Here is a 72,089-nt window from a genome sequence, read left to right as displayed (position 1 = left end):
GTGGTGGAGGCAAAAAAATCTTAGGGTTACTGTCTCTTCCCTCCTCTTCTCCCTCTGCGCTGAGGCGATTTCCCCACCGGGCGATGGCACAACAGTCCTGCGGCTCACCGAACCCCGCAACGGGCCGGCTCAAACACCGCGGCCCGGGGGTGGTCGAAGTTGCCGCCCTCCAGTCCAGTGGTCGCAGCCGCTGGCCCGCGGCTCAACCCAGGACTCAGGTCACCGCCGCCAGAACGCCGTCCCAGCCACCGGAGCACCGTTCCAGCCCCGAGCCGGATCGCCCTCACGTGAGTGCCGTTGCTCCCTCGAGCTGGGCCACTCCGACGGGAGTGCCGTTCCTCCCTCGGGCTGGGCCACTCCGACGGGAGTGCCGTTCCTCCCTCGGGCTGGGCCACTCCGACGGGAGTGCCGTTCCTCCCTCGGGCTGGGCCACTCCGACGGGAGTGCCGTTCTCCCTCGGGCTGGGCCACTCCGACGGGAGTGCCGTTCCTCCCTCGAGCTGGGCCACTCCGACGGGAGTGCCACAGCCCCTCGCGGGAGAGTCTCGGCCCCTCGCCAGGCCGTCCTCACGGGTGCGCAGCTCCAGCCCCGAGCTGGGCCGCCCTCACGGGAGCGAGCCCAGGGCAAGTCCTGACAGGCTGCCTCCGGAGTCCCGAGGTCGCTAACTCCGCCATTAGGCCTCAGCGCAGACGGAGGCAGAGAGGGGGGATACGACGAAAAGGTCGTATTCCCCCCAAGGGAGAGACAGCAAGCCCCGTTTCACCCCCCCCCCCCCACATAAACACAACCTAAAAACCAAAAACGCAACTACACAAAACGAAAAAAAAACAACACAAAAAAGTAAAGACAAACGGACTGCAGGCGAGCCGCAGCCGTTCCCAGCGCCGCCACTTCCGGAAGGATTTACCACTCTCTCTACTTGTGTTGCTATTTTCAAGGATTTATGGACCATTTGTACATCAGGCTGTTAAAGGGGCTGTCCCACTGTACGAGTTCATTCAAAAGTTCCCCCGAGTTTCCCCTGATTCGAACTCGGAGAATTACGGTAATAGCCGCACGTAAGTACTCGGGGTTCTCGTGGACATTTTTCAACATGTTGCCAAACTTCACGAGTCTTCACGAGCTTACCGCGTTTCCCAAGTACCCGCCGTTAGCGTTGTGAGCCGCTAAGAGACCTCCCGAGCTCCGACGTACCCGCTACGTACATTCTACGTGCTTACCACGAGTTTGATTTTTTTTTAAACTCGGGAGAGCTCTTGGGTAAACTCGTACAGTGGGACAGACCCTTAATGGTGCTGCCATTAACTGTATACTTTCCCCAAACATATGCAGGAGGAACTCGGTAGGTTGAGCAGCATCCGTCGAGGTAAATGGGCAGTTAATGTTTCAGGTCGGGACCCTTCACCCTGACAACTTTCTCCAGGCTGGAGCTGAAAACCTGAACCATTAAAATTCTACAGTATTGATCCTCAATAAAAAATTTAAAGCTACATTTTTTATAATGGTGGCATACTAATTTAATTGAGTTTCTGGCGAACATATGTATTTGCGTTTTGGATTACACGCATTTAAATTGCATGCTGTAGAATTATTGCGCCTGGAGCAGGGAGACTCTTTCAGTACTGGTCCAAGAAGAGGATCCACACTTCTACATTACAATTATTCCACCTTTGAACCTCTTGTTCTCATGTAGGGTCTCATTGTACTAATGTACAGTTAACTTACCTGGACAGCATGCAAAACACAATGTTTCCCTGTATCTTGGTACATGTGACATTACTAATAATGTGTCAATAAACCAATAGTCCTAAGGTAGACACAAAAAGCTGGAGTAACTCAGCAGGACAGGCAGCATTGCTGGAGAGAAGGAATGGGAGACATTTCGGGTTGAGACCTTTCCATAGTCCTAAGATTGTCAATACCCTCTCAGCCATAAATAGTTTCTCAGTGGGGAATGAGATGTTTGTCGAGCTTGTAGACAATGGAAAGGGAAGATGTGTGAATATTTTCCTACCCACAAATGGATGGATGCTTTATACCAATTTCCAATTAAAAGGATATACAATGTATAAACAAGGAACTGCAACTGCTTGTTTCCAAAAAAGAGAGACACAAACTGCTGGAGTAACACAGCAGGTCAGGCTGCATCTCTGTGAGAACGTGGATAGATGATAGGTAATTGAAGGGTTCCCGGCTGAAACGTCACCTATCCATGTTCTCCAGGGATGCTGCCTGACCCACTGAAATACTTCAGCAAGATATGCCTTGTTGAATCGTAGAATGCAGTTCTGACATTTACTTTGACCCAATGCCGAACATAAAGGATACCATTATTGTTCTCATGTCTTAGATGGTTAAGTTAGAGGATGAGTTTAAACAACAACTGTTAACAAACCTTATTATTAAAAAGTCTAATGATAAAGGTAATTGCCACCAAAGTGGGAATGGTTTTGTAATTCCCCTGGTTAATCTAAACAAGCAGCATCTTTGGAGAGAAGGAATGGGTGACGTTTCAGGCCGAGACCCTTCTTCTGAAGACCGGAAACCTCATCCATTCCTTCTATCCAAAGATGCTGCCTGTCCCGCTGAGTTACTCCAGCTTTTTGTGTCAATCTTCGGTTTAAACCAGCATCTGCAGTTCCTTCCTACACACTTCATTCATGAGCTGACAGGGAATTTCATGATCCTGTGTGACGAGATCGACAGCCCTTGCAATACATAGCATGTTCAAGCATGTACAATCTTCATACTTACAATAGGCATAGAAAGATAATCAAACAAAATTGTATTCATATATCATCTTTCCCACATTGACAGATATGCAATAAAGCCACAGCCACAAAGTGTTTTGAAATGTAATAATTAGCACCGTTGCAAATTAACAGCAAATTTATGAACAATGTGATCCCACAATATAAAATAAATAAGAAAAGAAACATATATTTGTCTAGTGAATAACAGATATTCACTGAGACACTAGTAGAATTCCAAAACTTGTTGGTACATAGTGTACAATATTCACATCCATCTGGAAGACCAATAATCCTCCGTTTAATATAATGTGTGAAAGATATCACCCACAACAGTGATGAACTCTTCCAAGTATTGCATTGAAATGAAGGCTTAGAAATGCCAACTCCTATCCCAAAACCTATTCAAGTTCTCCAGGGATGCTGCCTGACCCGCCGAGTTACTCCAGCACTTTGTGTCTTTTTTTTGTTATAAAACAGCATCTGCAGTTCCCGCTTTCTGGAAATGACAGCTCTTGTCTTCACAATTACAATTTAATGGTGTCTTTTACTTTACTCTGCTTTTCTGAATATCTGGAAGGTCACGTGCATTGAGACGGTGGAACCCTGATTACATTTTGAGCAGAACAGCGCAAATAGGCAAGCTGAAAAAAAAATTGTGGCCTCTGGGAACAATAGCACTCTTCAGACCAGGTGCATGGTTCCTTAAAGGTCGAGTCGCAGGTAGATAAGGAGGTCAAAAAGACTTTTGGCACTTTGGCCTTCATCAGTCAGAGTATTGAGTATAGAAGTTGGGAGGTCATGTTGCTGTTGTATAAGACATTGGTGAGACCGCATTTAGAATATTGTGTTCAGTTCAGGGCACCATGTTATAGGAAAGATATTGTCAAGCTAGAAAGGGTTCAGAAAAGATTTATGAGGATGTTGCCTGGACTACATGGTGTGAGCTATAGGGAGAGATTGAGTAGGCAGGGTCTCTATTCCATGGAGCGCAGGAGGATGAGGGGAGATCTTATAGAGGTATACAAAATCATGAGAGGAATAGATTGGGTAGATGCACAAAGTATTTTGTCCAGAATAGATGAATGGAGGACCAGAGGACATAGGTTCAAGGTGAAGGGGAAAAGATTTAATAGGAATCTGAGGGGTAACTTTTTCACACAAAGGGTGGTGGGTGTATGGAACAAGCTGCCAGAGGAGGTAGTTGAGGCTGGGACTATCCCATTGTTTAAGAAACTGTTAGACAGGTATATGGATAGGACAGGTTTGGAGGGACATGGACCAAGCGCAGGCAAGTGGGACTAGTGTAGCTGGGACAGTTGGCCGGTGTGGGCAAGTTGGGCCGAAGGGCCTGATCACCAAAATAATAATGTGCTGGTTTGGCCAGGAATTGCTGGCTGCCCAACATATAGCTGCTGGAAGCTCTCTCAGTGAGTGCTTGGGATTTCTGTTCATGTGTGTGTGGACAAGGAAATCACGTATTTCTTAGTACCTCCAGCAGTGAAGGAAAATATAGCTCTTAGAAGTTTTTTTTGTTGTCTATCAATTGAGTTTATTTGAAAGCAATTCAATATATTTTTTTTTAATTTATGAACTCTTCCTTATTTAACCATAAAATAATTTCAAGAATTTCAAATGTTTGATTATTTTCAGATCCTTTTGAATATAAATGTCAGAATCATTCGCTGGTAATCTCCATGATAGCCAGAGCTAATGCAGCCTAATAGCTTGTCAAATATTTTTTCTCCAAAGTTCTTTACAACCTGTTCTGTTCCCATAATATCATGTGATAGGATTAATAGTTTAAAAATCCAGACATGTTAGATGGGGATTAATTTTATTTTTATTATTTCTTACTCATACTTCTTAAATTCTCTCTTCATGCTGCCTCGGCAAAGCCACCAGCATAATCAAGGATGAGCCGAATGGCCTACTCCTGCACCTATCATGTTTTCAATGTTTCTATCCCAGTCACTCCCTCTTCTCCCCTCTCCCATCGGGCAAGAGGTCCAGAAGTGTGAAAAGGCATGCTTCCAGATTCTGGGGAGTTTCTTCCCAGATATTATCCAATAAATGAACTATACTATCACCAAGTAGAGAGCGGCCCTGACCAACCATCTACCTCATTGGAGACCCTTGGATTGTCTTTAATTGGACTTTACTGGACTTTATCTTACACTAAACATTATTCCCTTTTTCCTGTATCTGTGGACAGCTTGATTGTAATCATTTTTGTCTTTCCGCTGACTGGATAGCAAAATGTTTTTTGCTGTACCTCAGTACATGTGACAATAATAAACCAAACTAAACTAAACTAAGCTAAACTAAACTAAATTAAACTAAACTAAAAGGTCATTCAATGCATCAAATCTATGTTATCATCCTGTAAACCTCCGCTTAAACCTATTCTCTCCCACTTTCCCATCATTATCCAATCCATTTACGCAAGGGATAACATGGTAGTTAGTTAATCTGCCAACCAACACATTGGGAATGTGGGAGGAAAATGGATCTTCCAAACAAAATTCACACAATCACATGGTTGGGGCAGCATTGGTTCACCCCATTTCGCGCCTGGGCTGGGGGAGATGTGGCCCCAGCACTCTACATGTTCCAACCCTGTGAGTAGGCCTGTTGACATTCCCTCACCAACGCCATCTCAGAAACCTTCAATGGTAATCCATCGTGTTCACCAATTTCTTAATCTCCATTGGTCACTGACCCTTCGAACTTACACGTGCAGGTCCTCCGTGAACTCTTCTTGATCGCTGTGCCACCCTCTCTCAGCCATTTCCCTCTTTACTTTCTGGGCTTGATGTCTGGAGTAGTGAAGTTTAATGTGTGAGACAGATAGGGAAAATAGAGAGAGACAGAGAGAGAGACAGAGAGAGAGACAGAGAGAGAGACAGAGACAGAGAGACAGAGAGACAGAGAGACAGAGAGACAGAGAGACAGAGAGACAGAGAGACAGAGAGACAGAGAGACAGAGAGACAGAGAGACAGAGAAACAGAGAGACAGAGAGACAGAGAGACAGAGAGACAGAGAGACAGAGAGACAGAGAGACAGAGACAGAGAGACAGAGAGACAGAGAGAGAGAGACAGAGAGAGAGAGAGAGAGAGAGAGAGAGAGAGAGAGAGAGAGAGAGAGAGAGAGAGAGAGAGAGAGAGAGAGAGAGAGAGAGAGAGAGAGAGAGAGAGAGAGAGAGAGAGAGAGAGAGAGAGAGAGAGAGAGAGAGAGAGAGAGAGAGAGAGAGCAGTGCAACATGGCCAAGGAATATTGTGAAATCTGCTATTTCTGCAAGATTGCAATTCATGTGGGCATTCATGGCAGAATTGCCTAAATTAGTCCTATAGATCTTCATCAATCTCATGTTGAAAAATATGACATCTATCTGCACTAAATTTGAACTATTTCCCCGTGGCTAATACTCTGCAGCATGTGAAATATAATGGAAGATATCTAAAGGCTAAGAGAATTAGTAAGTAGTCACTAACATCATTGATGCCAGCTTTGGGTATAATATAATTTAGAAGAAGTAACTCATTTGATTCAGGAATTGCTCGGGACTGGCAAATGCAAGGCAATAGATGCAGGAGTAGGCCATGCGCCCCTTCGAGCCAGCACCACCATTCAATGTGATCATGGCTGATCATCTCCAATCAGTACCCTGTTCCTGCCTTCTCCGCATATCCCCTGACTACGCTATCTTTAAGAGCCCTATCTAGCTCTCTCTTGAAAGTATCCAGAGAACCTGTCTCCACCGCCCTCTGAGGCAAAGAATTCCACAGACTCACAACTCTCTGTGTGAAAAAGTGTTTCCTCATCTCCGTTCTAAATGGCTTACCCCTTATTCTTAAACTGTGGCCCCTGGTTCTGGACTCCCACAACATCGGGACCTGTTTCCTGCCTTTAGCGTGACCAAACCCTTAATAATCTTATGTGTTTTAATAAGATACCCTCTCATCCTTCTAAACTCCAGAGTATACAAGCCCAGCCGCTCCATTCTCTCAGCATATGACACTCCCTCAATAGCAAGAATGTCCTTCCTCAAATTAGCGGACCAAAACTGCACACAATACTCCAGATGTGGTCTCACTAGGGCCCTATATAACTGCAGAAGGACCTATTTGCTCCTATACTCAACTCCTCTTGTATGAAGGCCAACATACCATTCACTTTCTTCACTGCCTGCTGTACCTGCATGCTTACTTTCATTGACTGATGAACAAGGACTCCCAGATCCCGTTGTACTTTCCCTTTTCCTAACTTCCAAATAATAATAAATGAATAATTCCAAAACAATGTGCCTAAACAGTGTTCTTGTTTGGGATTGACCCACAGGCCATGAAATGGAGGTGCAAAATCAACTGTCCTTCTGGCAGCCTCATCATTGCCATTTTGGCGGTGCCAGATGTGCTCATAAAGGCCTTGATATCCCAGGGAAGCTGTAATGCCGGAGCCACTTCAGGCCAGTCCAAAACACTTGCTATTTCTAGACGCAGGAAATTGCAGATGCCAAAGCCTTGAGTACTAAACAAAATTACGGAGGAATTCAGTGAGCCAGGTAGCATCATTCCTGATGCAAGGTTGCAATCCTAAATGTTAACCATCTATCTGCCTCCACAGGTGCTGCCTGACCCACTGAATTCCCTCAGCCGTTTGCTTTTAGCTCTTGATATTTCACCAGAAGCTAAGAGCGCCATTAGTGCTAATCATCCACACCCTTTATCATGGATTGCCTCTTTCCCTGTGTTCAACTCAGTATTTTCCTAGATCCATGATTAACTTGATGGGATGGTTAAATTTATATGAAGCCTAACCACCAAAATATCTTAGGCCTTTAGACACTTCCATCACATTCTGGGCAACTTCTGTGATGAAAGTAGCAACTTCAGAGGTGACTTTACATAGTCCCAGAAAGTAAAATGATTTATAAAAAGTCCAATTGCTAATGAACAATAAGTAAATGGTGGCCTTAAACAATGCTATAAACACCCAGTACTAATTTTATGTGCTCCCCCTCTGCTAACTACAACTTGTTCTCCAGACCGCCTGCATGTTATTGGAGATGTCTTTGTTTAGTTAATACTCTGATATTTTGTGTTATGTTGGATGTCACATCGATGTTAACATGAATTAATAAACAAAGGAAGCAACAATTACACATTGAAGACATGCCATAAACCTTTCTTCCTTCTACCCTCATAAGTTGTGACTTGGATAATATATTATGCTTGTTTCTACTGCTGCTGCAATCTGTGGCAAAATGTATGTATGTGACTGAGTGGGGCAGATGGCCACATGATGGGCTGATGTTAAAGGTCAGTGTTTATGGGGCAATTAACTGAGAGGGCAGCAGATTCGTTTTTCTTAAGTAAGTGTAAGATTAGCTGTTTAAATTGAACAAATGTTAAACATTATATATCATTAGGTTCAACACTGGGATCACTGCTCCTCATAATTTACATCAATTTATCCTGGAACGAGTGAATTAATATTGACTTATGCAATTGATATGAGATTGGAGGGAAGAATATAACATCAAAAATCCAAGATATTAAAAAAAAAAATCAGGCTGGGGAATTTGGTGGCAAAGGGCGATGGTTAAATCAGAGGTAATGCAATTTGTGTTGACTCTTGTATACAGATTCAGCATGGTCTACTATTTTACACTCTTATACTTAGTATAATTGTGCCCAGTGTATAGCAGAATTGTCACTGAGCTGTATGCAAAACAAAAATGTCACTGTACTTCAGTACACGTAACAATAATATACCAATGTACCATTGAAATAAAAACATCACATACACAGTAGAAAACCTATTTCAAAATGTGATTGATAGAAAGACAAAATAATCCAGAGATCCAAGTGATGACATCGAATTAACAGCAGCAGGATATAGCAATTAAATATGACCAAAGGCATTGGAATTTATAGGTATAAAATCCACATGTGGGTGGCACAGTGGAACAATGGTAGAGTTGTTGCCTTACAGCACCAGAGACCCGGGTTCGATCCTGACTACAGGTGCTGTCTGTACGGAGTTTATACATTCTCCCTGTGTCTGTATGGGTTTTCTCTGGGTGCTCCGGTTTCTTCCCACACCCCAAAGATATACAGGTTTGTAGGTTAATTGGCTTTGGTAGGTTGTAAAAGTGTCCCTAGTGTGAGTAGGTTAGTGTACACTGGTAGGATCGCTCGTCAGTGCGGACTTGGTGGGCCGAGTGGCCTGTTTCCGCACTGTATCTCTAAAGTGTAAAGTCCAAAGTAGCTAGGTTATTTTAAACGTGAATGAGGCTCTGCTCATCACAACTGTAGTAGGCATATTTCTGGTCTCTATCCTATAAAGAGGACAAATAAATATTGGAACAAGTGCTGAAAGATTTACACAAATGGTTCTAAAAATAAGAGAACCATAGGGATATATAAAACAAGTTGGGATATTTCCCTACAGAAAATAAAAGACATAGAAGTGACTTTATAGTGATTCTTAAAATTATGTATGGGCTCGATTGTGAAGATAGGTAGAACAATCTAGTCAGGGCTGATAAATTTAAAATAGTTACTATCAAGTGGGAAATAAGGAGGCATTTCTTACATCAGTGGTGCTCACTTCTCGAGAAAGTGATTGATAGGAAACAGCATAGAAAAGTTAGAAATTATATGAATACATTAGGAGAAAGAAATGGAAAGCTATGTTGAATGGATGAGGTGAACTAAATGGACTGGAAGGAAATGTGTGAAGTCTAGGATTAAGTTGAAATTAGTTGCATAATTCTACGTATATTCTACGTTTTCCAGTTTTTACAAAATCTGAAGTTTTTTTACCACACATTTGGATCTGTTGCAGACTGCCTGTGTGGGTCTGATTGTCTTTATTTGTAAACAACATTATTAGTGAAGCAACACTAAAAATGGCATTGGCATTACAGTTGACAACAAGTTAGATGGACAGTTGTCTTATTTCTTATAGGACATCCTTAAGTTCCTTAAGGAAGGAAAGAGGAATAGATCAGGTAGGTGCACAGAGTATTGCCCAGAGTATGGGAATCAAGAACCAGAGGACATAGGTTTAAGGTGAAGGGGGAAAGATGTAATAGGAATCTGAGGGGTAGCTATTTCACACAAAGGGTGGTGGGTGTATGGAACGAGCTGCCAGAGGAGGTAGTTCAGGCTTTTCAAAAAGGGGGGTGGCATGACAGGATTACAAAAAAATTATGTGAAATAAGTGCGCGCAGTGGATATCACAAGAGCAAAGCTCAAGGTCCCTTGCGGTCGGGGTCCAGGATGCGCTTAAGGGCCCTGGAAGCTCAAGGGTTGTAGATGCTCTCTGGTGCATTCTGAGCCTTATTTTGGAGCATTTTTGCACCAAATTTATGACCAATATTGCAGAAATAATTTTGGTTGAGTCAAGAGTAATGAGTGGGTGGAATGGGATGATTGGGGCCATTGTTGTATAGATTTTAAAAAAATCAAGAATTGAAGTTGTCCTTGTTTTAATAATCAAGTTGCACTGTTGTAAAATGTTATGTAAAATGTTATAAAGGAGCATGCAAAAACTGCAAATAAAATGCTGTAAGTTTTTGCAGTAAATAAAACCTTTTTTTAGAAAATGTTTTGTGTGTTGATTTGATTGCCTGTTACTGTTCGACTGTGTTAATGTGTGCAGTGCTCCTGACCTAACAAACTCACCACATCAATTTCAACATGGAATAGTGATGTGAATACAACATTTAGTTCGACTTCAATTTCCATCATGAAAATTTAAGTCAAACTAAATGATGCATTTACATGACTAAGAATTACTATGTCTGAAAAAGGGTCTCGACCCGAAATGTCGCTATTTCTTTCGCTCTATAGATGTTGCCTCACCCGCTGAGTTTCTCCAGCATTTTTGTCTACCTTTGATTTTCCAGCATCTGCAGTTCCTTCTTAAACATTTACACTACTATGATCGCTTTCAAATTAACCTATTTTAATGTCATACTATTATAACACATTTTAGTTCTGTGATGACTCCTAAACAAGATCACAAATCACATTTTGAATTCTCAAACACAATGTGATTGTGAATGTTTGCAGAGCTGCCAAATTTCACCGAGCATTCCCGTATTTTGATGGCTGAAAATCAGTATTTTGTTGGGTATTTCTCACATAAATGCAACAGAAAGTACTACGCAGAAACGGGATTTTTGAAAATCAGAATTTTGCATGCACCCTCATGTATTCTCAAATGTCAGTATGGAATACTGAAAATCAGTACTACTGAATTGTGAAACCATTTTTGAGATGCTAATTTATAATTCTTGATTTTGATTCAATCACACCCTTATAACTATAAAACTCTGATCGTGTGTGTGTGTGTGTGTGCGTGTGTGCGTGTGTGCGTGTGTGCGTGTGCGTGTGCGTGTGCGTGTCTACGTCTACCTACTCAAAGCTTTCCAGTAGAGATCTACCCCCTGGAGTCAAAATACAGCTTACCTGAAAAATATGTGCTTTATTTCTTAAGGTATTATTAAAAATCTTCATAAATCCGATCAAACTTTGAATTCAAAACGCCTCTTTTTTTTCGCTGATGACGTGATAATGGATCTCTCTGTCGTCTGCTTGCACTGCGATTGACATCACCTCCCACCCCTCCCTCCTCCCCCCGTTGTTCAAAAGTTGACTGAAGACGTTCGCCCGCTCACGCCTCGGTTCGGCTCGGGCCCTGTACCCGAGAGCTTTGGTCGACGCACGCTCATGCATCGGTTTGGGTTTCCCAAGAACTCCTGAGAACTTTGGTCGATGCATGCTCGCACCTTGGCTTGGATTTCCCGAGAACTCCCGAGAGCTTTGGTCGACGCACACTCGCGACTCGGCTTTCGTCTCTCTCTCTCACTCGTGCCTCGACTCGGCTTTCGTCTCTCCCCCTCTGTTCCCACCCCCCTCTCTCTCTCTCTCTCTCTCTCGCTCCCCCCCACTCTCTCTCCCCCCTCCCCCTCCCCCTCTCCCTTAGTGTGTGTGTGACGCTGTAGGCCGCTCTCTCCCCCCCTTCCCCGCAACCGCGCGTTGAGGGGACAGGATCCTATGGGTCCCACTTGGTCTAGTAACTATTAAAAGTCTGATCTTGGATGTGTGTGTGTGTTTGTTCGTGTGTGTGTGTGTTTGTTTGTGTATAAACACATTTTCTCGAAAAACAATGTACTGATGGTAACATTTTTACATATTCTGGGTGAGAATATTCCCCTAGTCCAAAATCGACTTTTGTGAAAATATCATGCTTTTTTTCTCGATTAATGAAAATCTTCAAAAATCGGACAAACTTTGAAGTCTGCGCAGTCTTGCTCGCACTGCGAGTGTCGTCACCCCCCCCCCCACCATTCCCTCCTCCTTTGGTTGATGCTCGCTCCCCGCTGCTCCTCTCCCCCCTACACTCCCTCCTTCCTCTCTCCCCCCTCCTCTCCCCTCCCCCAGCCTCTCTCCTCAGTCGCCATGCCAGCAGCGCACCGAGAAGCAGCAGTAGATCGCCCCAGGGCGTCGCTCAAGCGGGGGTTGGTGAAGGCTGATTGCGGCGCTCGCACTCCGACCTCAGCTGCCACTTGTCCCGAGCCTGCTCGGGCTTGGACAGTTTCTTTGAGCACTGCAGATTCGAGTCCGAGGTGATCGAGAACCTGGCCAGGGAGAAGTTTGCTGCCGATATCGCCTTCGAAAGCCTTGCCTTCAGGTTTCACAGTGTGAAGCTGCCCAGACTCGGAGAGCGCACCGTCCTGGCACAGCAACAGCAATAGCGGCAACAAGCCGCTGCGGGGGAAGAAAAAGCCCCTGCTTTCGGTCATCGAGCACCACACCAGGGACATCCAGTGGCTGTACGGCTGCAAGAGGGCCAAGGAGCCCAAAGGGAAGGCTCCCTCAGTCCTGGTGTAGAACAAAAAAAATTGCACCCCAATTTAAAAAATTTACTCTGTATTTTTTTTTTAAAGGGGGTTCGACCGCACCCATCGCAAAAAAAATAATCAAAAGCAGATCGAGAATTCCGGTCAAAATGACACAGCTTTTAGGTTGCCCGGCGGGACTTTAGGTGGCCATTGGCAACTGGGCAACCGTTAATTTCGAGCTCTGTACATTCTCCTACCTAACCCAAATCAAGAAGCCCTTAAGGTCACAAATGACGGATACCCATCTAGAACATCAGCTGAAACTGCGTACCTCCATGTTGCAACCAAATATTCAAATGCTTACCCACAAAAAGCAGTCACAACAAAGTCATTAAAAGGTTAGTTAACTTTAGAATTAACAAATGTTTTCATTTTCTTGAAGTTAGTACATGGTAGTTCGATTTTTACAAAATAATGTACATTTTGAAGTATATCTAATTGAAGTTTCTTGGATGCGGCCTTATTAGATTACAGTTAACTTAATGCGGCATTCCAACATGAAAACGTTCCCCACCCCTGTTCTAACTCCATCTTCTGCCTAGCTTCCTCAGCAACAACATCATCAATGGACTGCTGCTTTACTGCGGACAGATCCATGATGACCCTGAAAACATGCAGATTTTTATAATATTCAAATTATATTAAAAATATGATGCAAAAAGAAAGTCGCAAACTATGGAATCCATATTTTTCAGTATTGTTATCAAGGAAAAGAAAGCAGTTCCAATTGTTTGATATTATTCATACGAAGGAGAAAATATAATTGCTCTAAAACCTACCTTAATTTTGCAATCTCACTAACGATAATCCCCCTTTCCCTCTCCCCTGCTCCTTCCCCTTGGGCCCGGCGGCGGATGAGGCGAGGGCCTGGCCAGAGCAGTGCCTGGTATCAGGGTCATGGCTGTTGCCAGGACTGGGTTCAGATTCAGTTGTTCCCATTCCCACCCGCCGACGGGAGAACGTTCTCCTTGGATGCCAGGCTGACCAGCGGCGAGGATGCGACGCCGCAAATGGAGGCGATGGACCGGGCGGGCAGACACTGCAGCCCCCACCCCCCGTCCCGGAGAAATGCGCACTCCTTTTTTTTCAAAATCATCCCGCGGGCCGGATTGGACCCCTCGCGGGTAGTTTGCATCCCAGGATAAAAGACAGACTCCCCCTCCCGCAACACAATATTCCACTATCTACCCAGAGCAGACACGAGGTATCGAGGCGATCTCTGATTGTGTGAAAATGGTAATCTGATCCCGCCCAGGCCCACTGCGCAAGCGTGGCGAGACAGCGTCATGTTGCCTCGCTACTGCATCACCGGCTTCCCCAACTGTCACCATTTTTTCCCCCCCAAATTATCCAATGGTCCAGAACCAGAATTTATGATAATTTCCGTCAAAGTGGAAACGTTGATTGTGTTCCAAATTTAATTTTTTCTCTGGATTTTTTTTACTGTGGGAAAAAAAGGGGGGTGCGACTGCACCTAAGGCACCCCACTTCGGATGGCCATGTAGTTGAGGCAGGGACTATCCCAACATTTAAGAAACAATTAGACAGGTACATGGATAGGATAGGTTTGGAGAGATATGGGCCAAACTCAGGCAGGTGAGACCAGTGTAGATGGGACATGTTGGTCGAGTGTGGGCAAGTTGAGCCAAAGGACCTGTTTCCACACTGTATGACTCTATGACTCTTACTTATTACATTCCGAAGTGTAACTTTCACTTGCCAGGAGAGGAAAAAGACATAGTGTGACAAGAAATAAAAAGTACATTTTATCTCTCTCATGTATATGAAACCTAGCAAGCTCATGGAAATATGTGATCATTCAGCATGCAGCTGCTTTGTGCAGTCCTCTCATACGTTGCTTGTTGGTCACCACACTTCGCAAGGAAAACATTCTGACATCCGAGTAGCACACTGGTAAAATATTGGCATGTGTGTGCACTTGACAGGAACATCATGCTTACAAAGATGCTTAGCGCTCTCCATCCACTCATGATGTTGCACCATGTTTGCAATAAAGTACTTTTGAAAGGACTTGTAGGCATGAAGTTATGTTATGATCCCAGCCCAGCAACTACTTTCTTTACATGTTGTCATGTTCGGGGTGCCGGTGGGCCAGTTTTGCTTTGTCCAGTAATTTCCTCCCTGGCTGCTCCATTAGAGCTTCTGATTGGAATTGACACACAACTCAGGATTTTATTCAGCTGTCCTATCAAATAACTTAAGTGTGTTCAGTGTGGTTCGTGCTGGTGGTTTCTCAGTGAAAGTGTATGTTCTAGAGATGCTATCCTTACACTTCATTGTAACATGAATCACTTTCTTCTCAGCTCTCATCAGGTAACTGAACCATCCTACTAACAACTAGAGAGCTACTATCTACTTTGATCAGACTTTACTGGACTTTATCTTGCACTAAACATTATATACACGTTATTCACATGTATCTATACTGTGGGTGCCACGGTTGCAATCATGTGTAGTCTTTTCATTGACTGGCAACAAGAAGTTTCCCATTAGTGGCAAATGTTAGATGTATAGCTCCTTGATTCATGCAGAAAAGTGACATGATAAACTTTTACGGAGATGTTACGACTGGGTCGGTCCACATCCACTGGAGATACACATCCCTAAGAAGCAATGGTTTCAGTATTCCTTGATATGCTTCTATGCACTTGGGGTTCATTCCCTCTATAAAACTATTAATAATATCATAGAAAATTGCCATGACAATGGTGCCCACTGCCATATTGTATGTGAAGAAATTAATTTATTGTTACCAGTACTAAATGTATGTATCAGTCATTAGTTGCCCTCCCATTTGGATCTATTAAGATCAAGCAAGATGTATGTCAGTAGATATATTCAACTGGCATTCAATGCTTGCACATCTGCGGCATGGGCTGCCAAAGAAGAATTTCACACTTGCCGTATAGTTTCTTGTACCTTTTGAATGACAAAATGTAATAAAAGCAAACATAATGCTTCCAGATATTGAAAGGATTCTAATTTGTCCAATGCTTATGACGAGCATTACAAGGCTACACTGACTAAAAAACATTCAGGTCAAGGGAGGTCAAGTCGAGTTTATTGCCATGTGCACAAGGACAGTGAAGTACAAGCACAATGAAAAGCTTGCTTGCAGTAGCATCACATGCCCAGGTGACACACAAAACAAAATGATACATCAATTAGGCATGAATCATTCAAGGGAGTGAAAAGACAGTAAAAAGGTAAAAGGGATGATTTGCAGTGCTCTGTTGCCGAGGTAGAATTAGGGTTGCATTCATTCTTATTATCTAGGTATTTTACAAGATAAACTCTAATTGCCTAAGTATTTTGATAAAAGCAGAATGAAGTCCAACTTTAATTAATTTTGTGATAAATACTGTCTAAACCAAGTAAAGAAGCAAGAGCAAACCAGAGATTTTTACTTGATTAATCATAATGCAGGAAAAATAAAGATGAAAGTACGTACTAATTTACACTGATAAGTGTAGATTTTCAATTTGATTAAAAATAAACTATGCTGAATAGTTTCTGTGGTCTCCGATTAGTATAATTAATTATTTTGCCCAAAGTTCTTTTGCAAAATGAAGTCTAAATATAGAACCAAATTGAGCTTTGTGCATATGCCGGTGGAGTATTGATTTCTGTTGACTCTTATTTGTAACGCATCCCTTTTCAAAAGAAAAATAATAATCGGACTGCAGATGACTTATTTTGTGTGGGCAGTGGACTTCAAGATTCAAGATTCAAGAAGTTTATTGCCATGTCAACAAGTTGATAGGAATGTGTCTTGGTTCGCTCTCAGACAGATACAATACAGTACAATACAACCACCACATACACCACAATAAATAATACAGACAATACCGTACGAAGGACAATATATACAGAAAGGACAGTACCCAGCAGCGTCATGTTAAGCGTAAGTGCAAGTGCAAAAGAAAGTGCAGAGTGATTAGTGCAAATTCAAATATCTGATGGCTTGGAGGTAGGTGCTGTCTCTGAAGCGAGATGTTTTACTTTTAATGCTTCTATATCTCCTTCCTGATGGGAGGAGATTAAAGAAGTAATGTGCCGGGTGAAAGTGGTCTGCTATGATTTTTTTGGCCTTTCTGGTGAGTCTTGTTGAGTAAAGTGATGTCACTGAGGGAAGTTTGCTGCAACCGATGATCTTAGAAGCTCGGCGCACTATTCTCTCCAGCCGTATCTTATCCTGCGAGGTTGTGTGACCATACCAGACAAGCATGGAGAATGTGAGTATGCTTTCTATGGTAGACCTATAGAAGTGGGTCATGGCTGGTCGACTGACCCTGAATTTTTTAAGCTGCCGCAGGAAGTAGAGTCGCTGGTGGCACTTACTGATTATGAGACTGGTGTTGAGCTCCCATGATAGGAATTGATGTATGGTGGTCCCGAGGAACTTAAAGGAGGTGACCCTCTCAACCACCTCTCCATTGATGAAGAGAGGGAGGAGGGGGGTAGCCTTCTTTCTGAAATCAACAACCAGCTCCTTAGTTTTTGAGATGTTAAGTATGAGGTTGTTGTTCTCACACCACCTTACTAGCTCCTCTACTTCACTACGGTAAACGGTTTCGATGTTATTGGTAATAAGACCTGCCACAGATAACCATATAACATATAATAACCATATAACAATTACAGCACGGAAACAGGCCATCTCGACCCCTCTAGTCCGTGCCGAACACATAATCTCCCCTAGTCCCATATACCTGCGCTCAGACCATAACCCTCCATTCCTTTCCCATCCATATAACTATCCAATTTATTTTTAAATGATAAAAACGAACCTGCCTCCACCACCTTCACTGGAAGCTCATTCCACACAGCTACCACTGCATAGTATGTGTCATCTGCAAACTTAAATAACAAGACAGAGTCAGAGTGTGAACAGCAAAAATGTGTGTATACAGAGTACAGAAGAGGTGATAAAACGCAACCCTGGGGGGCGCCGATGTTCAGGAACCTAGCCAGTGAGACATGGTTACCAATTTTTACCACCTGTTTTCTGTCACATAGAAAGCTATAGATCCATTTACATAGAGATGAGTTGACCCCCAGTTCCTGTAAAGTGTGTATCAACTTTACAGGAACGATGGTATTGAAAGCGGAGCTAAAATCCACAAAAAGAATGCGAGCATATGTGGATCTGGATTCCAGGTGTTGGAGGATGGAGTGCACACAGAGGGACACTGCATCATCTACACTTCTGTTGGCTCTGTAGGTGAATTGATAGGGATCAAGTGTAATGCTGGAAAGATGTTTGCATACCAGTCTCTCAAGAACCTTCATGATGACTGAAGTTAAGGCAACAGGCCTATAGTCGTTAAGACAAGTGATGTTATTTTTCTTGGGGACTGGTACGATCACAGCTGACTTGAAACAAGCAGGCACAATTGAGAGTTGAAGTGACCAGTTGAAAATGGAGGTGAGGACGGGTGTCAGTTCATTAGAGCAGTGTCTTAATGTAGCAGGCGCCACACCGTCAGGCCCTGCTGCCTTCCTGGTGTTAAGCTGGCGGAGCAGGGTTCTAACGTCATGTTCTGAGACAGTAGGAGTAGTGTCGCCCAGCTCTGTGGTTAAAGAGGGGGACTGATGGTTGCCCTTGTCAAAACGACAGTAAAAGTCATTGAGCCTCCCAGGGAGGGAGGGGTGGCTGTCTAGAACATGGTGCTTGGTTTTATAGTCTGTGATAGCCTGCAGACCTTGCCACACCCCTTTGATGTCATTAGCTTGTAATTTGTTTTCTAGCTTTACTCTGTAGGAAGCTTTAGCTTTGATCACAGCTCGCTGAAATTCATATTTCAGCAGTTTATATTGAACCATGTCTCCATGTTTAAATGCATCATGCTTCTTCCTACATAGTAACCTCACATCATTATTAAACCAGGGCTTGTTGTTATTATAAACAGTCACAGTTTTAGTTAGAATGCATACACTCTCACAGAAATGAATATACGATGTAACAGTGTCAGTGTAGGTGTTAATATCGTACTGGCCATCAGCCCAGAAGGTGCTCCATTCAGTGGAGTCAAAACAGTCCTGTAAAGTTTCTATGGCTTGTGAGAACCATTTCCTAAAAAGTTTGACAGTTGGTTTTTCCACCTTAAGTTTTTGACGATACTTAGGAATCAGGAGAATGGTGTTGTGGTCAGACTCACCGATAGGGGCTCTAACCACAGCATGATATGCCTCGGGGATGGAGGAATAGCATTGGTCCAGTGTATTATCCAGCCTGGTGGCAATGTGGATCTGAGGCTTGTATCTCGGGAGAGCCTTCTTTAGGGAGACGTGATTAAAGTCTCCTAACGCCAGCACAACCGCGTCTGGATTGGAATTTTCCACCTCCATGATGTGATCGGCCAGTTGCTGCGACGCGGACGGAGCTGAGGCGCTCGGTGGTATGTAGACAGCGGCCAGGATGATGGAGGAAAACTCCCTCGGTAGATAGAAGGGCTTACACATCACCGTAAGAAGCTCTAAATCCGGCGAGCAGATTTGTGACATGGTTTTGGAGTCAGTACACCAATTCCTGTTGATGTAGCAGCAAACACCACCCCCGCATTGTTTGAGTGAGTCCCTGGTTCTGTCGGCGCGGTGGAGAGAGAAGCCTGCTTGTTGTAGCGTGGAGTCCGACATATTCTCATCCAGCCAGGTTTCAGTGAGGCACACAGCAGCGGCGTCTCTAAAGTCCCTTTGTGAGCGAATGAGCATGAAAAGCTCGTCTTTCTTGTTCGCCAGCGAGCGGACGTTGGATAGGATCAAGCTTGGTAAAGCTGGGCTGTGGATGCGACGCCTCAGCCGAACGAGTACACCCCCTCTCCTGCCCCGTTTCCTCGGCTGCCCACGGTGTTTCAACCACTCGCCACCGACTTGATGAAAGTCCGGTGGAAGTTCGGGTACAAAAGCGGGCATGTTGTCTCGAATGTGAAGTAGTTCAGTCTTATCGTGCTTAAGTAAGCCAAAGCTGGGCTCTGCGAGCAAACAAAACAACACTAAACAAACAAATAGGGAGAGCAAAACCGAGTCGCCATTGAGCGGCGCCATTTTCAGTAGAGGCAACCGTGGTTGACAAGGGAAGTTAGGGATGTAATAAAACTAAAAGAAAAGGATGGTGTCGCAGATGGAGCAGCGGAACACCAGGCGCCTTTGGCAGGGGCTACGGACTATAACTAACTACCAGAGCAGCCCCCTCTCAACCGTGAGTGCCGGCACCTCCCTAGCTGATGACCTGAACTCTTTTTATGCACGTTTCCAGATGGGCAAAAGTACCCCCTAGCTCGTGGGCTAACAACAACACTGCCAGTGTGCTGGCTAGCGAGGCTGGCTAGCGAGGCTGGAGGGAGGTCCACCGCTGGGGATGTGCACACATTCTCGGTGACCGAGCACGACGTGAGGAGGGCTCTGACAGGTGTGAACATGAGGAAAGCTGAAGGCTCAGATGGTATATCTAGGCGAGTACCAAAGTCCTACTCAGCTTGCTCCAGTACTCACCACAATATTCAACCTCTCCCTGGCCAAGTCCGTGGTCCCTACCTGCTTCAAAAGATCAACCATTGTACCAGTGCCAAAGAATGCCTCTCCAGCCTGCTTGAATGACCACTGACCGGTGACCCTCACCTCGGTAGTCATGAAATGCTTTGAGAGGCTGATCAAGAATCACATCTGCGCCTTCCTCCCTCTCACCATGGACCCACTGCAGTTCGCATACCGTCCGAACAGATCCACGGATGATGCGGTCTCCCAGCTTCTGCACACCGCTCTCTCTCACCTTGACAGCCAGAAGGGCAGCTATGTGAGGATGCTGTTTATTGACCAGTTCAGCTTTCAATACCATAGTCCCCACCAGACTTGCTGAGAAGCTGCTGGAACTGGGGCTGAACACTCCGCTGTGTGCCTGGGTCCTGGACTTTCTCACCGCCAGGCCCCAGGTGGTCAAGATGGGGAGACATACCTCCAACCCCCTCACCCTGAACACAGGATCCCCCCCAGGGTTGCATCCTTAGCCCCCTATTGTACTCCCTGTACACACATGACTGTGTGGCCAGGTTCAACTCCAACTCTATAATCAAGTTTGCTGATGACACTGTGCTGATGGGCCTGATCTCCAATAAAGATGAGAAGGCCTACCTGGAGGAGGTGGCTGATCTGGCACTCTGGTGTCAGGATAACGGCCTCCTCTTGAATGTCACAAAAACTAAGGAGCTGATTGGGGACTTTAGAAGGGCTCATCATTTGAGGACGTACATGCCACTGGAGAAAAATGAGACTACTGTGTATAGGGTGTGCAGCTTTAAATACCTGGGAGTCCACATCACAGAGGATCTGACATGGACAGGTGAGTGAAGGGCCTGTCCCACGAGCATGCGACTGCATGCGGCAAGCGCGACCAAACCAGAAGCGGGGGCTGCGCGGAGGTTGAGTGATCCCCGTACAGGGCCTGTCCCATGAGCATGCAACTGCATATGGCGAGTGCGACCAAACCGGAAGCGGTGGGCCGTGCGGAGGTCGAGTGATCCCGTACGAGTTGACGTGAAGTTCGAGCGAAGTCTGCGGGAAGTTTGCGCATGACGTACGGCGTCAAGACGCTGTGTACGGCATCAAGACTCTGCGTACAGCGTCGAGACGCTGAGCACGCCCGTCGAGGCAGTGCGTACGGCGTCAATGTAGCTGCGGGTCGGCAGGCCGTTGCCGCGCAGAATTTTTGGACAGTGTCAGTTTTTTGGTGCCCCGCGCGATGTCGGCACCAGCTCCGCACAACTCCATACTTCACTCCATACGGCTCCGGCGATCAAAGTGGGACTGGCCCCGCGAGGCCATATGGCTCAAGCGACCACGTTAGGTCGCGCTTGCCGCATGCAGTCACATGCTCGTGGGACAGGCCCTTAAGGCAAGGCAGCGCCTTTACCACCTCAGGCAGCTGAGGAAATTCAGAGTTTCTCTGAGGATCCTTCAGTGCTTCTACTCTGGGGCTGTAGAAAGCATCTTGTCCGGCAACATCTCAATCTGGTTTGGGAACAGCTCTGCCCAGGACAGGAAGGCTCTGCAAAGACCGAATGCACAATGGGAACAGCACTCACCCCCCTGCAGGACCTATAGACCAGGAGGTGCAGATCCAGAGCCAGCAACATATTGAGGGACCCCTACCAACCCAGCAAAGGACTGTTCCAGTTGCTACGGTCAGGCAAGCGCCTCCATTGTCACGCTGTGAAAACAGAGAGGATGAGACGGAGTTTCTTCCCACAGGCCATCAGGACTGTAATCTCGTATCTCACCAGGGACTAATTTACTCATTTACTGTTGTGTTGTGTCTTTTTTAAATCTTTTTTTCTAAAATGGAAATACTGGTTCTGTTCTGTTGTTCTGTTGTTTTTGCACAATCCGCAGGCGTTGCCACTTTCATTTCACTGCACATCTTGTATGTGTATGTGACAAATAAACTTGACTTGGCTTGTATAACATAACCAAGAGTAGCCGGAAGTCAGAGGATTGAGCAACTTTCAAAGGACAACAGAAGGAAACAAAAAGGGCGATACAGTGTGAGAAAATTAAATATGAGGGCAACCTGGCCAAGAATATAAAGAAGGATTGTAAAAGCTTATTTAGATATGTTAAGAGAAAAATATTAGTAAAGACAAATATGGGTCCCTTGAAGGAAGAAACGGGTGAAATTATTATGGGGAACAAGGAAATGGCAGAAGAGTTGGACAGGCACTTTAGGTCTATCTTCACTAAGGAAGACATAAACAATCTCCCAAATGAACTAGAGGACAGAGGATCTAGGGAGACAGAGGAACTGAAAGAAATTTGCATTTGGTAAGAAGTAATATTGGGTAGACTGATAGGAATGAAGGCTGATAAATCACCAGGGCCTGATGGTCTGCATTTCAGGGTACTCAAGGAGGTGGCTCTAGAAATCGTGGATGCATTGGTGATCATTTTCCAATGTGCTATAGATTCAGGATCAGTTCCTGTGGATTGGAGGGTAGCTAATGTTATCCCACTTTTCAAGAAAGAAGCGCGAGAGAAAACGGGGAATTATAGGTCAGTTAGCCTGATATCGGTGGTGGGAAAGATGCTGGAGTCAATTATTAATACAATACAATACAATACAATACAATACAATACAATCAGTTTTATTCATCACATTGCACATAAAGTGCAAGTGAAATGAATTTGCCAACAGCGGTGCAAAGATAAAGAAGTAATAACAGTGCATTGGGATAGCAGTAAAAGGATTGGTCCAAGTCAACATGGATTTATGAAGGGGAATTCCTGCTTGACTAATCTTCTGGAATTTTTTGAGGATGTGACAAGTAAAAGGAATGAAGGAGAGCCAGTGGAAGTACACAATTACCCACACAGGAGATTAGTGGGCAAAATTAGAACACATGGTATTGGGGGTAGGGTATTGACATGGTTAGAGAATTGGTTGGCAGACAGAAAACAAAGAGTAGGGATAAACGGGTCCCTCTTAGAATGGCAGGCAGTGGTGAATGGAGTGCCGCAAGGCTCGATGCTGGGGCCGCAACTATTTACAATATATATTAATCATTTAGATGGGATTAAAAGTAAAACTAGCAAATTTGCAGATGACACAAAACTGGGTGGCAGTGTGAATTGTGGAGAGAATGCTAGGAGGTTGCAAGGTGACTTGGACAGGTTGATCGAGTGGGCAGATGCATGGCAGATGCAGTATAATGTAGATAAATGTGAGATTCTCCACTTTGGCAGCAAGAACAAGCAGGCAGATTATTATCTCAATTGTGTCAGATTAGGAAAAAGGGAAGTGCAACGAGACCTGGGTGCCCTTGTACACCAGTCACTGAAAGTAAACATGCAGGTACAGCAGGCAGTGAAGAAAGCTAATGGCATGTAGGCCATTGGTTCCATCCACCCACTGATTCCATCCACTGACTGCTCCCATACATCACCCACTGGATCCTCTTTGGAATGGGGTTAGGAGGGAGAGATAGATCAGCCATGATTGAATGGCAGAGTAGACTTGATGGGCCAAATGGCCTAATCTGTTCCAATCATTTATGACCTTAAGACCTTCGCCCTTTGATTCCATCTGCCCTTTGTCTCTCCCTTAATGATTTCCACCATCAACTTCCTTCCAACATTTGTAGCCTCTGTGCCACCACTTTCACCATCTTCTGCCCCCGCCGGTTCCAGCTGCCTTTCGTTTGTCTCCATCCATCCAAAGCTAATGGCATGTTGACCTTCAAAATGAGAGGATTCGAGTATAGGGGTAAAGAGGTCCTTCTGCAATGGTACAGGGCCCTGGTGAGACAATATCTGGTGTATTGTGAGCAGTTTGGTCTCCTAATTTGAGGAAGTACATCCTTGCTATTGAAGCAGCGCAGAGTAGGTTCAAGAGGTTAATCCCCGGGGTGGCGTGACTGTCATACGAGGAAAGATTGGAAAGACTGGGCTTGTATTCACTGGAATTTAGAAGGATGAGTGGGTATCTTATAGAAACATATACAATTTTAAAAGGACTGGACAAGCTAGATGCAGGAAAAATGGTCCCAATGTTGGGGGAGTCCAGAACCAGGCACCACAGTCTAAGAATAAAGGGGATTCCATTTAAAACTGAGATGAGAAAAAACTTTGTCACCCAGAGAGTCGTACTTTCTGCCACAGGCATGGGTTACTGAGTGTGGATGATCAGCTATGATCACAATGAATGACGGTGCTGGCTCGAAGGGCTGAATGACCTCCTCCTGCACCTATTTTCAATGTTTCTATGTTTTTAATGGTGGAAATTAAGTAATTTATTCTAATTCTTTTGTGTACATGCAATTATAGAGTGCCATGGACAGCTGCTCACTGCTCCACATTGTATATAGTATTCATAAAAGATGTGAGAAATCATCCTAGTGTACAATTCACTGATTGCACCAACATAAATGGCCTGGTGAGCAGAATTATTAAGAATTTAGAACATATAAAAGACAACAGCTTTAAATCTCTTCGGTTTTATTTTCCCATTTAATATCATTAGAATTTTTAAAATTGGAAGGGATGTGATAAAGGCTTTGATTTCATTATCATCTCCTGAAATTATCTTTGTTTCACCCACATTTTGCTGCTATCTGAAATGTTATTTCTCTCTTCCTTCAACCTGGTGAAGGATCCTTCATCTGAAACAATAACTGTTTCTCTTTTCATGGATGCTGCCTGACCTGCTTAGCTTTTCTAGCATTTTTTAATTTTATGGTTTTACTAGATCAAGTGTCCGCCAAAGCAATATTCCTCCACTCTCCCATAGCCCCCAACTGCGCAGGCGCGCCTGACGGGTTCCCGTTGTGACGCCACAGATCCCCGTTGTGATGCAAATCACGGCAATCCTCCCCCAACTGCGCTTCGCCATCCCTCTTCCTCCCCTTCCCCACTCCCTCCCTCTCCTTTCCCCTAACCTGTCACTCCCTCCCTCCCTCCCTCCATAACCCCTTCACCCCTCCCTACCCCCCTCCTCTCCCTGCTCCCCCACTCCTCACCTCCCCACATCCCACTCCCTCCTCACCTCACCCACTGCCCTCCTCTCCCTCTATCAACCCCCCTACCCCACTCTCCCTCCTCAGCTTCCCCACTTTCCCCTCCCTCTCACCTCCATACCCCCTCCTCTCCCTCTATCCCTTGCTCCACCTCTCCTCACCTCCCCCCTATGCCACCCTCCCACAATGAAAATTGCGATGTGTTTTTTTTAACGTTGAGCCGGAGGTCGGAGCCATTCAATCGACCCCATGTGGTGGGCGGGGGCAGCGTCGCCACTCCGCCAATCTACCCTCTTCCCCCTCCCACATTACCTTGCCATCCCTCTTCTATCCTCTATCCTCCTGCATTCCCCCTCATTCTCCAGCACTCACTCCACCACAACTTCACCCTTCCTCTTCTTTCCCCTCCTCCTCCCTTCCCCCACTCCCTACCTCCCTCTCCTTTCCACAACCCTCAGTCACACTCCCTCCCTCCATACCTCCCCTCCCCACCCCCTTCCTCTCCCTCTATCTCCCTGCTCCTACATTCCTCACCTCCCCCCCTATCCCACCCCCCCCACCCCCAACAATGAAAATCATGATTTTTTTGGTAAATGAAACCTCTCCCCTATTCTACCCCCCCCCCCCCCCCCCCCCCACAATAAAAATTGCGATGATTTTTGTAAATGAAACCTTCCCCCAAGAATTTGATTAAAACTGAGTTTTTGTTTTTTTTTTTAATCGCAATTCTTTATGTAAATAAGTATCGGGATCCCATTGTGACGTCATAAGCTGCTAACAGGCAGGGCAAGTAGAAGGGATTTTTGTCAAAGTGGATTTTGTAAAGATTAAAATGTGAATTACTTGCAAAATATCCCATCAATCTGAACGAAACTTGCCACAGTACAGCACAGGACAATGGTGAGAAAGGTGGGCCAAAAATTATTGCGCTATCCTATACCGTTTTGGGTAGTTTCAGGATCACACACATACGCATGCGTGCACACATGCATGCATGCATGAAACAAGATGCGAGTTTTAGTAATATACTAGGCCAAGTGGGACCCGTTGGGTCACATGTTCACATGGGAGGTCTGGTCCCCCGACGCAATATTCCACCTCTCCACCAATTCCAATATTGGTGGCCACGGGGGGGCTTTCTGGAGTGCTGGTATGGGTTCTTGGGGTGGCAGCTCAGTCACTCAAGCCTGATCTGCTGGCAGCTCACTCACGGCTGGTGGGCTGGCAGTTGATTCATGACTATTCCTTGAAATTCCATTTCAAGCAGGGTGCAATGACACCAAATTCAAATCCATATTCCTACCATTTCAAGCAGGGTGCAAGGCCACCAAATTCAAGTGCAGTTTCTTACCACTATGAGCAGGCTGCAAGGCCACCAAATTCAAGTGCAGTTTCTTACCACTATGAGCAGGCTGCAAGGCCACCGAATTCAAGTGCAGTTTCATACCATTTCAAGCAGGGTGCAAGGCCACCAAATTCACTGAAGTTTTATTCCACTTCAAGCAGGGTCCAAGGCCACCAAATTCAAATGCAGCTTCATACCATTTCATACAGGGTGAAACCACCATAAAACCACACAAAACACCAAACTCACAGTTCAGAAGACATTCAGTGTGCTCAATTGATTCACAGCTCAGACAATCATGACCTCTCCCTCCCACATCATGCAGAGACTGAGCCACACCCACACTTCCGGGTTTTATAACCCCTCCCCCTCCCACTGGAACAGGTCTGGCTTTCAGGGCGTGATTGACAGGAGAGAGATTCTCAACATTTTTTAAACACTAATAACACATTTATTTTTAATTGATGGGAAGAATTCTCTGCACCTGCTCAGCGGAGGGGGGGACTGAGTAAGATGGCCAAAAATCACAGCCGTAAGTGTAGCGTTTTATCAAAAATCAATATACAGTGCAAACAGGAAGTGCATTTGCAGTAGTGCCTTTTAACTTCAAGCCAAAGCACCCAAGCCACCATTTGCAGTAAGTAGTGCCTATCAACTTCAAGCCAAAGCACCCAAGCCACCATTTGCAGTAAGTAGTGCCTTTCAACTTCAAGCCAATGCACCCACGCCACCATTTGCAGTAAGTAGTGCCTTTCAACTTCATGCTACCATTTGCAGTAAGTAGTCCCTTTCAACTTCAAGCCAAAGCTCCCAAGCTACCATTTGCAGTAAGTAGTGCCTTTCAACTTCAAGCCAAAGCACCCAAGCCACCATTTGCAGTAAGTAGTGCCTTTCAACTTCAAGCAAGGCACCCAAGTCACCATTTGCAGTAAGTAGTGCCTTTCAACCAAGCCAAAGCACCCAAGCCACCATTTGCAGTAAGAAGTGCCTTTCAACTTCAAGCCAAATCACCCGCCACCATTTGCAGTAAGTAGTGCCTTTCAAGTTCAAGCAAATCACCCAGCCACCATTTGCAGTAAGTAGTGCCTTTCAACCTCAAGCCAAAGCACCCAAGCCACCATTTGCAGTAAGTAGTGCCTTTCAACTTCAAGCCAAAGCACCCAAACAACCATTTGCAAGCAGTGCCTTTTTACTTCAAACAAACCATATTTTCATTTTCAAACCACATTAAGGGTACTCACTGTTGTGTAGACATTTGTTCAGTGTTATTCAGAGCTCAGAGAGACGTGAACCTTGGCTTCATCCATCTTGCAGAGACTATGAGGCACACCACTTCCTGGTTTTATAGTCCCTCCCCCTCCCTCCAGCAGGTGATTTTTTTAAACTTCAAGCCAAAGCTCCCAAGCCACCATTTGCAGTAAGTAGTGCCTTTCAAATTTAAACCAAAGCTCCCAAGCCACCATTTGCAGTAAATAGTGCATTTCAACCTCGTCAAAGCACCCAAGCCACCATGTGCAGTAAGCAGTGCCTTTCAACTTCAAGCCAAAGCTCCCAAGCCAACATTTGCAGTAAGTAGTGCCTTTCAACTTCGTCAAAGCACCCAAGCCACCATTTGCAGTGAGTAGTGCCTTTCAACTTCAAGCCAAAGCACCCAAACAACCATTTGCAGGCAGTGCCTTTTTACTTCAAACAAACCACATTTTCATTTTCAAACCACATTAAGGGTACTCACAGTTGTGTAGACATTTGTTCAGTGTTATTCAGAGCTCAGAGAGACGTGACCCTTGGCTTCATCCATCTTGCAGTGAGGCACACCACTTCCTGGTTTTATAGTCCCTCCCCCTCCCTCCAGCAGGGGCAGCAGAGGGAATGGTGGTTTAAAAAAAAACATTAATATCTCTCCGAGTTGTCATCGATGGGAAAAATCCTCCACACCTGTAAGGCCGAGGGGGGCTCTGAGCGAGGTGGCCAAAAATGACGGCCGTAGGTGGCGCCGTTCTGTCAGAAATCACAGCACAGTAGGCCAAAAGCGGTCAAGATCAGAGTTTTAGTAATATAGATAGATATTGTGTTGGTTCAGTTTTTCTCATCCTGTTTACCTTGGTCTAATGTGCCAGACATTCCACGTAACCTTTAACTATTTATAAAATGGACCAACGTCTTAGTAAGGGTGTCAGGGGTTATGGGGATAAGCAGGAAAATGGGGTTGAGAATGGGGATGGATCAGCATGATTGAATGGTGTAGTAGACTTGATGGACCAAATGGCCTAACTCTGTTCCCTGAACATGAACAGAGAGCTTATCGCACTGGTGTTTTCTGCTTATTTTATGCCTTCTTAACTCATACAATCACAGACATTCCTTTTGTTTAACACAGCTCTCCTCCCATCCTCCATCTGACTGAAAACTTACTTGCATCTTTCTCTATCCCACTTCTGAAGAAGGGTTACAGACCCAAAATATTGACAGCTGTCCACAGTTCCTGCTTGATCTGTTGCGTTTTTCTCATATCTTCTGTTTTGCTTCCAGCATCTGCAGCTTTGTTTTTGGATTTTCATACTCAATAAGTTATGGCAATTAGCAAAATCCCATGACCTTAGCTTGCAAGGCTTCCCATTTTATTGGGATCTCAACTATTTACACACAAATATATTATAGATGAGAAACCTCTTAAACTTGATTTTTATTGCAGATTTTGGCAATTAATGGCATCTTCTCCAGGGGAATTAGTGCTTGTTACGACTGTTGGTTTTCCCACTGTATTGAACATCACATTTCATTGAAACAAAAGATGGAAAGAAGTCCTGCTCAGGCATTTAATTTTCACAACAGTGATTGATTTGCTAGTGTACAATTTTCGTCATGCATGACTGAAACTACAGTAATGTGTAACAGTTTTACTCAAAGTAGCTGCTCACCTGCTTTAATTGATCCACTGGGACATATCCACAACATTGTCAACTCCTGAACTTTGCAATGCCAGGCTCCAGCTTCACTTTATTAAATGCAAGTCTGCTGTTCACCTGTTTATCTGTAAAGCATTCCCTAGCCTCCAACCCCATGAATATGCACCTGCAAATATGTATCTGTTAGATCTGAAACTGCATATTTGTGTTAGAATTTAAGCTCCAGTTTTACTACTGCAAAAAATGGTATTTACCTTCAACTTGTGACCTACAAAATTGCCCACACGAAGAATTGTATCATCCCCAAAGATTAGCCTTGAGTAAAGAGTTATCCCCAAGGACCTATACATCTCTCCCTTTTACTTCCATCAATAACTATGAGCAATCACACCTGATAATGATACTCAATCAAAACAGATGCACAGATATTTTGCTGCTGCAATTTATTCTACTGTGGTCTCTTCATAATGGTTACTATATTTAGAATCATGCACATCTACAATCGCAATGTCGGGTTGTGTCGATCAGGTATACAAAACATGAGCTAGTTGAAAAATTAATAGAATTCTATAGCCATCAGTTAACCACAATGAATACAATAGTCAGGCAGCAGATTTGAAGAAGATATACTTGGACAGCAGAAATACTTGGACAACAGTGCAATGAACTAAGCTGATTCCATGCCAGCAGAAATCATGGAAGTGCAGTGTGAACAATATGCATATATATCTGGGGACAGGGTGCATTGATCATAACCTTGTAATGTGTATATTGAAGATAAATCCTTCATTTGGCAAGCCTGCTGATTTCATTATGGGCAGGTTTCACAGTGGAAATTGTCCCGGGTGAAACGTATTATCCTAAGTACAGCTTGCTGAAATACTTTTCTAATCAAATAATAAATCCATCTGGAACTATTCTTTATTTACAAATCTGGAGTTTGCAGACAAGAAGAGTAAAAGCAAATTGGCAACAGAAAGGCAAAAATAGATCAGTCTTTTGACTTCTCCATAATGCCACAGTGCACATTTCTGGATATAGGAAAGAAAACTTGACATTAAAATTAGCCATTACCCTTTAAAATATTTGAAATGTAAGAATTGAGAATCAATTGAGAAACCATGACAATTTTGGCCTTCATAAAAGCTAATGTATTAGTAACATTTTCCTCTTCGTTCAATTTCAATTAGAGACAATAATCTCCAAAGGTTTTCAGAACATTTATTCATTTTTCTCTCTTTGACTTCTTCCAATGTGTATAATTATTCTCTGCTGACCATAACAACTGCAAGCTTTATTCACATTGGTTTTGTACTCACACATCCCTCAATCACCATTTTCCAAGTGTTAACTTAGAATAGACCACATTGGTTGCAATTTAATGTGTTGGAAGGAACTGCAAAGGAACACGACAGATAGACACAAAATGCTGGAGTAACTCAGTGCGACAGGCAGCATTTCTGGGGAAAAGAATAGGTGACATTTCGGGTTGAGACTCTTCTTCAGACTGAGGACTTCCTCAAGGGTCTCAACCCAAAACGCCACCTTTTCCTTTTTTCCAGAGATACTGCCTGACCCATTGAGTTTCTCCAGCATTGTGTCTATCTTAGTTGCAATTCACATTGATACTGAGATTTCTTAAATAAGTATGTCCTTTGAAAAATAAAATTCAAAGTGTTAATTTTGAACAGTTGATTGGAACAGAGGAGGAATATTAAAATGGTTTAGCAGTAAGTATGTGTTGCAATGGCCACAATATACAGAGTGAGACTGGAAGTGTATGTAGACAATGTAATGGAGATACATAAAAATCCTAAAGGCAAATCACAAAGCAGTTTAGCATTTTCAGTATATTCCATATAATAGTGCAATATTAATATTCAGATGTTAACTTTGATGAATAATAATGGCATTTCCAAACTAATTAATGAAATATATTAAAGCAATTTGCATCACCCAAACTTGTCCCAGCAGAGTTGTAAACAGCAACTCCAACTGATATTACACATTGGGACTGTAATATGTATTTATCAATTCAGTCTTTCATATTCAATAGCAAAACCAATGAAATAACTTGATTTGACTAACACCTTCAATGACCCAAGATGAATTACAATATCTGGTTCCAAGTTGGAAAAACAAATATAAAGGCAGATAACCAAATACTCTTTCCAAAGTAATAGCTTTTAAGAAGCAACCTGAAAAGAAGAATTGGAAGAAGAGAATGTGAGAGATTTTGGAAGGGAATTCAGGTCCTGGATGATGAGGACATGCAACAACAATGACATTCAGATGTTCCAGAAGCCAGAATAAGAAGACCACACCTCTCTTTGAGTTTTGTTGGGGGTGCATGAGGTTACACAAATAGAAAGCAGGGAGATCCTAGAACATTTTGTAAAGGGTTTGGTGACCTTAAAACTGACTTTATGCGAGCCTTCCTAATATTTAGTGAGAAGACATTTCTATTTTGCAATTCTGCATGAGGAAATTAGAGGCAGTCTTGAGGTAGTCTAGTATATTAGAATGTGTGAACAGATGATCGGTGGTCAGCATGGACTCGGTGGGCTGCACAGCCTATTTCTATGCTGTATTTCAAAACCAAAGATCTTAGAGTGGAGCAAGATGGTCCACTCCTGCAAAATCCAGTGGACTGACGTGTAGTACGTAACGGAGCATAACTTTCGCCATTTCAGTAATCCAGACCCGACCTCAGTTATGCCTCTCGCAGTGAAATCAGCGTTGCGGGGGAACAGTTTGCGTGTTTTTAAATTTTGTCTTTTTAAATGGCTCATGTCCTGTGTTTGAATTGATTTTTGTATTAAACTTGTAGTAATCAGCGTTGCGGGGAACAGTTTGTGTGTTTTTAAATGGTTTTTAAATTTTCTTTTTAAATGGCTCTTGTCCTGTGTTTGAATTGATCTTCGTATTAAACTTGCACTCTGTAATTCATCTAATCCCATTGTTCACAACTGCTTGTATGCACCCATAAAGGCAATTATATATACATACTAGACTAAGTGGGAGGGCTGGTCCCCCAACGCAATATTCCACCTCTTCACCAATTCCAATATTGGTGGCCGGGGGGGGGGGGGGGGGGGGGCTTTCTGGAGCGCTAGTATGGGTGTTGTGGGCTGAAGGGACTGATTTCCAGAGGGCTAGTATGGACATTGTGGGCCAAATGGATTCTTAGAGTGGCAGCTGTCACTCAAGCTGATGTGCTGGCAGCTCACTCAAGGCTGGTGGGCTGGGAATTGACTCATGGCTATTCCTTGAAATTCCAGTTCAAGCAGGATGCAAGGCCACCAAATTCAAATGCAATTTCCTACCATTTCAAGCAGGGTGCAAGGCCACCGAATTCAAGTGCAGTTTCATACCACTTCAAGCAGGGTGCAAGGCCACCAAATTCAAGTGCAATTTCATGCCACTTCAAGCATGGTGCAAGGCCACCAAATTCACGTGCAGTTTCATACCAATTCAGAGACTGAGCCACACCCACACTTCCGGGTTTATAATCCTTCCCCCCTCCCACCGGAAGGGGCGTGGTCTTCATGGCGTGATTGACAGGAGAGAGATTCTCAACATTTTTTAAACACTCATTACACTTTTATTTTTCATTGATGGGAAGAATCCTCTGTATCTGATAAGCGGAGGGGGACTGAGTAAGATGGCCAAAAATCACAGCCGTAAGTGGTAGCGTTTTATCTAAAATCAATATACAGTGCATACAGGAAGTTGTCAAGTTTAGACTTTTAATCATTTGCCATTTCAAACCAACCACCACCAACCACCATTTGCTGTGCTTCATTGCAAACCAACCACCACCAACCACCATTTGCTGTGCTTCATTGCAAACCAACCACCATTTGCTGTGCTTTTTCAAACCAACCACATTTTCATTTACGCCGGTTACGGGAATGTCGCTGAAGATCACCCATCAGCTACTACGGGTTTTTCGCGGAGTGAACCATCTTGCTCCACTCTAAGATCTTTGCTCAAAACTAAACTAAACCAAAGGATAAGGGGGATTCATGTAGAGATAGATCAAAGTAGAGCTGATTATTATTGGCAAATATGTGGCAATGGCTGTCTGCTGTGTTTTCGAAAGCTGAAGCCAAAGAGATATCCCTGATCTTGCCTGAGGTAGTGATAAGGATGTTAAAAGAGAAGCTGATGTGTTTGAATCTCTGCCATTGACTAGAGAAAATGAGGAGAATGTGGTCCCACCCAGCACAGCAGCAGTGGAACAGCCTTGAAAAGATTGGACAAATGTTTGGTCAGACAGATCAAGTTAGATAAATAGAGGTAGATTACCTTGTTGAAGTCACATAAGATCTTGCTACTAACTTTGTTTGGAGTCATTTCAGTACGGCGATGGTGTTGAAAAACTGGCTGGAAGAGCTTTATCAAGGAATTCTGGAATTATAGATGTAAGTATTTCGGAGGTCACACCATATTTGACAGGAAAAAGAAGAGAGAGAAAGTTTGCCAGAAAGAAAAGAATCTTCAAGAGTTTGAAGTTCTTGGCCTTTAAGTTTGTTTCTATTCCTGCAAGCTGGTATAGAAAAAAAAATGTTTCATTGTAAAACACGCCAAATTTCAGATCAAAAATAAATCCTTCTCACAGCAAGGTAATCCCTTGTTGCGCCATGTGGCAATTGTCTTATCATGGACCTTTGCGGCTCCAATCTACGTGCTGAGGTAGCAGACTGACCACACAGTCAGCCTCCGTAAGGATAAAGCTATGTGGAATCCCTTCTCGATCCCTAAAAGTAAATCATGTCAAACTCTAGGTTGTTAACGCAACCTTATAATCCATAAATCCGCAACAAGTTAATAATGCACTGTTTGATCCTTTTGTGATTGGCTTTGGAAGATAAGAGGAATGTCTATAAGATGATTATAAATGGTCTACCGCACAATATTTATAGGCACTGAGATAAAAGTAATACTTACAGGAAGGTGCAAGAAATCAGTTCTCACACCACAGCCAACTTCATCTTCAATTTGTTTCACAGTGCGATGATTTTTTTCAGCACTCCTTCGGGAACAGAATTTTCTTTTCTTTCTGGCAATGCTGCACATTTCATTCCCATCATCATTTACAGAAGATCCTAATTTGAAAAGTCTCAATTAAGGTAGGTCAAGAAGGAACAGAATCCAATATAGATAAAACCTCAAAATTACTTCAACCTTATTAAAGTTTAGGTTTAAGTTCACATGTGCTGAGGTACAGCGCAAAGTTTTGTTTTACATGCTATCCAATCTAATATGACAATAACATCCATAAGTACAATCAAGCCAAACTCAAGTACAATAGGCAGAGCAAAGGAAAAGACAAAGAGTGCAGAATACAATTCTCAGCATTGTAGCACAACAGATTTCAAGAGGCACAGTCCAATATCCACAATGAGGGAGAGGGGGGGGGGGGGGGTTAGATCTTTGATTATGTTGGCTTATTTCCCAAGGCACGTGAAGTGTAGATGGAGTTGATGGTGGGGAGTCTGTTCTGTGAGATGAACTGGGTTACATCCACAACTCTGCAATTTCTTGCGATCTTGGGCAGAGCCGTCCCCAAACAAAGTTGTGATGCAACCCAACACTTTGCTTTCTATGGAGTATCTGTAGGAGTTTGCAAGAGTCATTGGACACATGCCGAATTTCTGCAATCTCCTGAGGAAGTATTGGGGTTGGTTAGCCTTCTAATTTTCATTCCAGTGCTCCAGTTTCCCTCCCTCATCCTAAAGATATACAAGATTGGAGTTTAATTGGCCTTTATAAATTCCCCATCATGTGTAGGGATTGGATGCGAAAGTGGGATAACATGTAACTCATGTGAATGGATGATGAATGGTCGGCATGGACTTGGTAGATCGGTAGCCTGGTACCATGCTGTTTCTCTCAACTAAATTAAACCAAATGGTAATTTTCTACTTTCAGAGCCATTACATGATTAATTGGAGCTACACACAAGGTCTGAGAATACAATCTAAATTAACATTTCAGTGTAAAACTAAAAAATATTGTAGACGCAAGACGCAACAGATGCTGGACTTTTGAACAAAGCACAAAGTGCTGGAGGAACTCAGCAGGTCAGATAGTGTTTGGGGAGAGATGAACTGGCAACATTTTCAGTGGCAATCTTTCTATGTCTATCAACCTTTGTTGTGCTGCAAACAAATCCCTTCACACACCCATGTAAAAATAACCAGACCTTTGTACAAATAAGGTATGCAAATTATTTTCCACTATTTTATGCAAACTGTGCATCAATACAGGTGCACAACCTTTTATCCGAAAGCCTTGGGACCAGGCACTTTTCGTAATTCAGAATTTGTCGGTCTTCGGAATGGAATTTTTTTAGCGTAGATTTTAAAGGCTGGCTCAGTGGTAGAGTGCTCGGCTCATATCCGCAAGGTCGCGAGTTTGTGCCTTGATCCCGGCAGTAAACTCGGTCGCGAGTTTGAGTCTCCAATGTAGTTTTTTCTTGCAGAATAAATGTTTGTATGAAATGCAGTGTAGGAGAGGTGTACTGACTGTGTGGGCAGAACTTTGGAAGTGATTGCCCACCAGTCTAAAAATCCGCTGTGTCTCCCTGTCCCTGGGGTAGCAGGGGGCGATCAAATAGCACAATACCCCTCTCCCCCTCCAACTCCAGAGGAATCCGCTCCCCGATGGGCCGCTACGGCGTCAAGTGGCAGTTTGCCCACAACCCAAGCTGCGCCCCCTCATCCGCCACCCCAAGAACAAGACGTACCTTGCACACCATCAGCTTCTGCCCCTACGTGCTCCTCTGGAGTTGGAGCGGGGCTGGGCTGGAGTTGCTGCTGGCTGTGGGTCTCTGGGATCTCCGTGCTTGCAGTGGGCCTGGGGGTCGGTGTCCCGTTGGTCCTGACGTCTCCGGCCACCCCCATGCACAGGAGCTGAGACTGGGAACTGTACTGCCCTTGCCCCCTCCCTCTGCAACTGCAAACAACCCCACTCTCCTGCAAGGACGGTACAGTTCCCGGAGGATGGCAGGTGGCCGGAGACGTCAGGACCAACAGGAACCCGCTCCCTGATGGGCCCCTACGACGCCCCGAGCTGCGCCCCGTCATCCGCAACCCAGGTTCCTCTGTAGTTGGAGCGGGGCTGGGCTGGGCTGCTGTTGGCTGTGGGTCTCTGGGATCTCCGTGCTTGCAGTGGGCCTGGGGGTCGGTGGCCCGTTGAGGGGGCGCAGCTCGGGGAACGGCTTCTGGTGGTCCTGACGTCTCCGGCCAGTTTGCAGTTTTCCTCTGGAGTTGGAACGGGGCTGGGCTGCTGCTGGCTGTGGGTCTCTGGGATCTCCGTGCTTGCAGTGGGCCTGGGGGTCGGTGTCCCGTTGGTCCTGCTGCAATCGCCGACGTGAAGACAGTGCAAAGCCCCCACGCCGGTGCAATGGGCGGGGAGCTGGAGAGGGGAGGGAAGGGGTCACACACATGGCCGGGAAGCAGAGGGGTGTAGGTGGGGAGAAACTGAAGGGAGCGAAAATCTGCTGCTGCCTGCCCCGCTGAGTTAAAAAGTTCCCACGCAAGACTCACGATACACTGTGTATCGTGAGTCTACCGTGGGAACTTTTTAACTCAGCGGGCAGGCAGCAGCATATTGTCAATTATTAACCCTCCCGTGCAATATAGCCTCACCTTCTCTTTTATGAATGGGGATTTAGTTCCCCTTTCTTCGAGGACCGACCGGAGGTTCCGCTGTCACCTCTGCGGGCCGCCCTCGGTGAACGTTTTCAAGGACCTTTCTTCAAGGACCGAAAAAATGGCCGCTATTCGGAGGTTTTCGTTATTTGGATCTTCGGATAAAGGTTGTGCACCTGTACTGAAATAGGACTATGCACAATTTGGTAGTAACGTCAGAGAATGTCAGAGAAGATGATGTAGAAGAAAAGAACTGCAGATCTTCTTAATACACGAAAGGACACACAGACCAAGCATAGGCTTGGCGATCATTTCGCCCAACATCTCCGCTCGGTTCGCAATAACCAACCTGATCTCCCGGTGGCTCAGCACTTCAACTCCCCCTCCCATTCCGACTCCGACCTTTCTGTCCTGGGCCTCCTCCATGGCCAGAGTGAGGACCAACGTAAATTGGAGGAGCAGCACCTCATATTTTGCTTGGGCAGTTTACACCCCAGCGGTATGAACATTGACTTCTCCAATTTCAGGTTGACCCTGCTTTCTCCTCGCCTTCCCAGCTCTCCCTCAGCCCTCTGTCTCCACCTCTTCCTTTTTTCTTCTTCCCGTCCCCGTCCCCCCCCCCACCCGCCCTCACATCAGTCTGAAGCAAAGATCCTATAGCGGAGCAAGATAGTCCACTCAACAAAAAAGCCGTAGTAGGGTCATGGGTAAGCTTTAGTAGTTGAGGCCAGTTCATTGGCTATATTTAAGAGGGAGTTAGATGTGGCCCTTGTGGCTAAAGGGATCAGGGGGTATGGAGAGAAGGCAGGTACAGGATACTGAGTTGGATGATCAGCCATGATCATATTGAATGGCGGTGCAGGCTCGAAGGGCCGAATGGCCTACTCCTGCACCTATTTTCTATGTTTCAATGTTTAGCGTCATTTCAGTAACCAGCTTCCGTCTCAGCTCTATTATCTTTGCTTTGGTCATGGCGGCTTCATACACAAATCATCTTTTTGTTTCTCAGCTACAGGTGATCATTTTCGATATTCCTGCCTCGTCTCCCTTATTAAATTTGCCATTAGGAAGGAGCTCCAGAAAATCATGCACCCACTCAAGCCATCCTACCCCCCCCCCCCCCCCCCCCCCCCCACACTGTTTTGATAGCTGCCATGACACGTTTGATGTCACCCTTCGCCCTGCTCCTGATCTCGGCCTGCACCGGGGGGGGAGGGGGGAGGGGGGAGAGGGGGGGGGGGAGAGGGAGGGGGGGAGAGGAGAGGGAGGGGGGAGAGAGGAGAGAGAGGGAGGGGGGTGAGAGGGCGGGGGGAGATGGGAGGGGGGTGAGAGGGAGGGGGGGGAGAGGGAGGGGGGAGCTGAGGGGAGAGAGGGGGAGGGAGGGGGGAGGGAGGGGGGGAGAGGGCTAGGGGGGGAGAGGGAGGGGGGAGAGGGAGGGGGGGAGAGGGAGGGGGGGGGAGGGAGGGGGGGAGAGGGAGGGAGGGGAGAGGGAGGGAGGGGAGGAGGAGGGGGGAGGGAGGGGGGAGGGGAGGGGAGGGGAGGGGAGGGGGAGGGGAGGGGAGGAGGGGGGGAGAGAGGTTGGAACAATGGAATAAGAATGAATGGGATGGAACAGTACTGGACCTTATCTCAGTGGGCTCAATGCAAACTGTGATTGTAGGGAATAAGTCTTGTCTCAAATGCACGATATTGGGCAAAGATGTCCATGCAGCTATAGAAAACATCATATAGGAAACATTATATAGGAAACCGAGAACTGCTCCAAATGAAAGCCTCCTGCTGGCTGCCAGCGTCCTGGCCTTCAAGTATAGCAGCATGCATTTGGCAGCATAGATAATGGCAGCCTGTCCTACTAATCATTGCAAGTTAAACTTCTTTTGGCATCTTCAGTGGCCCTTGATCATTTTAGATTAGAGATACAGTGTGTAAACAGGCCCTTCGACTCATCAAGTCCGCACCGACCAACGAACACCCACACACTTACTCTAATTTATCAAGCCTTTGCATCTACACACTGGGGGCAATTTACAAGTGCCCATGAACCTACAAACCTGCACGCCGTTGGAATGTGGGAGGAAACCAGAGCACCCAGAGAAAACCCATGCGGTCACTGAATGTACAAACTCCATAAAGACAGCACCTCTAGTCAGGATCGAATCAGATCCCTTGCGCTGTGAGGCATCAACTCTACCATTGCACCACTGTGCCACCCATGAAGTCTATGGTGATCTGTGCCCTGGATAATTTAGCAGCATACTTGAATTCCTGCCTCCACTTTCCTTCTGCTAAATAGAGATGGTTTGCGGCACTGAATGATCCATGGCCTATCAGATACAGTGCATTCAGAAAGTATCCAGACCTCTTCACTTCTTCCACATTTTGTTACGTTACAGCCTTATTCTAAAATGGATTGAATTATTTTATCTTATCATCAATCTACACACAATACCCCAGAATGAAGAAGCGAAAACAGATGTTTAGATTTTGTAAAATAATTTAAAAGAAATAACTGAAATATCGCATTTACATAAGTATTCAGACCCTCTACTCAGTACTTTGTTGAGGCACCTTTGGCAGCAATTACAGCATCTTCTTGGGTATGATGCTACAAGGTTGGCAAACCTTTATTTAGGTAATTTCTCCCATTCTTCTCTGCAGATCCTCTCAGGTTCTGTCAGGTTGGATGGGGAGCGTCGGTCCAGAACGCTGTGGAGCAGGTTTTCATCAAGGATCTCTGTGCACTTTGCTCCGTTCATCTTTCCCTCGATCCTGACTAGTCTTCTAGTTCCTGCCACTGAAAAACATCCCCACAGCATGATGCTGCCACCACCATGCTTCACCATAGGTATGGTATTGGCCAGGTGATGAGCGGTGCCTGGTTTCCTCCAGACGTGACACTTGGCATTCAGGCCAAAGAGTTCAATCTTGGTTTCATCAGACCAGAGAATCTTGTTTCTAATGGTCTGAGAGTCCTTTAGGTGCCTTTTGGGTAAACTCCAAGCTGGCTGTCATGTGCCTTTTACTGAGGATTGGCTTCCATCTGACCACTCTACCATAAAGGCCTGATTGGTGGAGTGCTGCAGATATAGTTGTCCTTCTGGAAGTTTCTCCCATCTCAACAGAGAAACTCTGGAGCTCTGTCAGAGTGACCATCGGGTTCTTGGTCACCTCCCTGACCAAGGCCCTTCTCCCCCGATTGCTCAGTTTGGCCGGGCAGCCAGCTCTATGAAGAGTCCTGGTGGTTCCAAAATTCTTACATTTAATAATGATGGAGGCCACTAAGGTCTTCGGGACCTGCAATGATGCAGAAATAGGTTTATACCTTTACCCAGATCTGTGTCTCAACACAATCCTGTCTCGGAAGTCTAAGGACAATTCCTTTGTCTTCATGGCTTGGTTTTTGCTCTGACATGCACTGTCAACTTTGGGACCTTATGTGGACAGGTGTGTCGTTTTCTAAATCATGTCCAATCAATTTAATTTACCACTGGTGGATTCCAATCAAGTTGTAGAAACATCTCAAGGATAATCAATGCAAACAGGATGAACCTAAGCTCAATTTTGAGTGTCATAGCAAAGGGTCTGAATACTTATGTAAATGTGATATTTCAGTTATTTCTTTTTAATTACTTTGCAAACATTTCTAAACACCTTTTTCCCTTCTTCATTCTGGGGTATATTGTGTAGATTGATGATAATAAAAATTAATTTAATCAATTTTAAAATAAGTCTGTAACGTGACAAATGTGGAAAAAGTGAAGGGGTCTGAATACTTTCTGAATGCACTGTACCTGTCCTGATTGCTCCCAATCTCATGTTGCAAAGGCTGTCTGTGGCATTTTTGTGCAGAATTGTATATCTTTGGGTGGTTTCTGCCATATATTACGTTTATTGAGGCACAGCATGGACACAGACCCTTCAGTCCACCGATTCCACTCCACTCATCGATATCCCATTCACGCGTGTTCAATGTTATCCCACTTTCTCATCCACTCCCTGCATGCAAGGGGCAATTTTTACATTGGTCAAATCTGTACGTCTCTGGGATGTGGGAAGAAACCAGAGCACCTGAAGGAAATCCACACAGTCACAGGGAGAACGTATAAACTCCACACACACAGCATCCCAGGTAAGGATTGAACCCGGATCTCTGGCGCTATGAGAAAAGGTTCTCACAGCCGTGCCTCCGTGCTGTGCCGTAATATCACTTTCTCCTCAGATGTGCCTGTTCATCTTGTCCTTCTCCATTATGGTGGCTTGTAAAGTGATCGACAGGGTGAAGCATAAATCTGCTTCAAAGACATTCCAAGTACGTGGGAGGCTGTAGTTTTTTGGTCTGATGAGGTGAAATAGTAATTTCATGCATGAGGCTGAGAGTTGAAGCATCCTCCAGATACAAAGTGCTTGTGCAACATACCCTGTATTTCTAACATAAAAGAATGATAGATTATAAAATCCATAAGTTTGTTGGAAAGATACTATAGCTTGTCTTATGCTCAAGGGCAGATGACTCAGTCAGCTGTGTAATAAAGCAGAGATATCAAAAATTGTTCAATGATTCTGTTTATGAACGGATTCTGAGGACATGAAAATAACTTGCACACAGAAACATTTACTGGCATTTAGTGGACCTCCTTTACACTGACCTAAGCAAATGCATGGGTCATTTAACACTCTGATTAGGTTTAGCAATTTCCTGTAATTGGACAAGTCAACAATGACAGCACTCATTTCTGATTCTGGCCTTCCTGAAATGTCAATCAGTTTTTGGTCCTCTCAGTTGCTGATGAATCTTTGTTCTACTTCTACCTTTTGCTTAAGATGTCCAGCATTTGCAATTGATTCTTTTTACCTTCAGAATCCTCGAATTTCCCCTTGATCTTCCTTTCAGCCATCGTTAGATTTTTTGGGGGATATGTAATCATAATTAACAAAAGTATAATTGCTAAACATCTTAGGTTGCGACAGATGTATCGTAAATTTCTCAAACATTTATTAAACTATTCTTAACTTGGAATTTATGAATTAACATCCCCTCCCACCTATTCAACCTGCTTGGTGGGTGACAGGGGTATCACACATGTTCCGAAGCCAATTAGGCCAGCAGTATATCAGATTAATGCACAAGTTTCTCTAAATTCACTAATGTTAAGAAGGCAGTGACCAGGTTTAATCCACAATTGGAGAGGGAGAAGGGTAGATCGGAGGTGTCAGTGTTGCAGTTGAATAAAGGGTACTATGGGGCCATGAGGGAGGAGCTGGCCAAAGTTGACTGGAAAGATACACTCGCAGGGATGACAATGGAACAAACATGGCAGGTGTTTCTAGGAATAATACAGAAGGTACAGGATCAGTTCATTCCTAGGAGGAAGAAAGATTCCAAGGGGAGAAAGGGACGACCATGGGACGGCATTCCAAGGGACATCAGGGACAGTGTAAAAATTAAAACGGAGAAGTACAACATAGCAAAGATGAGCGGGAAGCAAGAGGATTGCGTAATGTTTAAAGAACAACAGAAGATAACCAAAAAGACTATACGGGGAGAAAAGATGAGGTACGATGGTAAGCTAGCCAAGAATATAAAGCGGGATAGTAAAAGCTTCTTTCGGTATGTGAAGAGGAAAAAATTAGTTAAGACCAAAGTTGGACCCTTGAAGACCAAAAAAGGTGAATTTATTATGGGGAACAAGGAAATGGCAGATGAGTTGAACAGGTACTTTGGATCTGTCTTCACTGAGGAGGACACAAACAATATAGTAGTGGCCAGAGGATCTGGGGTTACGGAGGAACTGAAGGAAATTGAATTGAATTGAATTGAATCCTTTATTTGTCATTCAGACCTTTCGGTCTGAACGAAATGCTGTTGCCTGCAGCCATACATGTAATAATAACAAAACACAATAAACACAAATTAACATCCACCACAGTGAGTTCACCAAACACCTCCTCACTGTGATGGAGGCAAAAGTCTTAGAGTTACTGTCTCTTCCCTCCTCTTCTCCCTCTGCGCCGAGGCGATACCCCACCGGGCGATGGTATCAGTCCCGCGGTTCAAGCTCCGCGGCCCGGGGGTGGTCGAAGCTGCCCGCAGCTGTTGCAACGGGTGCTCCGGAAAACAGGCACCAGCCTGTGACCTGCGAGCTCCCGACATTGTCCTCCACTGGCCCGCGGCCGAGCCCCGGATCCAGGTCGCCGCCGCCTCAGCCGCCGGAGCACCATCTACGCCCCGCACCGGGGCGCCCACACGGCAACGTCTCAGCCCCGCACCGGGCTGCCCCCACGGGAGCACCTTCCAGCCGGGAGCCGGTCCGCCCTCACTGGAGCGCCTTCCAGCCGATAGACAGGCCACCCACACGGCAGCGTCTCAGCCCCGCACCGGGCTGCTCACACGAGAGCGCCTTCCAGCCGGTAGCCGTGCCGCTCACACGAGAGTGTCTCAGCCCCGCGCCGTCCGCCCTCACCGGAGCGCCGAGTCGTACCGCTGCCCGGACGTCGCCACAGCTCGAAGACGGCCAGCCTCGCGTTGGTGAGTCCTGGCTGGCTCTACCTCCGGACCCTCGAGGTCGGTCGCAGGTTGGAGGCCGCCAGCTCCGCCATTAGGCCTCAGCGCAGACGGGGGAAGAGAAGGGGGATACGACAAAAAAGTCGCATTCCCCCGAAGGGAGAGACAGAAAGCTCTGTTTCACCCTCCCCCCACACACATAACACCACCTAATAACCAAAAAAATTACTAAACTAGACAAAAAAAACAACATAAAAAGTAAAAACAGACAGACTGCAGGCGAGCCGCAGCTGTATCACAGCGCCGCCACTTCCGGGGAGGGGAGGCCATTAGGCAGGAAATGGTGTTGGATAGACTGATGGGACTGAAGGCTGATAAATCCCCAGGGCCTGATAGTCTGCATCCCAGGGTACTTAAGGAAGTGGCTCTAGAAATCTTGGATGCATTGGTGATAATTTTCCAATGTTCTATAGACTCAGAATCAGTTCCTGTGGATTGGAGGGTAGCTAATGTTATCCCACTTTTTAAGAAAGTGGGGAGAGAGAACACAGGGAATTATAGACCAGTTAGCCTGACATCGGTGGTGGGGAAGATGCTGGAGTCAATTATAAAAGATGAGATAGCCAAACATTTGGATATCAGTAACAGGATCGGTCTGAGTCAGCATGGATTTACGAAGGGGAAATCATGCTTGACTAATCTTCTGGAATTTTTTGAAGATGTAACTAGGAAAATGGACAAGGGAGAGCCAGTGGATGTAGTGTACCTGGAGTTTCAGAAAACATTTGATAAGATCCCACATAGGAGATTAGTGGGCAAAATTAGGGAACATGGTATTGGGGGTAGAGTGCTGACATGGATAGAGAAGTGGTTAGCAGACAGGAAATAAAGAGTAGGGATTAACGTGTCCCTTTCAGAAAGGCAGGCAGTGACTAGTGGGGTACCGCAAGGCTCGTTGCTGGAACCGCAGCTATTTACAATATACATCAATGATTTGGATGAAGGGATTCAAAGTAACATTAGCAAATTTGCAGATGACACAAAGCTGGGTGGCAGTGTGAACTGTGAGAAGGATGCTATGAGAATGCAGGGTGATTTGGACAGGTTGGTGGAGTGGGCAGATGCATGGCAGATTAAGTTTAATGCGGATAACTGTGAGGTTATCCACTTTGGTACCAAAAACAGTAAGGCAGATTACTATCAAGTTGGGAAAGGGGGAAGTACAACGGGATCTGGGGGTCCTTGTACATCAGTCTATGAAAGTAAGCATGCAGGTACAGCAGGGAGTGAAGAAAGTGAATGGCACGTTGGCCTTTATAACAAGAGGAATCGAATATAGGAGCAAAGAGTTCCTTCTGCAGTTGTACAGAGCCCTAGTGAGATCACACCTGGAGTATTGTGTGCAGTTTTGGTTCCCTAATTTGAGGAAGGACATTCTTGCTATTGAGGGAGTGCAGAGTAGGTTTACAAGGTTAATTCCCGGGATGGCGGGACTGTCATATGCTGAGAGAATGGAGCAGCTGGACTTGTACACTCTGGAGTTTAGAAGGATGAGAGGGCATCTCATTGAAACATATAAGATTGTTAAAGGTTTGGACACACTAGAGGCAGGAAACATGTTCCCAATGTTGGGGGAGTTCAGAACCAGGGGCCACAGTTTAAGAATAAGGAGTAAGCCATTTAGAACGGAGACGAGGAAACACTTTTTCTCACAGAGAGTGATGAGTCTGTGGAATTCTCTACCTCAGAGGGCGGTGGAGGCAGGTTCTCTGGATGCTTTCAAGAGAGAGTTAGGTAGGGCTCTTAAAAATAGCGGAGTCAAGAGATATGGGGAGAAGGCAGGAACGGGGTACTGATTGGGGATGATCAGCCATGATCACATTGAATGGTGGTAATGGCTCAAAGGGCCAAATGGCCTACTCCTGCACCTATTGTCTATTGTTGAACTCAGAGAGTCTTCAGAAAAGGGTTCAGCAGTTTAGACACGCACTCCCGTAATAAATTACAGCGCATAGTTAACAAAGCATCCAAAATCATCAGCACTCCCCTTCCATCAATAGAATCACTCCATCACAAACGGTCTGAGTCAAGGGTGAAGAAAATCATCTCTGATCCCTCCCACCCAGCTCACCACATCTTCCACCTGCTGCCATCAGGAAGGCGCTATAGCTCACTGCCCGCCAAGACATCTCAATTTAAAAACAGTTCTTACCCACACGCAATCCGAATTCTGAACACACTATGATAACAGCACATATCCTCCCCATGCATGTACTGTATATTGTACGATGTTGTGTTTTATGTTATGTTTGATGGGAATCAGCCTACCTTGTAACATCCTGTACTGAACCTGAATTCCACCACCTTGACTGTGTGGTCATTAAATAATCTAATCTAATCTAATCTAATCTTCTCCTCTGCTGAATTTATTATTCTGTTTTGTGTCATCTCATCAGTATAACATTCTGATATGCTCACTAATGAAACCCAGTCTCTTGATATTGCAATTTAGTATGCTAGTGGTTGCTTATGTGGAGCATCAAGAGAGCTCCCTACCAGGTGCATAGTTCTTCCTGCCTGTTTCCCCCTCTGTGCTGCCATCAAATAATCCAATACACAGGAAGAAATGCCTTGTGAAAACATATTCAGGAAAGGGCATTATGAGAACTATTTCAGTAAGAGTCAGGGGATATGGCGAGAAGGCAGGAACGAGGTACTGATTGTGGATGATCAGCCATGATAATATTGAATGGCGGTGCTGGCTCGAAGGGCTGAATGGCCTACTCCTGCACATATTGTCTACTGTCTATTGTCTATTGTCTATCAGAGGGAACTTTACGCAAAATACTGAAAGTAAAAACTATCACATTTTCTCCAAAGTGAAAGTCAAAACAAGCCAAACTATGTAACATGGTAACACTGGCCAGCTTCATCATAAGGTCATTTATTCTGGCATAGACTGCAGAAGGCAATCAACAGCCTTGAATCCTGTGAAAAATGTCAATTGTAATGCAAGACGAAGGTCAAAGCCAAGCATCCAACTGAAGAGAATCATCATGAAAACACATTTCAAAAGGCAAAGGAAATGATTATGCACATAATCCAATGTAGGCAACAACAAAAAGCTGATCCTCTGAGGCTGATCCGGAATCTGAATAATTGCCATGTTATTTTCTGTCTTGGAACATTTTATAACATAGTTCTAACTTGAAAATTACATGAGATACAAATCAGGTGTGCCGACCTGCATCACTGATCTTGCATTGTGTGCAAAGTTCAGCTAGATTTTACAATAAGGTCTGACACAAAACAGTCTATTTGCTCAATCACCGTGTCCATTGTAGATCCAACACTTCTGGATGTCACAATTTCTATGAATATGATGAAGGCCTCAGATACAGTTGTCATTCACTAATAGAAGGATTGCAATATACTACCAGATTATCTACACCCAGGGAGACAAAGACGTCTAATGTGAAAAACATTTTTTTATTGTTATCCTTGCAAAAATATATTGCCCAAATATAATTTACTAGCATATTCATCAGGCTTTGATTTGCCAAAGAAAGGAATGGAATTTCTCTTGAAGGAGCTTGAAGGTTTGTTTTGGAATCCCTATGTTTGTTTTTGTAAGACTAGCAAATCAGTGGACAGACACAAAATGCTGGAGTAACTCAGCGGGACAGGCAGCATCTCTGGATAGAAGTTATGGGTGACGTTTCGGGTTGAGACCCTTTGACCGTCTGAAGAAGGGTCTCAACCCAACATGCCACCCATTCCTTATATCCAGAGATGCTGCCTGTTCCGCTGAGTTATTCCAGCATTTTGTGCCTATCTTTGGTGTAATCCAGCATCTGCAGTTCCTTCCTAAGCAAATCAGTGGAAGTGCTTGAGGCCTCTAATTGGCTCAGGGACCCTTGCGATTGTTTAGGTTCCTTGTTCATGATGCCAACATAGAGTGGAAAAAAATAATATTTGCAAGATGATGTTCCTGCCATTGTTTAGCACAAGCTCTATTTCAATTGTTTATTTGAATTTCAAAGATTTAAAGTTGATTCAGATTATTCAATTGCCCAGCTTTGTTTTTGTTTGATTGGTTGTTCTTTTTTTGTTAATAGGATCAAACATTTTCGCAATTTACCATCACCCGGCAGGGGCTTAAACATCAAGAGCCTCGATCGCCTCGACGCAGCAGGAGAACAAGCAAGGAAGAGATAAGACATTTTGCCTTCCATCACAGTGGGGAGGTGCCTAAAGATTCACTGTGATGAATATTTGTGTTAAATTGTGTTCATTGTGTGTTTTGTTGCTTTTTTTCTGTCATGACTGTATGGTACGAAATATCGTTCAAACTTGTTTGAATGACAATAAAGGAAATTCAATTCAATTTAATTCAATTCAATTCAATTCACTTCATTCAATTCCATTCATTTTCACTCATAGGCATAAGATAAATGTATTTCCCTCTGAGTTTATAAGATTCTAGGATAGTCCAGTTGAGGAGTGGGGTCAAGGAAAGAGAGTCCACATCGCAGCCCTGTTTCTACCAATCTTTCCACCACCAGGGAAGCACAAGAAGCGCAAGACGCCATTGTATGCAGATGCTGAGATGTGTGTTCAGCTCTGGCTTAACAATTTCTAATCTTGTGATGTGGACTCGATAAGAAGAAGTTGAGGAGTTCAAAATGTTAACAGGATTCTCTAGACAAGATGAGGAGAACCTGTTTCCTCCTTTAGATGAATACCAAACAAATCTAGGCACAGTCTTAATTTACAACCAGACAATGCAGCAGTGAAATTAGGGCACATCATTTTCCTATTAGGTAACTGTTTCCTCTTTTCTCCTGATGCACCACTTTAATTGTGAATGACTTAATTGGACCTCCAGGCTAAGTCACTACCTTTGCTCAGACATGTGCCAGATCCTCTAAAATGCTCCAGACAACTCTCTGTATTCTGGCATCCTACTGGAGCCTTTTGTCACCTGGAGATTCAATTAGATATTCCCCTTTGATGTTACATTCAATTAATTCCTGCTGATTTCAATGATCTTTTAGTATACAGTGAATGATAACGCCACTGTTGATTTGCTGTCAAAATCAACAGGGGGCCTCTCTCATGAGAGTCTAAATGTAGCTTCATTGTTAAAGCCAGCCTCTACCCTTTTCAGTGGCAGGTGCTTTGTGTTGTGAATGCACATATGTCATCAAGGTCAGTAAGTGCATCTTCCTATGTTATACCCTACCAATTATCCTCAGACATGCTCAGTTCATCACTGCCTTATCAATGTCAGGATTCACTTTCTCCTTGTTTTTTTTTAGAAATGGAAAAATATAGGATCCAATGACTAGGAAGGAACTGCAGATGCTGGGTTAAACCAAAGATAGACACAAAAATCTGGAGTAACTCAGCGGGACAGGCAGCATCTCTGGAGCGAAGGAATGGGTGACGTTACGGGTCGAGAAACTTCTTCAAACTAGTCAGGGATAAGAGAAACAAGAGATATGGAAGATGATGTAGAGAGATAAAGAACAATGGATGAAAGATATGCAAAAAAATAACGATGATAAAGGAAACAGGCCATTGTTAACTGTTACTTGGGTGAAAACGAGAAGCTGGTGTGTCTTGGGTGGGGGAGAGATAGAGAGAGAGGAAATGCCGGGGTTACTTGAAGTTTGATCACTGGAGCGAATGCCAAGGTGCAGCAGGTACACAGTAGAGGAGACACGAGGAACTGCAGATGCTGGAATCATGAGCAAAGCACAAAGTGTTGGAAGAAATCAGAAGGTCAAGCAGCACTTGGGGAGGGAATGCACAGCCAACGTTTCAGGTTCCAATCCTAGCGATGAGACTCGACTGGCGAGACCGACTTCGGGCAGAGCTATAGTGGTGGTTGACTCCATTGTCCGAGGTGCAGACTGGAGATTCTGTGTTGGCAGGCGAGACTCGAGGATGGTCTGTTGCCCCCCTGGTGCCAGTGTTCAAGATATCACGAACCGGCTTCAGAACATCCTCGAGAGGAAAAGTGCACAGTTGGAAGCAGTTGTGCAAGCGGGCACAAACGATGTCGGGAAGAAGAGGAAGGAGGTTCTGCAACGCGAGTTTAGAGAGCTATGCCCCTGTCCCACTTAGGAAACCTGAACGGAAACCTCTGGAGACCTTGCGCCCCACCCAAGATTTCCATGAGTCGCAAGGGGTTTTGGTCACTTGCCTGGAAAGCCTCGACCGAAGCGTGAGCTGCATCTACTGACCAAAGATCCAACAGGATCTTTGCTACCGACCGCACACACACACACACACACACACACACATCATGAAGGTGGGGGCCAGAGACAGCGGAGGAGTGCTGTCTGTGCGATGAAGAGGAAGGTAAACGGCTACCAGAGCACGGTAAGTCCTTTAGAGAGCGCGGGAGGGAGGGAAAGAAGGGGAGAGAAGGGGAGAGAAGGGGAGAGAAGGACAGAGAAGGGGAGAGAGGAAGGGGGAGAAGGGGAGAGAGAAGTGGAGAGAAGGGGAGAGGGGGGGGGGGGAGAAGGAGTGGAGACAGTTTTAAGAAGTTTAATAAAGTTAGCGGGCATTTTACCTTCCCGCGGATCTTCTAGGTCCTGAAAATCAAAGCTTTGCTGAAAACTCCAATGAGCCAATCAAAATGGCCGGTCAGCGAAGGAGATTGCCTTCGACTGCCTGTAAGTAAATAGCAACCCCAATCCAATGGTTTCGACCAAACGGCAACCTATTTTTAGTCGAGGCCGGTTTTGGTTTTGTTGAAATAATCGCAGGAACATAGAAGAAGCCTCGACTATGCGGAAACCACTTTCGACCATTAGGGAGAGTGACGAAAACGTCCGGGAACCTCCGGGAACCACACCGAAACCTCTGGGAACCTCACGGAAACCTTGGGTGGGGCGCAAGGTCTCCAGAGGTTTCCGTTCAGGTTTCCTAAGTAGGACAGGGGCATTAGGAAGAAGACTGAAAAGCAGGACTTCTAGGGTGGTCATCTCTGGATTGCTTCCAATACCACATGCTAGTGAGGGCAGGAACATGGAGATAGGATATCTGAATGTGTGGCTGGGGGGCTGGTGCTGGGAGCAAGGATAGTAAGATTAAACGAGAACTTACCAGTTTGAAGTTTGATCTTGATTTTATCAGGAGTTACGATGAGCGATTACGTGAAGAAGGGCCGTCCGTCTGCGTGCGCGTCAATCTTCAAAGCAGCGGTGTTAAATCACAGATAAAAAGAAGACCTGAGAATAGTAAGATTGAAGAAACTAGAACTTCCATGTGACCTTGATAGTATGAGGGTGGGAGCGGTGGGCACATAATCGCTCATCGTAACTCCTCATAAAATCAAGATCAAACTTCAAACTGGTAAGTTCTCGTTTAATCTTACTATTTTACTTCGGAGTCACGTGAGTGACTACGTGAAGATTTCAAAGCTCTGTGGTTTTACGCCGGTTACGAATCCAGGCGTCACACACTGAATGGATTGAAGCTGAATAAAGCATTCAGACATTACGTAGTTAAGTAAGGACACTGATGCTTTAAATGAAAGAAAAGTTTTTAAAAACTAGTTTCCCCTCCCAACCTTGGGGGTAAACTATGGGACAGAACTTAAAATGGTACGTGCAAACACCCCCAGTCCGATAATAGGTTTGTTATAAAACCGGTGGACCATTATTTCATTCGTCCATCCTGCAGCCACTAGGATTTTGTCAAGAGGCACGTCCATTGCTCTTGCTGCTGACGTAGATGCAGCCCTGGTGGAGTGAGATTTAACCATATGAACGTTCACTCTGTTACCGCCATTACCCTCTTTGACCATCTGGAGATGGTTTGTGTTGACACCTTCTGGTCTGTTCTGAGCCCCTGTGGTTCTCCGTAACTCTCAGATAGTGGTGTTAGTATGTTACCACACACACAACCGTAGGTCCTCTGGATATGCCAAGAACTGGATCTCCATCCCTGGCATTCCTGGCCTGCTATGTTTATATCAGGTTCCTGATTACGAATGTTATGTTATTCATATTGGTGGTCATGTGGTCCAACCGCAGCTTTTGCAGTGTCTGGACTCTTTGTCAGCATACCACCTTCAGGGTTAGTTATAGGCGGTCCCCACTGTCAAAGTAGGGTTAGTACCACGCTCACATCCCATGTCCGTGTACCTTGGTCTTAGAGGTATTAGATTGTAAATTCTCTTCATGAATTTTGTTGTAAAGGGGTGCGTTCCTATCGACCCGTGCCCTGCTTGCAGCATCAGATAGGGGGAAAGTGCGCCTCTGGCACTATTGATTGCACTATAACTTTGTTTATAGTTATAGTACAGAGTTGATAGGAAACTCCAAAACATCTGTTATCCGAACTGTGTTGTATTTGTTCGGACAGTCCTATGCCTTGAAATGGCCTCCTCAGAATCTGCAGACCAACAAGTTAATACGTTCGTGTAGTGGATGATTACTCCCTGTAACTGGGTTCACTAGGAGGTCCCTGCTCTTGGGTACAGCCATAACTGGCTGGACTATAGTTCCCAACATTTTTGGGGACCAGGCTTGAGTAGGCCAATCTGGCACTACCAATATGCCTGTGGCTTAGTCTTGCTTGATTTTGGTCAAGCATCGGTTTGTGAGACAAATTTGCGGAAAGCATGCATAAACAATCCTCCCCAATTGAGGGAGAAAGCATCCACTGCCTTTGTTCCTGGATCCTGCTTGCAGGACACATATCTGGGTAACTGATGGTTTAGTCTAGATGCAAATATATCAAATCTGGTGTGCCAAATCATGTAGTTATTTCGTTAAATACTGCCTGATTCAACATCCATTCTGTGTTGTTATTAAACATCCGTGATCCAGCATCTGTCACCGTGTTATATCTACCTCGTAGATTTCCCAAATATTCCTCTTGATACACCAGTGCCAAATGAGGTTCGACAATCTATCGTAAGATACAGATTTTACACCACCCTTGTTAGTGGATATGTGCCACCGCAGTGGTGTTATCAATCTGAATTTGAACAAGCTGTTGCATATTGCTACAGAACCCCTTGAGTCCAAATTGTGCCCCCAACAATTCTGGGTAATTGATTCCATGTGTTGGGGAATTACAGACTCCTGCTCATTCCATCTGCCCCCACAGCTCTAGACTGTGTTAGTGGCTCCCCATCCTTAGCCGCTAGCATAGGTCTGAAGAACCCTCGATGGCTTTCAAGCAAATTTACTTTGAGCTTTCTCACGTTCGTTCTCCACCGTAGTTATTCAACAAAGGCCTCTGCTGGCAATCCATAGTTTTGCCAATTTTGCCTGCATGGAATCTGAGTGTTCGTTCCTTTGCTCGCTGTAATTCTGGTAATGCAAAGGCCCGTACATACTGCTGGAAATGCGGCTACTATTTGCCAATTACACTCGCTGTTTACCTGATAGATGGCTAGTATTTGACTATCAGGTCATAGCAGGCTTGATTAATATAGTCGTTTGCCCCTAGGCAAAGTCACCAACATATTTACTGTTTTGATAGTAAATTCTAGGTAATCAATTACCCTTGTAGGTGTCAATTTTGATTTAACTGGATGGATGAGGTAACCAATACTATCAAACAGGGTTTTGGTTTGCTTTGACTGATGCTTCTGCCAATTCTTGGTGACTCCAAAATGAAATTGTCCAAATATGCCATTACTATGTGGTTCTGAGACCTTTGTAGACCCAGAATTGATTTCCGTAGTTTTGTCAATAGTCTAGGAGCTGATGTCAACCCATTTGGCAGATCCATACCATCCAGCTAAACTTCAAATATCTCCTGTTCTTAGTGAATAGACACCGAATAGTATGCATCTTTGAGGTCGATGCATGCCATGTGACCATTTTATAGGAAGCTCCTATAAAACAGTAGTTAGACCGTAACAAAATTACTGTTTCTAAAAGTCTATACTGCACAAATGAGTTAAACCTGGATGAAGTGACATCCTCCATCTGTCACATGTCCTGAATGGCAATCCTGCCCAAAATTACTGGGCCTGCCTCGAAGACAATTCCAGTCCGAGTTCCAAGTCTGCTTGGAACCTGTGTATGTTGTGCAGTAAAATTATCACGTTATTATCTGGTTTTCTTTTGGTTTTTTTAAAACCCAGTTCTGAAATTTCATATTATTGTCATTTTGAACAAGCACACAAGAGTAAATTACCAACATGTAACTGCTCCACAATCCCTTGTTTCAGTAAACCCAGACCCACCTACCTCCATGGCTACCGGTGGTCTTGTGGTAAGCCCAAAGGCCTCTGATGCGGATTCCTTTTCTCTCCTTGATTGGGAGTAGGACTGGTAAGGAGTGTGGATTCCATGTTTCTCCCGACCTCCGCTTGGGTCTGGTCTGAAAACCTCATCATACTGAGCCTGCCTTGTAGGACAATTCTGGCCATTATTTTGAGTCTGCCTTGGAAGATGACTCTGATCGTATTTCCGTGCCCAGCTTTCAAGCTACCACCGGATTCAGTGAACCGCTTATCCCCTATGGAGGTGTGGGGTGTGTTGTCGCCTATGCGGATATTCTGCCAACTGCTGGCTCTTGAGGCCATATGCATGCTTCAGTATGTTCATACTTTAAATTCGAGATCAGTTACCTACTGAGCATTCACACTCCCCTCCACTGAGAGTGAGGTTCGTAGGCAGCCCTGAAAACAGGTGCTGCCGCAGGCCCCTGAGGATACCTGTGCTGATATGGCCCTTCCAGTGGACCTAAATGAGATTCTAGCTTTGGTCAGACTGAATTGGACCATGACTGCTCCTCTCCTCAGAGCAGGAGACATTTGTGCAGCCCTGAAAACAGGTGCTGCTGCCTGCGGGTTCTCCATAATACCCGGGCTGTCAAGAGCTAGATTCCATCCAGGGAAGCACCCAGTGGAACCTGGATGATTGCAGAAGCACTTATTTTCTGTTTGTTTGTATGGAAGCTTATTATTCCTTTTATGTAAAGCATTTTGGTGTTGACAGTGCAATATAAGTAAAACTTACTTGCTTACTTCCTTTCTTCTGCTTGTCCCTGGGAAGGTTCCCCCCCCCCCTCTTCTTTGTACTCTGATTCAGAGTGGTTTCTTCCACATGTAGTTCCCCCTCCAATGGGGAAGACATTGGGCTGCCCCATGTGCGAGGCTCCCGGCACCGGCACTGCTGTAGGCCGTGCTGATACTGCTCCCTCCTTTGGAGCAGATCATTGTTGGGGCAACTTCTCCATATGTTGCTCCATGTGGGAGAAGTCGTCCTCAGACGCTCTCCGTTGAGGGAGGGTATCCCTCTTCCCCGGACTCATCTGAGTCAACGGGTTCGTTTCGACTTGCGGGTGGCATTACGCCCCGCAGGACAACCATGGAGCTCCTGCTCCCGCGCAAAGTCTCCTGTCAATTCTGCTGTCGGCGCTAATGTCGGGAACAAGACCGTCGCCCGCTATTTGGATAGCTGCGGTCTTCGGCAGCCGACATCCCTGCGGGCCGTCTCCTCGACATCTGGGCTCTGAAAAAAACTTCAAGCCCGAAAGAACGCAGGTAAGTGATTTAACTTTCCTTACCTGCTCATCCCGACGGCCTGGGAGGACTCAGTGCCTGCCAGTCCGTCGTGCGTGTTGCGTTCAGACGTAATGACGCGCACGCAGACGGACGGCCCTTCTTCACGTAGTCACTCACGTGACTCCGAAGTAAAATTTAGATTTATAGACTACTGGGATCTCTTCTAGGGTAGGGGTGACCTGTACAAAAGGGATGGGTTACACCTTAACTGGAGGAAGACCAACTTTCTGGCAGACAGGTTTGCTAGTGCTACACATGTGGGTTTAAACTAAATAGTGAGGGGGAGGGGTTGACAAATTGGGAGTATAAAGATGGAGTTAAAGGGGAAGTGAGTACAGGAAAAGTTCCAAAAGACTCCCAAATTAATGGGAAGGAAAGTTTGAGAAGGGATAAGAGAGTAAGGTCAGGGCCAATAGTGAGAGGGGAGGTGAGAGTGTGAGAGGGGAGGTGAATACCGAAGTTAAAGTGTTGTATATGAATGCGCGAAGTATAAGAAATAAAGTGGAAGAGCTTGAGGCTCAGTTAGAAATTGGCAAGTATGATGTTGTGAGTATTATAGAGACATGGCTGCAAGAGGGCCAGGGCTGGGATGTAAATATTCAAGGGTATACGTCCTGTCGAAAAGACAGACAGGTGGGCAGAGGGGGTGGGGTAAAGAGGAAAGTGGTGAGGAAAGAAATTCAGACCCTTGCGAGGGGTGACATTAAAATTGGCATGTCGTAAAGGTAATGCTACGGTTGTTATGGGAGATTTCAACATGAAGGTAGACTGGGAAAATCAGGTTGGTACTGGACCCCAAGAAAGGGGGTTTGTGGAGTGCCTCTGTGATGGATTCTAAGAGCGGCCTGTACTGGAGCCAACCAAGAAGAAGGCAATTCTGGATTTAGTGTTGTGTAATGAAACTGATTTGATTAGGGAACTCGAGGTAAAGGAGCCATTCGGAGGTAGTGATCATAATATGATGTTTTAATCTGCAATTTGAGAGGGGGAAGGGAAAATCGGAAGTGTCAGTATTACAATTGAACAAAGGGGACTCTGGAGCCATGAGGGAGGAGCTGGCCAAAGTTGACTGGAAAGATATCCTAGCAGGGATGACAGTGGAACAACAATGGCAGGTATTTCTGGGAATAATTCAGAAGGTGCAGGATCAGTTCATTCCAAAGAGGAAGAAAGATTCCAAGGGGAGTAAGGGGTGACCGTGGCTGACAAGTGAAGTCAGGAACAGTATAAAAATAAAAGAGAAGTATAACAAAGCAAATATGAGTGGGAAGCCAGAGGATTGTGAAACTTTTAAAGAGCAACGGAAAATAACTAAAAAGGCAATACGGGGAGAAAAGATGAGGTACGAAGGTAAGCTGGCCAAGAATATAAAGGATAGTAAAAGCTTCTTTAGGTATGTGAAGAGGAAAAAAATAGTTAAGACCAAAGTTGGACCCTTGAAGACTGAAACAGGTGAATTTATTATGGGGACAAGGAAATTGGATCCTATTGAAACATATAAGAATATTAAGGGTTCTCTGCCTCAGAAGACTGTGGAGGCCAATTCTATGGATGCTTTCAAGAGAGAGTTAGAAAGAGCTCTTAAAGATAGCGGAGTTAGGGGATATGGGGAGAAGGCAGGAACGGGGTACTGATTGTGGATGATCAGCCATGATCACAGTGAATGGCGGTGCTGGCTCGATGGGCTGAATGGCCTACTCCTGCACCTATTGTCTATTGTCTATAAACAATATAATAAACAAGAGAGAAGTTCAATGTGTGCAGGGCTGGATTTAGATGAAGAGAGGCCCTAAGCTATTTCACTTGTGAGGCCACCCCCCCCATCCCATGGTCCAGAGGTAAGTAGGAGGAGGTGTCCGAGAGAAGGCGCATGGCCTCAGCTTTATAGAGATCGACGCGCCAGTCTACCATGGCACCTCCCTTGTCGGTGGGTTTGATCACCCAGTCTGGGTTGTTGCGGAGTGAGTTGATAGCTGTACGTTCAGGGGGGGAGAGATTTGTGTGAGAGGGGAGTGGAGAAGTTGAGGTGGTTGATGCCCCACCGGCAGTTTTGGATAAAAAGGTCTAAAGTCGGAAGATGGCCATGAGGGGGGGTCCACGAGGAGGGGGTTCGTTGGAGATGGGCAAAGGGATAATCAATAGGCGGCGAGGACTCCTTCCCATGGAAGAACACTGTGAGGTGGAGGCGATGGTAGAAGAGCTCCAAGTCGTGGTGGGCGTGGAAGTCATTGAGGTGGGGACAGAGGAGGACAAAGTTAATGCCTCTGCTGAGGACCGACCGTTCGGTGTCGGAGAGGGGGAGGTCAGGGGGGATGGTGACACATGGCAGGGATGGGGGTTGGGGCCGGAGGAAGGCAGGTGAGTGAACTGAGGCCGAGGCGATATCTGATGGGGGGATGGGGGGGTTGGTGGTCAGGGTGTAGGGGGGTATGAGGACTGTAGTGTGGGTGGGGAAGAACAAGGGTCACATAGTTTGAGGGGGATGGGGAAGACCCAGTGGAACAGCCACTGAGGTTACCAGGGTTGGGGAGACTGGCACTAGGACCCAGTGCAGTCAAACCCAGGGGAGTGGGAGTTAGCGGCGTGGAGGCTTCAGGCCCAGTCTCCAGGTAAGGCGATGGTTGCGGGCTGCTGGAGGGCAGTGGAGTGGCGAAGGTCGGCGGACCCGATGGTAGGAGTCCGCGGGCAGTAGAGTCGGGGTCGGCAGGAGATGCATGGGAGGTCCCGGTGGGCGGATGGTCGATGGGGCGGCACGGATCGGCCAGCCCGGTGAGGTGACGAGGTGAGTAGTGCGGCGGCCATGTTCGGAGAGCCCCGGTCCGGCGGTGATGTTCGGTAGGTCCGATCCGGCGGCGATGTTGGATGGGTCGGTGCGGCGGCATTGTTGGGTGGCCCCCAGTGCGGATTGGAGGTGGATAGGCCCCCAGTGCGGATTGGAGGTGGATAGGCCCCCAGTGCGGATTGGAGGTGTGTAGGCCCCCAATGCGGATGCGAGGTTGATAGGCCCCCAGGTGCAGCGGCGAGGTTCGGCGGGGGGAAGGGTTAAATAAACTACATACCTTTTGCTTTGTCCTGCACTTCCAATGATCCAAGGATCTGTGGAGCAAATTCCTCTCCACAACGAATATAAACCTCACCTGCACTTTAATCCCTCCACCCACCCCCCACCCTCCCCCCCCCCCCCACCCCCCACCCCCCACACCCCCCACCACCAAAGCCTCCGGAATCGCAAGCACAGCGCCACTGATGGTAGGTTTTGTAACAACGCCACTATCTCAAATGTTTAACACACCTTGGTGCAGCGAACATAGGCCCCCCTAGATCTCAAGGCCCTAAACTTAAGCTTGTCTAGCTTATACGTAAATCTGGCCCTGAATGTGTGTATATATACACATACTCACACTACACATATATATAGATCATATATATATATATAATATGTATTTATTTATTTATTTGAGGTTGTAGTTTAATAGCCAAATGGCGGTAGGGAAGTAGCTGTTCCTGAACCTGGATGTTACAGTATTCAGGTCGCAGTACCTTCTTCCCAATGACAGGGGTGAAATGAGTGTGTGGCCAGGGTGGTGTGGGTCTCTGATTATGCTGGCTGCCTTTTTGAGACAGTGATTCTGGTAAATCCCATCGATGGAGGGGAGGTCAGAGCCTGTGATGGACTGGGCAGTGTTCACAACCTTTTGCAGATATGTGGGCCTCGCATATACTATTGGTTCATTACATTTTTCTCAGCACAGAATCATTTCTTGGCCAACTTTTTTCTCGTGCTCATATTATCCAAGATGAAGGTACTTTGGAATTTAATTTACGTGATCATATCACAGCCATGTTCGAAAATGCACCATTATAAGAATGCTAATAACATTTAATATGTTTTTGAAATCTCTTGACTATTAATACCTGTTTCCAAATGTATTTGTTCTAATTGAAGTAAATGAACTCATAAGTCTGAAGAAGGGTTTCGGCCCGAAACGTCGCCTATTTCCTTCGCTCCATAGATGCTGCTGCACCCGCTGAGTTTCCCCAGCAATTTTGTGTACCTTAAATGAACTCATGTATTGATTGTTCAGCCTGTTGACATTATCTTATTAGGTTGGGGAACAGATATTTGCTCACACATCTCCAAAGAAAATGGAGGTGTGCTGATGAAAATCAAGGTTAATTAGAAGTACTACAATGTTGCACAGATCTGGGTGGCTTAACACCTGTTGGGAATTTAACTCTTAATTTGTCACAAGGTTCACATTTTTTATGTGAAACCCCTGGAATCACAACAGTAGAAGTGCAAGTTTGTGTACAGTGAAAACTCAACCTCAGTGGCCGGAAAAAACAACAGTTTTGATTTATATGGAAATACCCTGCAGATCAGGCAACATTCTGTAGAGAGTGAACATTTCAAGCAATAATCTGTCATCAGGGCTGATGTCAATCTGTTGAGTATTTTGAGCTTTTGCTATAGATTTCCATCACCTGGTGTTTTTGGTTTATTTAGTTCGTAATAATGAAGAACAAATGGCCTTTACCAATCCCTTTCCCTTAAGATGATACTGTTTAAAGGGCCAATATCCAAATTGCATTCTTTGAACTCAATAATATTTGACCTGTGATATTAAATACTGCCTCACTGTTCAGAAATGAAACCTAGTTTCATATAGTTTTATGCACACTGAGATACACATGGTTGAGCAAAATTACAATCATTTTCTTGATAAACAAGTAATCTTACTTGATGGAAATTTGAAATAAAAACTGAAAAAAACACAGCAGGTCACGTAGTACCTGCGGAGAGGGAAAGGGTTACATGTCAGGCAGATAACCTTTCATCGTCACACTAATTTCCTGTTCAAAACCTGCCCGTTGTGAAATCGGATCAGGTGCTTCCTGGTATGAGTCATCTTACTACAGCTGTCTCTCCGGCTTCAGAGACATACGTAATTACTTCATCAACATGTACAACAGCCATAGAGTCATACAGCATGGAATCAGGCACTCTGGCCCAGCTTGCCCTGTCGACCAAGAGGTCTCAACTGCACTAGTCCCACCCGCTTGCATTTTGCCCTTATCCCTCTAAACCTTCCCCATGTGTGCACCGGTTCAAATGTTTTTTAAAGGTTGTTATTGTACCTTTAAATATAGTAATAATTTTAACAGACAGATGTGGAGTAATAACATGGAGCCAGTGACTTTAAAGCCCTGGTGTACTTCCTATAATCCCGTAATAATGAGGCAGTTTTGATCTTAGGCAAATTAGATTACGTTACTCAGTTTATAAGTTTGACTGAGCTCCTTGAAAAGCAGAGGACACTTTCTTTGTGTTTAAAATATACATACCCTGTATCGCCAACACAGATAGAATAGGTAGTCAAAACATTTTCCTAAGATGGAAATATCAAAGGCTAGCAGGCATAGCTTTACGGTGAGAAGGAAAAGCTTCACTTGGTAACTGTGCAAGCTCTGTTGTATGCAGCAATCTGGTTGGAAAACATTTTTTTTTAGATAGAATTTTTTGAATCTTGCCTTCTTTGAAGACAACCTCAATTGGGCTTAAATGCCAAATGCAGCATTGGAGTGATGCACCAAATAAGAGTGAACCCCAGTTTCTATGTAAAGATTTGGTTTAGCAGTGGAGGTCCAGGTTATAGATGGACTCAGTATCCCAGACCAGTGTTGTTCCAGGCTGCCACCGCTGATCTTGGCCATGTCTCACAGTGTGCTCAAGGCTTCATCCAAATACCTTACTTCAAGAACATGGAAGGAGAAAACCTCTGGCTTTTCTTTAGCTAACGTGCCTTGACAAAACATAAGCAGATACAGTAAGTAGAAGCTGCTTTGCAGGTTTCTCCCAATTACAAATACTTTGGAAGTTGCGTGTGACCGCTTTGGCTTTTACCTAATAGGAAAATATCCACAATTGACCTAAGGAGATGAATCAGCAATTCCTATTTTTTTCTGGTTCCAAGATCCATTTGGAACTTTAGTTTGTGGCAATCATATCTGTGTGAATTGAAAACAAGAGCTAAACTGGCAGATTAAACCTCATTTTAGGAAATCAATAATAATTTTAGGCAGTTATTGTCAAAAGCAATGAGAATTTCATTTCTATACAAATGCTTAATTCACAGTGACAGAAATGGGAAGGCTGCCGGTTTTAGTGCTCTTGGGGACAGTGAGCTCTCGGAAACAGTTCTTCTGCCAGGGACAAAATTTATGTTCAAACTCTTTTCCCAATGAGTGGATGTATTTCATACATGAGTGAATACATATTCTCCAGCTAGACCATATCTAGGTTACATTAATCAGTTTGTAGGTTTGACTGAGCTCCTTGAGAAGTAAGGGACACCTTATTTATGTTTAAAATATACGTATCGCCAGCACAGATAAGGTCGACAGTCAGAACCTTTTTCCCAGGATGGAAATATCAAAGACATAGGGCATAGCTTTATGGTGAGAGGGGCAGGGTTTAAAGGAGATGTGTGGGGCATGTTTTTACATAGAGGTTGGTGAATGCCTGGAATGCACTGCCACTGGTGGTGGCGGAGACAAGTAGTTTAGTGGCGTTTTAGAAAGGCACATGGATATGCAGGGAATGGAGGGACATTGGTTACATGCAGGGAGACAAGAGTTTGCCTTGGCATCATGTTCAGCTCAGATATTGTGGCCTGTTCCTGTGGTGCACTGTTCTATGTTCTATGTTAACTTGGGACAATAAACACTGTTCTTAATGACTGCCTTGTTTTCTTGGAGTAGCTTTCTGTAATAATCACAAGTGACCGTGTTAAATGCACAATAGAATGTGCACCTTGCTTTACAGATTAGTTTATTGTTATATACACCAGGGTGCAACAAAATTCATTTTTTACATGAAATTCATAGTAAACAGTATACATACAGTAATGATAATACAGCAATAACTGCGAGTGCAAAATAGCATAATAGTCAAAATTGTAGAGCAAAAACCAAGTAGTGCAATAGAATATTACAGCATAGTCATGGAAATACTAATGAGGTAGTTAAGAGTAAGGGTTTGTGGCAACATCTCAGAAGTGGAATACGAAAGATGTGATTGGTTCAAGTATCAGCTGGTGGTGGGGAAGAAACTATTATTTTCAGAGCTTTCCGTACCTATTCATACCTCTGGTTTCCCTCTTCTCTGACCCTCAGTTTGTAGAAGGGTCTCGGTCCAAAACGTCACCTATTCCTTTTCTCCAGAGATGCTGCCTGACCCGTTGAGTTTCTCAAGCATTTTGTGTCTATCAAACCGTTCTTGTCTGCACCAAGCCACTCATATTTCTCTATATTATAACAAGTTACCCCTCATTTTCCGACACTTTAGAGAAAACAAACCAAGTTTATTGACCCCTCCTTATCGCTAATACTGACTAATCCAGACAATATCCCAGCATGCCTCTTCTGTAAGCTCTTGTGTCTTCTCCCAGAATGTAGAAGAGAGAAAGGGGAATGGCCAGGGTGGCAGGCATCCTGGACAATATTTATTTCTGATGCAATGCACAGTGAAGATGGTCTGGATGGAAGGAAGTGACAAGTCTATTATCAACTGGCCTGTGTTTAATACTCTCTATAGACAATAGGTGCAGGAGTAGGCCATTTGGCCCTTCGAGCCAGCACTGCCATTCAATGTGATCATGGCTGATCATCCCCAATCAGTATCCCGTTCCTGCCTTCTCCCCATATCCGCTGACTCTGCTATTTTTAAGAGCCCTATCTAGCTCTCTCTTGAAAGCATCCAGAGAACCTGCCTCCACCACCCTCTGAGGCAGAGAATTCCACCGACTCACCACTTTCTGTGAGAAAAAGTGTTTCCTCGTCTCCGTTCTAAATGGCTTATTCATTATTCTTAAACTGTGGCCCCTGGTTCTGGACTCCCCCAACATCGGGAACATGTTTCCTTCCTCTAGCGTGTCCAAGCCCTTAACTATAAGCTCAGGTGCACAGTATTAAAGCACTTTTCATACCAGTCTGAGATACATACCGCCAGAATACTTTCAATAGCATAGTACATGTTCAAAAGAAACCCGGTGGATATGCTGAATCTTTTCAGATGCCTAAGAAAGTAAATATGCTGTTGTGCTTTCTAGATCACTACATCGGTGTGAAGGGATCAGGTTAGCTTGCTGGTGATATGGATACCAAGGACGTTGAAGCTGTACACCATGTCTATGCAGCTCTATGGATGAGGATAGGGCAATGTTCATCCCTTGCTTCCTTAAGTTAGCAACTAACTCTTTAGTCATTTCTTCAGTCTGAAGAAGAGTCTTGAAACCTGAAACGTCACCCATTCCTTCACTTCAGTGATGCTGCCTGTCCCGCTGATTTACTCCAGCATTTTGTGTCTATCTTCGGTTAAAACCAACTTCCGTGATTCCTTCACACACAACTAACTCTTTTGATTTGCTGATGTTGAAGGTTAGGTGTCGTACTGAAACCATGATATAAGGTTTCCAATCGCTTTCCTGTACATCATCTCCTTGCTGTCGTTGATTTGGCCGAGAATGTTAGAAGTAGTTTTGATGCCTGTGCAGTATGTTACACAGTGCTGCGGGCAGTAAAACTGACAGCATTCTAATATCTGTCACCATGAGTTGCGTGATTTATTGTAGAAATGAAATTCTCATTTCTTAGCTTATAACAATAAATGTCTGAAATCATTATTGATTTCCTAAAGTTTGAGTTTTTATGGCATTTAGCTCCTGTTTTAATTTCATACATATATGATAGAAATTAACTGCAGTTGGACTTTGGAACACATTAAAGGATGTCCATTCAACCCCCCAGGTAAATTCTGCTGTACCATTAAATTGATGCACGGAAATGTGAAAATGTCTACCTCCAGATTCAGGGAGAGTTTCTTCCGAGGCAACTGAACCATCCTATCACCAACTAAACGGTCCTGACCTACCATCTATCTCATTGGAGACCCTCAAACTATCTTTAATCGGACTTTACTGAACTTTATCTTGAACTAAACTTCATTCCCTTTATCATGTATCTGTATACCGTGGACAGCTTGATTGTAATTATGTATAGTCTTTCCACTGACTGGATAGCACGCAACAAAAAAAATCGCTTCACTGTACCTCGGTACATGTGACAATAAACTAAACTCAATCAAAGCTGCACCACAACTCTGCCTGGGCCTGAGTGTTGCTTCACCATCATGACACCATCATAAGGGGACATGACTTGAGAATTAAGGGACTGAAGTTTAGGGGTAACATGAGGGGGAACTTCTTTACTCAGAGAGTGGTAGCGGTGTGGAATGAGCTTCCAGTGAAGGTGGTGGAGGCAGGTTCGTTTTTATCATTTAAAAATAAATTGGATAGTTATATGGATGGGAAAGGAATGGAGGGTTATGGTCTGAGCGCAGGTATATGGGACTAGGGGAGATTATGTGTTCGGCACGGACTAGAAGGGTCGAGATGGCCTGTTTCCATGCTGTAATTGTTATATGGTTATATGGTTATATGGTTATATGGTTATGACAGCAAGAGTGAGCCATGTCATGTGAAGTCCAGCAATCATGTACATTGATAGACTCTGTACCTTCTGTAACTCATCAAGTGTCAAACTTCCTACTTCAATGTTGCATGCACTATACTCTTCTACTGTCAGAAATGTTAATGTGGTTCTCAATGCCCTTGTATGTTAATGATGTGGATTGTGTGTTTGCAAATTTTGTTGATAAATAGCAACGTAAGTTGTAAATAGAACATAACAAGGCTGCCAAGAATCTAGATATGTACAGGAACATAAAGTGTACACGACGGGAATAGACCTTTCAGCCCACCATGCCTCTGTCGATCATGATAACAATTTAAAGAGCATATCTGCTTGCGCATGGTCTATATCCCTCCATTTCATGCCTCATAAATGCTTCTTAAGCATTGCTATCCGATCAGCTTCCACCACTTCCCCGGCAATGCTTTGGAAATACTCTGGGTAAAAAATCTCACCTCACACATCTCCTTTAAACTTTCTATGCCCTCTGGTATTTGACATTTCCACCCTGAGAATAAAACTCTCTAATTACATCCCCTATCTATGCCTCTCGTAATTTTATATACTTCTATCAAATTGTCCCTCAGTTTCTGATGCTATAGAGAAAACAATCCAAATGTATCCACCATCTCAGGTAGACAAAAGTGCTGGAGAAACTCAGCGGGTGCAGCAGCATCTATGGAGTGAAGGAAATAGGCAACATTTCGGGCCGAAATCTTCTTCAGACTGATATAGGGTGGGGGTGGGGGGGTGCGGGCAGAAGAAAGGAGAAAGGAAGAGGAGGAGCCCGAGGGCTGAGGGAGAGCTGAGAAGGGGAGGAGACAGCAAGGGCTACCGGAAATTGGAGAAGTCAATGTTTATGCCGCTAGGGTGCAAACTGTCCAAGCGGAATATGAGGTGCTGCTCCTCCAATTTCCGGTGGTGCTCTCTCTGGCCACTAAGGATCCACCATCGCCTTATAACTAATACTAAAAACCAGGCAACATCCTGGTAAACCTATTCTGCACCCTTTCCAATGTCTCCATATCCTTCTTGTCATGTGATAGGAGCAGAATTAGGCCATTCAGCCAATCAAGTCTACCCCTGACACCCATTCTTGTAATGAAATGACCAAAACTACACGCAATAAATAAGGCTACAGGGCTATATAAATTAATTATATCACCTAGCAAAGATCTGACAGATGAATAATGATGTGGGAAAAACAAATTTTCTCCATGAAATTAAAAAAAAAAGTCCATTATCGGCAGTGAAATGTTGCTGAGGTTTAAGATGCAGAAGGATCTGGATATCCTGGTGCACAATTTGCAGAACAGTATTGCCTTAGGGGAAAGGAATTGGTAAAGGCTATTTGTTCATAATTAATAAGAACTATCGGCTTGAAAAAAAAAAACCATGTGATGGAAATCTGGAGTGTATGTTGGAAATACTCAACAGATTGCCACCAGCATCGATGAAAAATCATTGTTGAAATGTTAACTCTCTGCAGAATGTTGCCTGACCTGCAGGGTATTTCCAGGAAATCATAACTGTTGTTTTTTTCAGGCCTGTAAGGTTGAAGTTTTCACTGTAGACAAATTTGCACTCCTACTATAGTGATTCTGGAGGATTTTACACAAGAAAAATGGGAACCTTGTGACATATTAAAAGCGATCATTCTAAAAATGCAACACCTTGTGGGGAATTGAGAAAAATGCACTATAAGCAGGTTTCCTGCTGTTGGACGGAGAAGGAAGAGGGAGAGAGAGACCTACAACGGAAGCTTTACATAGCAAAAGAAAACACATGCACAAAGCTTTAGGAGACTCCATTTCAGTGAAGAAGTTCAAACATAAAAATGCTGGCTGCTCTTTCCCATGCTCCATGCTTGTAGACAGACATAGCATTTCAACAAATATTTGATTCACCATGCCTAGCCTTCAGCTTTATTTTGTACTCTGTATCACTCATTTCTGCATAGAGCTCATGCCTAACCTCTCCTTTGGGGTCTGACACCAGAACTATCCCCATTGCCCTCCACAGCGGCAGGTCACATGTGCTGGATGACTCACCCTGTGCAGATCCCAGCTCTACGTTAGATGCAAAATGCTGGAGTAACTCAGCGGGACAGGCAGCATCTATGGATAGAAGGAATGGGTGAAATTTCGGGTTGAGGCCCTTCTTCAGACTGAGGAGTGTGGGAAATGAGAGATATGAAAGAGTAAGGTGTGAAAACGAGAGATCTGAGTTACTCCAGCATTTCGTGTCTATCTTTGGTGTAAACAAGCATCTGCAGTTCCCTCTTACACATTTCGTCAGCCCTAAGTTAATTCCATAGTGACACAAGCATCTGCAACAGAGCCAGTAAAGGCAGGGGTCAGATCAAGTGCTGATAAAAGGACAGGAAATGTTGGAAATGCTCAGCAACTGTGGAAGAGAAATGGAATTAATATATCAGATCAGGGATCCTTAGTCATAACTAAAAAACAGAGGTAAATGCTTTATTTTTATTTCCGACAAACTTAAAGCATCAGGAGATACAAGTGATTGCAGATCTGGAATATTGAGCAACAACAACCTATTGGAGGAATTCTGCAGGTCAAGCACCATCGGTGGATGGAAAGGGTCCTTTTAATGATTTGAGGGATTTAAAGATAGGTGATTTTTTTCCTGGTATTTGATCTGGTATTTTGTTGGTTCACATGCTTGATCAATGGTGTTTTATCATTAATGTCTTATTATTATTAATGTTTAGTGTTTTCGGAGTCATTTGTAACTGTCACTGAATGTCATGTTGTTACTTGTGGGTGGAGCACCAAGGCAAATTCCTTGTATGGGAATACTTGGCCAATAAACTTTACTTTCTTACTTAGTGAGTGCAGAGAGGATTTGCGAGGACGTTGCCTGAAATCAAGGGTTTAGGGAGAAGATGGGCTGGCACAGAGTTTATGACTGGGAACTGCAGGAGATTGAAGGGTGATTTTAGAGGTGTATAAAATCATGAGGGGAATAGGTAAAGTGAATGCACAGAGCCTTTTCCCAGGGTAGAGGAATCAAGAACTGGAGGGCATAGGTGTAAGGTAAGAGGAGAAAGATTTAATAGGAACCTTTGAGATGACCTTTTCATACAGACAGAGTTGGGTATATGGAATGAGCTGCCAGAGGAAATAGTTGAGGCAGGTACAATAACAAAATTTAAAAGACATTTGGACACGTACATGAGTAGAAAATGTTAATGGATCCTTTAAATGGATTTTAAAAATTGGTACATTTTAGATAGGCTGGGACTGGAAGGATGTGGATCACATGCAGGCAGCAGGGATTAGTTTAAGTTAGCAACATGTTCAACACAGATATTATGGGCCTTTTGTTTACTGTTCTGTATTTTATGCCGTGTGGTTGGTCAGCTGATGTCCTCCCTTGCGTGAATGGCTATAGGGTACATAAAATATGAGATGCTGTAGTATAGTGGCAAAATGGTACGGGTGAGAAAAGACAAAGGGAGTTGAGATGCTCTTAAGGATATTGTTGACACTGGTGGGATATGTTGGGGAAATGAATGAGTTGTGACCTTATCTATGTGTGTGAGATCACTGAACTATTTGCAATATTTACAATGCCCTCAACAACTATATCCTCCCTTGACAGCACTTCCATGTGCCTGAGAGGTTCCTCGTCCTTCAGAGCATAGACACTTCTATTCACTGCATCTGAATTACTGGGAGTTCAGTATGAAAAACTGATTTGTCCCTATTCTAGTCTTCAAAAAAATTATTAAAATCTTCCTCATAGAATGTATCAACCCTCTCAGAGCTGTTGCTCAACCTTAGTCAGCAGAAGCTGCTGCCAGCACTTACAACATTGGTCCACATCTAAAGTTGCCAACTTTATATTCTGGCATTAAGTCATGGATTGAGGGCAGGTCCTGTGGGCAAGATTTACTCTGGGCAGGGTTTGTCTGGGAAAGGTTTGGTTTGACAAGGCTTGATATTAGATCAGCTGGGATTAGACTGGGCAGGGTTTAGTGTGGACAGGGTTTTGTGTGTGTAGGGTTTGAAGTGGCCAGGGTTTAGTTGTGGGCAGGATTTGATGTGGGCAGGGTATAGTCTATAGTATGGCCCAAAACGTTACCTATTTCCTTCGCTCCATAGATGCTGCCGCACCCGCTGAGTTTTTCCAGCATTTTTGCCTACCTTCGAATTTCCGGCATCTGCAGTTTCTTCTTGAACATTTTATCTACTCCACTGTGATATATCCTCAAGGTATGCCTACTTTGAAGAAGTTCCTCTTCCTTTCTTCCAATCCCCCCCCCCTTCCCCCCCAGGGTGGGGGGCACCCTGCATCAGTCTGAAGAAGGGTTTCGACCTGAAACGTTACCTATTTCGTTCTCTCCATAGATGCTGCCGCACCCGCTGAGTTTCTCCAGCATTTTTGTCTACCTTCGATTTTCCAGCATCTGCAGTTCCTTCTTGAACAGAGTATAGTCTGGACGGGTTTTGATGTGGATAGGGTTTAGTATGGGCAGGATTTGAATGTTGTGGACAGATTTTGTGGGTTGTGTTTATTGTGGGCAGTATTTAGTGTATGACTCTGTATATACAAATAGTAACATGGCTTATTGTGACAATATATTTGGAAATGACAACCCGAACAGGCCTACGTTTTTGCCAGTGGAAAGCTTAGCTGTTGATCATCGGAACATTGGGCACATCTGCGTGAAAGTGAACACAAACTGTGACAAACTTTCAGGTTCCTGACCAGATGTGAAACTATCATTGCTCGATGAGTATTCATTCTTCCAATTTCATGATTTACAATTTCATAAATTGAAAACCTGTCTCAGTATTTGTTTAACACTTCTAAACTGGAAGCTGTGTAGGAAATGGTTTGCTGTAGACTGGACCATGAACTCCAGTAATACAGCAACAATTAATCAGCCTCATTATTTAACTGAGAAAGCGTGCCAAAGGCTTTGTTATTCAAAAAAAAGTAACGTTTTAAATTGCTTTCACAATTAATGCTTAACAGTACTTCTAATCACACACTACTTCCAAAATGAACTTTACCCAGACCAGAATCAACGGCATTGATTGCATTATCACAAAACGGATAAATACTATTAAAGTTGAAGTAATCCACTGGGTTTTATATGAGAAAAAATGGGCATTTAGTAATATCATGTATTTAAAAAAATTAATTTCATCGAATTGTTCAAAGATTATGTACATTGACTTCAAATGTGTATGTAATCTGTTACATTTATGAACTGTGCAGGCTAAATTGATTAGATCTGGAAAGTGTGTGCTGACCTATGCCTATTTAACCTGATGCAAACCATCCACAAAATTAGGGTTACCTTCTCAATCTATTGACCAGCTAGCAAATACTGCACTTGAAATCCAAGGCAGTGGATGTTGTCTCTAAATAAACAGCCTTGGAAATGGGGGCCAGGAATGATCCATGTTGTCCACACGTCCTTCAAAACGAGCTGCTGAAATGGCATCTTCCGGTTTAACCAGAAGCATTGTGTTTACATGATGACCAGAAGTAGGAGTGGGACCTCTGGACGAAGACTGCGGGTTCTATATCATTCTGTTGCTGTCTTCCCTGGTCCCTGGGCCCTGGCAATGTCAGCCCTGGCTCCAACTCCCTGCCAGGACTGGGTGCTAGAAGGCAGCCAGCCTCTGAGAACCAAGGACCAGCCTAGGCCTGGACACTATGGACCTGTAGATGTCTCACTACTTCTATCTATAATTGGAAATCGTTTTTTTTTATAAAAGCCATTGCAGATGCAATGGTCTGCAAAATGGTTTGATTTATTATCCCTGCCTCAGCCCCACTTCCAGCTATTTATTTCACAGGAGAATTTCATGTGTCTATGGATCTGAACAATTCTCAGATAATGTGGTTGGAATAGAGAGAGAATATTTGTGTCTAGCATCCCAACTGAGGAGAGTTTTACTGAGATATGGGCAGAGGCAGCAAGGCCAGCGGTTGTTAACCACACCGAACTGGTGATGGTGAACAGTCTTCACTAATGCAGTCCTTCTGGTGAAGCGCTCATAATTCTGCCAAGAAAGGGCTTCCAGGGTTTAGGCCCAGCAACAAGAAAGGAAGGATCAATGTATTTCCAAATCAGGGTGATATGTGACTTGAAAGGGAAACTGTAGGGGGTGGGTGATCCCAAGTGTCTGCCGTATTTGATTGTTGAGATCACAGTTTTGGAATGTTCTGTCAGAGAACCTAATGTGAGTACGTGGAATACATTGTGGTTAATTTGCACTGCACTGCACTACATGGAATGAATGGAGGGAAATGGAGTGCCATACATGTGGGCACCTTAGCCCTGGTTGCTGCTGAATTTCTTGAGTGCTGTTGGATATGGACTCTTTCCATGCAATAGAGTTTTTCACCAATCCTCTTACTTGTGGGTTGTAAGATGGGAGATAGTGGAATGTGTTTGCAATCCACTATTAATGTTATTTGACAAAAATGTAAAGCTTGCATGCAGCTTTTTAGGATGACCTGGAGCACTACCTTTCAAGTTTTAATGATGACAGGTATCATTAAACCACCCAAAGTGTAACATTTTAGGAGACTGTCTGGCCAGCTGAGCTTGTAGCCCTCCAGTTAAACATTAAACCCTACCAACGTCAAACCCTGCTAGAAAAGTGCTAGTGTACGAGGTTGGAATGGACTCGATGGGCCGAAGGGCCTGTTTCCGCGCTGTATTGCTAAAGTCTCGTATCTCTAAAGCTCTGCCCGATTTTCTTCTTTGAATAATTAATAAAATATTGTGATCTATTTCTAGTAATAGTTGTCCACGATGGTTTGAAAAACTTTTGGAGACCCTTGTGAATGGATGACCTTGTAGGTATTGATTGTTAAATATTGTTGGCCTTCCTAGCCAACATTTAATTTCACATGCACATAAAACTGAATCTATTTTGTAAACATTTTTGCTTCTATATGATCGATCTTTCACTGTTGCAAAGCTAGTAGTAGATGGTGTTCAGCATCTAGATACTTAACTGAACATAATCTTGCACCACCAAAACGAAGTGGGCCCAATGACTTTGATTTGTCCTCATCAAAACATCATATCAAAGTTAAGACATTTCTGTTCAACTTGGAATTTCAGTTCCAAAAGAATCAGTTGTGATTTGTACCTAGTTTCAAACCTGCGTCAATGTGAATGTGCTGCCTCTGGTCTCAAGACGTGTCTTCAATTCGCTTACACCTACCAAGAGTGACTGTTATCAGACTTTACTACTATAATGAATAGCATCACATGTGATCGATTATATTTCATCAAATCTCCCACTTCTTCAGTGGAATTCACTCCAATTCAGGAGAATTTCTCCTGCCATGTAAGTATTTTGGCTCTGGAAATAGCCATACACAATGATGTTAATCTTCATT

The 72,089-nt window shown here is 44.5% G+C and overlaps 1 long non-coding RNA gene across 1 annotated transcript; it reads left to right on the top strand.

The window, feature by feature from the left end:
* The first annotated feature begins 22,144 nt into the window (after window positions 1-22,144).
* LOC116972856 lies at window positions 22,145-42,667 on the top strand. Its single transcript, XR_004411926.1, has 3 exons — window positions 22,145-22,229; window positions 32,471-32,475; window positions 42,652-42,667. It is a non-coding gene; the product is annotated as an uncharacterized LOC116972856 (long non-coding RNA).
* The last annotated feature ends 29,422 nt before the right edge of the window (window positions 42,668-72,089 follow it).

The sequence above is a fragment of the Amblyraja radiata genome, chromosome 5 (assembly GCF_010909765.2).
Source record: "Amblyraja radiata isolate CabotCenter1 chromosome 5, sAmbRad1.1.pri, whole genome shotgun sequence".
Taxonomy (NCBI): Eukaryota; Metazoa; Chordata; class Chondrichthyes; order Rajiformes; family Rajidae; genus Amblyraja; species Amblyraja radiata.
This window is presented reverse-complemented; position numbering and strand designations above follow the sequence as displayed.